The sequence below is a fragment of the Barbus barbus genome, assembly GCF_936440315.1.
Source record: "Barbus barbus genome assembly, chromosome: 10".
NCBI classification, from domain to species: Eukaryota; Metazoa; Chordata; class Actinopteri; order Cypriniformes; family Cyprinidae; genus Barbus; species Barbus barbus.
The window spans coordinates 10327646-10399734 of NC_136738.1; the positions used below are offsets into that span (position 1 = coordinate 10327646).

General features: G+C 39.3%; 1 protein-coding gene across 1 annotated transcript; it reads left to right on the plus strand.

The window, feature by feature from the left end:
* The first annotated feature begins 15725 nt into the window (after positions 1-15725).
* On the plus strand, positions 15726-49961 carry LOC306875812 (G protein-activated inward rectifier potassium channel 1-like). Its single transcript, XM_079426557.1, has 4 exons — positions 15726-16405; positions 17833-18501; positions 21684-21900; positions 48440-49961. Exons 2-4 carry the CDS (start codon positions 17839-17841, stop codon positions 49030-49032), a joined length of 1473 nt encoding a protein of 490 aa, XP_079282683.1. The 5' UTR covers positions 15726-16405; positions 17833-17838; the 3' UTR covers positions 49033-49961.
* Positions 49962-72089: the final 22128 nt, after the last annotated feature.

The window sequence follows — 72089 nt, forward strand, 5'->3', positions numbered from 1 at the left end:
AAGGCGTTTTAATTAGTGGGTGTTACAAGCATAAGTCTCATGGGAAGAGCAGATCCTGAGCGACAGTGAAGTGGGATTACAGCTGGACACATTCACTAAATCCTCAGTGTGGCAAAAACATACCCTTGTTGCCATATGGAAATGAGACTCGTTCTTAAAATGTGCGCTAGCATTTCTGTGAGCTCTGAATGGATATAATATTGTTACACAGAGTGTATCAGTTCACAGTCTACCAAAAAGACCAAACATCTGTAAACAAACTGCTCACTAAGAGCAGCATCACTGCTGTGGATAGGGACCACTGTGAGTCTGCTACCCCAAGTGTAGCCAACTAGGAATCTCAGCAAGACTGCTGAGCCATTTCCTCATGCAGTGTTTTCATATGAGTATTTTCATATTGGATTTTTTGGGGGGATTTAATGTTATCCACCAGGAACTGATTTGTGAAAAGTGTCAAACCAGAATGGAGCCAGGCTTAATGTAAATGAATCTCAGTTTTGGGCTAGTTACTCAAATAATGCAAATAATGTAATACATTACTCATTACTAGTTACTCCTTTCAAAAGTAATATTGTTACTTTACTTATTACTTTCTGGCAACAGTAATTAGTTACACTACTAGTTACATTACTTTTTATTCACGCCCCACAGAAGTTGTATCTGTGTATCTTCCACATAAAATTCTTCTAGAATCTTTCTAATAACATATTTCTTTCTCATCATTTGACCGAAATCTATATTGGATTGCAGTCAGAAGTTATTACAAACACTCAATAGTGATTGATAGTGACATTCAAGCAAAAGTGTTGTATTAATCTCATTAACTGTCATGTGTAGCTTGAAGTAATTTTTACGTTACCCATATATACGATTATATTTCGTTATGTATTTATCAAATCACACAAGTTTGTAAGAAACTGTTTAATTTTCCAAAAAGATTTTTAATTATAGAAATATAATGTACCACATGTTGATCAGAGGGATGTGGGTGGGATATAATGCCAGAGTAAAGTAAAGCCACAACTTACACAGCAGTGTTCAGATCATCTTTTTTCCTGACAAAGTCAATATATTGCAATATTTCTATTTGCTGAATGTAAGCTTTTCCATACTCCAAGCTTGCCTGCTGCACTGAGGACATCACATGCATGTGCGAGTCGTGAAAATTATGAAGATACATCTAGGAATTATTTGATTGTTAGATTTTAAATCCGCGTGGTTGAGGCATCAAAAGTAACTAACTAAGCTGTTTTATGGATAGTAACTGTAATAGTATTACTGAAATCGTATTAGTAATTAGTTACACTACTAGTTACTGCAAACAGTAATATTATTGCAGTAACTAAATTACTAGTAATTAGTTACCCCGGTAGGAGGGGACGTGCTCGCGACCTTGCATAACGTAACGTTCCCTTAAAGTCCTGTAAAGGTGACGAAAGTCCCAAACCTTTACAGAATATTAGGGACGTTCCTATAACGTCCTCTTTTGGTTTTGAAAGTGCTGCTGTTCAACATTCCTGATATGACTTAAGGGGGACGTTCTGTATTGGTTATTCTATGGTCACATAGCAATGTTACAAAGAAAACATTAACGTTAACAGAATGTTCCCATACAGTTCCCTTTTACTTAGATGGGGACATTTCATTCGGAACTGCGCTGGATGCAACATGCACCTTGCAGAATCTGCAGAATGTTATTTATTTTACCAAAATCAGATGGGTCATACAAAATTCATGTTTTATTTAGTACTGACCTTAATAAGATATTTCACATAAAATACATTATAGTCAACAACATAAAATAATAGTTGAATTTATAAAAGTGACCCCGTTCAAAAGTTTACATATCTGATTCTTAATACTTTGTGGTTACCAGAATGATCCACAGCAGTGCTTTTTTTTTTTTTTTTTTTTTTTTTATAAAATACATTAAATCTCAAGATCTAAACTACCCCACAAACAGCATCACCAGCTCCACTTATTAATAACCAGACTGACTTTATTTCTGTCAGACATCTACAGAAGATCTTATTGAGAATTAACTAAGGTTTAGATGTTGATTTATTTTCATTTAAAGTAACCATGTTAGAGATCAGTGTCTGCTTTAGTTGGGCTCTTGACCCTTGACATTTGTGTTATTTTTTTTTTCATTGTTCTTTTTCTCTGGTTGTTATAAGCAAGTGTTCCTCGAACATATTTGCTGCAACTCAAAAGCCCAGAGAAAATGATCAGTTATCGGTTGTTATATATTTATAGTAACAATCATCTATTAGTGAACTGATGTCATTGCGAGTGAACATAGACTCATTGTGTGTCTATTCTCTGATTAAATGGCTGTTGTATTGTTTATAGTAAAAGTGATTCTAAGAGCCAGTGGTTCTGTGACAGTCAGTTAATATAAAGGACTTTCCAAACAGTTTGTTCTCAAAAAAAGGTTTAATCTATAGTAGCGGCTAGACTCACACAGACATCAAGAATCAGCTTGTGAACCTCAACAATGGTGACCATTTAAAAATTAAAAATAAAATAATAATCATGTTGCAATGCATGCTGGATACTAGCATAGGACAAAACTCATCAGTGGCTCCCAGCATGCATTGTAATGTCCCTTTAAATAACTCAACATTGTGGCCTTCTCAGAACGTTCTGGGAACGTTACCAAGTGACGTCCTTGACACCAGCAGTGAGGTTTTGAGAACGTTCTGGGAACATCAGATTTCCAAATAAAATATGGTCCCCTAAACGTTCTGAGAACGTCCTGAATGTTCTGTGAAGGTCCTCCAAATAATGTCCCACAACCCTTTAAAGAACTCAACATCGTGACCATCTCAGAACGTTCTGAGGATGTTCTGGGAACGTAAAATTTCTAGCGGGGTTATTGCCCAACACTGGTTAATCTAAACAGTGGCTAAAATGTTTACATATGATGTAAAATCTAAACATTTAGGATGATGCTGCACAGTCCAAGTAAAATGTGCCAGATGGTGTTAATCCTATGTATTCAACATAACCTCACACATTTAGAAGTGAAAAATGGGGGGAAAAATGACAGTGAGCACAAATGTGTTCTTAGTGAATTCCCCATGGGCACTATAGTGAATGCTGTGTAATGTACAAACAGAAAAATAAGCCATGTTAACTTTCTACTGAATTTTGGACTGCATCCAAAATTGCATACTACTCTGCTATATAGTAGGCGAAAAGAACATGGAAGACTTACTACTTCCAGTGAGATTCTGAAGCATTCATCTGATTCAAGAGATGCAACTGATGCTGTTAGGTCACATTACAATGACTATGTTTGCATGCACCATCATAATGTGATTATAGTGAGATTTAGGCAAAATTATAATTAAACATTTCCTTATGTAACTGCTATAATTCGATCAAACTGAAGCGATAAAACTCATAATTGTAGTAACCATAATCATATTAAAATATGTGGCGTATGCCAGTTTTAATAAACGCAATAAACAGGCATGTAAACACTGTAATTGTGTCTATTCCTCACTGATCAAATTTCATGTGCTCAGATGTACACAAATGGCATGTTTTGTTCACACAACTCCATGAATGAACTCTGTGACATGCGGAAGTTTTCTACCCACAAAAATTTGCTATGGATGCAGTGTCTTTTATTCACCAGGTGTCTCAGAAAATCGTCTGTTCATTTACTTGGTTTCACAACGGCAAAATTACAGAACATATAGATAGGGTATCAACAAAACAGTCAATAAAGGTTCGAAGAGGATCGTAAATGGGTTTTCTACAGCATTTCCTCTCTCAAGATGAGAAATTGTGATCCAGAAACATGTTATTGGTAATCAATACCTTCACAATAGAACAACAGATTCCAATATCTGTGAAATAGCTAATCCCACACTATCCCACCAGTCTTTGAGAGGCACTAAAGAAGACTCTAATAGACCTTTTCTGAGCTCACAATGGAGGCAAACAACCTCATGCAATAACTCTGATGAGAGTGATTAAGGCACATGGTGGGAAACGAGAGGATGATTGTTTGGAGTGATTGGCTGAGTGACCCTGCATGGAAGTGATGCGAGATCATTTAACTCAGTCATTTTGTGTCCCCTTTCCTTGCTGATTATATTAATAAGATAAATCCAAGATCCCTCACCAGGCCTTAACCCGACTATTTTTATGAAATGAAAGCAGAGTATCAGTTTTGGAGAGGAGGTATAAGGGGACATTGCTCTCACAGGATTTGTCAAAGATCGGAAATAGATAGAAATGGGGCGGCAAGTCGAAGTCAGAAATAAATAGAATTGGGGTAGCCAATCACAGTTTTCTGCCCCAGAGTGGCGAAGACCTAATTAGTGGTGTTTTCTACGGACATAAAGGATCCCTCAAATCATGCGGCTTGACAAGCAGAGTGTTTAGCTGCTTTTCCTGGAGGATGATGCAATGTGTGAAACATTTCCATGAACATGCAATGAATCCAAGCATATCTAGAAACTAGAATATATATGACCTCCAACCACTAAAGGTGTGGTCACAACATTTTGCAGGAGAAATCCAGTGATCCCAGTAGGAATCGGGAAGTGTCGTGTGAGGACGGAAAAGTTCGACACGCGGATTTAGCATATGTTCAAGTTTATCATGCTAATTCACCACGTTAATCAACGGAAAGCTGCTTAGAAAGTTACTTATGCATGCGTTGCTTCATACATCACTACACTATTGACAGTAGACACTGGACCTGTTTTTGCATGCGAAACGTGACCAAGTCTTAAGAACACTTTAGCAGCCACATAGCAACACCCTGACAACCAATCTGAAAACCTATTAGTATTGTGATGCACGAGCACCATTAAAATCTAGTTCTAGTTCTGTTTTATTGTTCAGGTAAATCAATCTGTCTTTACTTTGTTATTTTCTTGTCTGGCAAATAGTTCATAACATGTTTCTGACAGAGTCTAATGTATCATTTACAAAGCTTGTCTGTACCACAAAATCATTCTTCACCCACTGCACCCCCTCATCTCTGGAAGATTTTTGGCTGCTGTGTTAACAGCGAAAGTTTCAAAATGCTATAATTGCTCCTCGCTGATGGGAGATAATCTGCACAATTAAAATAATTGTTCTGCTGGAGCAGTGCTGGAAGAGTCCCTTGTCACAGCTCTTGCAGGAGGCTGGCCATAAATAGCAAGATGCTCCTCGCCATATGCTGCCGAGCTCAGAGGGGACCGCTCAGACTGTGCTTACGCTCCACTTAAGAGAGAATCTCAGAGATAACAGAGGTTAAATTACATTTGTAACTGACTGCTTTTGAGCATTACAAAGATCAAGATAATGTGGGAAGTCTTGCCAGGAAATGCGATATGTTTGTTTTAATTTGAGTAAATGTATGTGTGTGTACAATATGTTATAATGTGTTTGACGTATTGCCACAAAGTAACTATAAACCTGAGATTCTTGTCATTCTTTTCATGCTCCTTGTCATTATAAAGATGCAAACAATGTCTATTTCCAACCATAGTAAGCTGCCCTTGTGTCTTCTACCTTAAATCAATTAAATTTGTGGGGTCATCATTTCTTTTAAGACCCAATTCTGACTATTAACTAAATATTAACTAGGAATTTTGCCTCAATAAACTCCCAATTTGCTGCTTATTAATAGTTAGTGAGGGAGTTGGTAAATTTAGGTATTGGTTAGGATTAAGGATGCAGATGATGTGGTTTATAAGTAGGCTACTAATACACAGCTAATATGCTAATAATAGCCATGCTGAGCAACTAGTTAATGGTGAGAATTGGTCCCTGCACTAAAGTGATACCATTTCTGGTAATATACGGCAACAATCCCTTAACTGAAACAATTTGAATATACCAAATTTAGTATATTTTTTATTTAACTTAATAATATACTAACAATCACAAACCTAACTTCTAAGAAGGAACATACTTTCTGTTGTTCAAAAACATAGAACAGAATGGACCAGGATTTCTGTTAACATTGTTTATTTTAATATTCTTACTATTAACTACATTAGTTGCTTATTAGCATGCATATTACTAGCATATTGGCTGTTTACTAGTATTTATAAACCAAATATGAATGCCTTATTCTGACCATATTTTTGATCCATTAATCCTACCCCATTTCTAAACGTAACAACTACCGTACTAACTATTAATAAGCAGTACATTAGGAGTTTGAGGGAAAAGTCGTAGTTAATAGTGAATATGTATAATAGTGAATATTCCCTATTCTAAACTGTTAGTGAATGTTTTTTTGTTTTTAAATTGAACAGTTCATGGCATTAAACTCTGAAACAATAGTCAAATGCGTCCATTTTATGCATGTTTACACATTAATTGGAGTTTAATGTTAGCATGCTGCTTTATTAAAAATGTATCTGTAATGAGATCTTAATGACATTTTCAGTATTGATACAGAATAATGTTACTTCATACAGTATATGCAAAATTTCAAAACAGCCTGTGCATCTGATGAGAATAAAGTCTCAAAATTCTGTACATTTGCATAGTTCACAAGGGTTTGGAACAAAGTTTGTTTCCAAAAAGTTTATGGAGCTAATTTTGTGCCAATATTCATCAAACAAATCCAGTGTTTTGCAAACAAACACAATCTGCTTTGCAAAGAAAAACTTGACTTTCAAACAAACGCAAAGTGATTTTCAAATACAAAACTCTATTTGAGAGAAAATGCAGAGGTATGGACAAATATATGTATTGTGTGTTACAACTGTGAGACTCATTTGCCTTTTTATCAGGAAACCTTGCTTGATTTTCTCACAAATGCCTGTTGGCAGATTTTCTCACACGTGCAATTGAGCAACTTTCTTTTCCAAAAACAGCAGATGGCGCTGTAGGTCAATTTATGCTAGTCTCCCGAGACCTGAAACACCTCTTTACCTTTTCAGACCAATATGAGTGGGGAACAGGTGAGTTTCTGTCTTACTATCGCTATAATTAACCATTTAGATTCAAAAAGCAACCCTACTACAGTGTCAGTGAAATTCACAACACGTGCTGTAAAGTTGTTAACATAATTGATTAGTTAAAATATCAAGAGTGACATGGCTAAACATTTAACTAGGCAGTCTTTCCCTATAAAAACTGATCCATTCTCCGTACCTCTTATCCTCTGTTGGATCGCGGGATATAGAATATACATATATATTGATACAATTGTTCAACATTCAAAACAATGCAGGGGTATAACAATATATCGTGTCACAATATATTGTAATACTAAAGTGCAAATGTATAGTGGATAACGACAATATTGTGTACCAAAAATGAAAGCATTTTGAATTTTATTTTTACGTTAGGTCAAGTAAGATTTATTGTCTTTCTGCTATATATGTTGGAACATAGCCTACAGTGGAGAGAAATGTTGTAGGCTACCTCTGCGGTAAAAGTTTAAACAAGTATAAAACTACACATAGACAAGCTACTGAAAGGAGTAGGCTAATCTAATTATGCAAATAGGCTACTATAATCAAACTAGTTCAAGTTCAGGTGAGCTTTATTGTGATTCAGCTATGTAAATGTATCAAAATATAATCTAAACATTAATACCCCTTACGGAAATTAACCATGGTTTTACTAAATAAATACAATGGTATTTGTAGTAAAGCTGCCTATATTGAAATGGTAACCTGCAAAAAAAACATGGTTACCACACTTAGTATAATAGTAAAGCCAACTTTATTTTTCATAAGGGATATCATATATTATTATCATATTTATGTGTATATATAGTATAGTAATATACATGCCTTGTACAACATTTAAAACTAAAAGTGGCCTGTAAGGAGATATTTCATATTTCAACCAATATACCAGCAGATTTTATTCTGACAATAGCCTGGTTGGAAAAATCCAACTAAAATTATGTAGCTTTTTATATATGGCCGAGCAACATTTTAACTCATGAAGTTAAGAATAAAAGGCTACCGTCAGGAATTATATTAGTGGCTCTTTAAAATGCAAACGTTGGTCATCTGAGTCACTCCTAGAAGAGTCCTCGCTGTCCAGAGTGTGTCTTCACCCGTGTAGCACGCTGTTTATTAAACCACTGTTTATTAAAATGCTGAATTTAGTATTATATCAGCGTGAACTTGATCCTTCTCCCCAATTGACAGGACAAGAGTGACACCAGAAGATAAATATTCATCATTTTGCTTAGCTAAAAAATACCTAATTATTTTAGACAAATGATTGCACGGTGTTACATCATTTAAAATTTTTTTTAGATATTGCACTAAATAATGTGATTAGTTTTCATTTTTTTATTAATAATCAGTGACCTCTTGGGTGATATTACTATACCTGATACTAAATTAAATTGTCTAAGCTTTCATTTTTGGTACCCAATACTGTTGCTATCCATTATACATTTGCATTGCAAATGTATACATTATACATTAAATTGTGTCACAATATATTGTTATACCCCTGCATTGTTTTGAAAGTTGAACAATTCTTTCAATATATATGTATATTCTATATCCCGCGATCCAACAGAGGATAAAAGGTACGGAGAATGGATCAGTTTTTATAGGGAAAGACTGCCTAGTTAAATGTTTAGCCATGTCACTCCTGATTTTTGAACTAATCAATCATGTTAACAACTTTACAGCACTTGTTGTGAATTTCACTGACACTGTAGTAGGGTTGCTTTGTGAAAACATCTAAATGGTTAATTATAGATATAGTAAGACAGAAACTCACCTGTTTCCTACTCATATTGGTCTGAAAAGGTAAAGAGGTGTTTCAGGTCTCGGGAGACTAGCGTAAATTGACCGACAGCGCCATCTGCTGTTTTTGTAAAAGAAAGTTGCTCAATTGCACGTGTCAGAAAATCTGCCCGCACGCGTGTGAGAAAATCAGCCTGCACGTATTTGTGAGAAAATCTGCCAACACCATTTGTGAGAAATTCAAGCCAAGTTTCCTCATTTGCCTAAAAAGGCAAATGAGTCTCACAGTTGTAACACACAATACATATATTTGTCTATACCTCTGCATTTCCTCTCAAATAGAGTTTTGTATTTGAAAATCACTTTGCGTTTGTTTGAAAGACGAGTTTTTCTTTGTAAAGCAGATTGTGTTTATTTGCAAAATACTGGATTTGTTTGATGAATATTGGCACAAAATTCGCGCCATAAAAGTTAGCTACAATAATCGTGTGTCTCTCTGCTCTTTTTTAACATTTTCAGATAAATCTAAAGTTTTGTCTCTGGGTCTCAGAAATACCTTGCTGGCGTCAGACTCTACTCTGATCTTAAAATGCTCCAGCACCGGTGTGAAATTCTTTTGTTTAGAGTCTACCATTAGCAGAGACTCAAGACAAACAGAACCTCTTGTGCTCATTAAGGAATGGAAGAGCAGCCATTACACTGACCCGCTTTCACCCAGAACTCATTAATAACCACTGACGCTTCTGTAAGCCATAGCTGCTGCTCTTCTTATCTGACAACTCACCATATTTAAGACTTAGAAGACTGGCCACGGGAAAGTTCATTATCTCTGAAGGAAAGGAAAAGGCCAGGGGAATCTGGGTACTAATTGGATATATCTGTATATAACTGAAATCAAAATATTCCTTGAAATTATCCTATTAAATAGTGCAACAGTCTGTGTAAATATTAATAGTGGTGCATGTGGACAGTTCTTGTGACAAAACGACATGTACATTTTTAGAATTACATTAAAACATTTAAAAATATGAACTTTTTTTTTAATTGCAGACACCAGTATTTTTTGTATTTTAATTGCAGACACCAGTCTTCTGTACAGATATTGATCCGTTCAAGGGCAGACTGAGAAAATGTGCTAAACTGGCTGGGAAAATATCTATACAGAAACACTGGGCAAAGTGTGATATGTCAACTGACAATAAACAATTTGATTTAAAAACTGATATTTCAGCAGGCTGATTTTCCTACAATGCTATAAATAAGGGAGAAAAAAAAAACAATCACTGCATTTATAATAAAGCATTGTTATTAAAAAACAACTGATCATAACTGTTTTATTAGCTCTCAAATATCTAATCTTTAACTGAAAACATTTTGTTTTCAAAAACGTTTTTCAATTGTAAGTACATCTGCACTCATAAAATCATGTTTAATATCTCAAGTAAAATATTTGTATACTGATGGAACCATAAATTGTTGCTAAGGAGGGCAAATTATTCAGCTTTGTCACAGCAGTTTGGAGAGTTTTGTCACCAGATTTAGTCAAATTACCATACAAAACACAAAAATAAATGTAGACTGTGTTTGAAAAAATACAAAAGGGAAAGGTGAAACAATAGGGGCATGCTAAAGTGTAGGTCAGGTTGTGCCAAGGGGCCGACTGCTTTGTTTTAAACGTTTAATACTTAATAGTTTGAAACATTTCTAGAGAAATCTTGCATTTGAGTAAGTTGTCTTTTGACTCAAAACCTTCTAGTTACTGAAAAATAAGCCTTCTGACAATTTCCCGTTGGTACAATATCTGACATGTCAGTGAAACTTATTTTTTCTGAATCTAAAAAGAGATAGAGAGGGAGAGATAATCAGAGTAATCAATCTTTACCTTTGTGAGCTCTAAAGACGTAAAGACAGCATTCATATTATTTACTGTTATTAGTAGCTTCTTTAAATCTTTGAGTCAGTTTCAATGGTTTTAAAGGAAAGTGTCTTGCTTTAACAAGCACAGATCAATAATCTATTTATCCTTGAGTGATGGGAGGAGCTGCTCATTTTTCCAGGTGTAGTGGAATGGAAAATGTATTTTGATTTGTGAAGGCATATAAACGTGCAAGACACACAAACGCCCAACAGAAAAACAGCTTTAGAGCGTAAATATGCTGTTACTGCCTTGATAAATCAGGATGATGTATGTACAATATCATTTATGCCTTCACAAGACATACTAGCAAATGACTCCCTTCTAGAATACATTACTTCAGCTGACTGTCTCACTAAGGTACGATCTAAAGAGCTTTTCTGTTAGGAGAAAATGTTGAGAATTTTCAATGTGCATCTACATCCTCCTAAGGCCTCAGTAAATCAGACTGTCAACACAAATCAAATTAGGCAGGTAGATTACAGCGATATGCCAGGAAGGTGGCTGGTCATCGCTCTCCTTTGATGGGTAAATTACATTTGACATCCACACAAGCTATAAATAGATACACACACATACAACAAGGTGTTTGATCTTGACAAAATAAACAATTTGACAACAGACAATAAATCATGCTTTTCCTGTTTGACTCAAAGGTTTGGGGCATTACTGTGTTTGCTTTGTTGTGTAACCAGAAACCATAATTTGCTGTGCTGTGTGCAAATAGAGGGGATGCAATTGAACACCCAGATGTTCAGTTGCATTTGAAATAGCCCATGTATGTGTATGTGAGTGTGGCCTTCATTAATACTGTACCATTGAAACTTAGTGCTGTATTTGCAATGGATAAAATATTCTGCATCTGCTGTGTTGTGTAGGCTATTTAATTTCAACCCGTTCTCATCAATCTGTGTATAAATAATACGGCTTTACACTTTCCAATTGCGTATAATGCATACGCCAAATGCCAATTTTGCGTGCATATAATACGACAATCCTTCCCATTAACTTCTGTGGAGAGCAGATGCGTACAAACACCATGCACCTTCTTCAGCGACAGTGATGTCACCAGCGAGGCTCGGTTCGCCCGGTTCACCTGATGCGCGTACACTTTCAAACAGGTAAGGGTATCAATCGTTTCCTTTTTAATGAGATCATTATTTTAATTATTTCAGTGTTTCTGCATTACACGGCATGTGCTAAAATGGAAGCGTATGCATTCAAATTAGTTAGTGGAACAGTGCTTAACAGCTGCTAACGTTAGCCTACCGTTGACATTAGCCTAAGCTAACTTCTATTATATAGACCTGTTGCGGTTTGAAATAAATAAATAAAACCGTTTTAAATCATGTTGTGACGGGTCTTCAGCTTTTAGACGTGGCTGATGACTGTACTACAAATCAGCCAACCCAGTAAAAAAAGTCCACACATTTACCATATTTTTACCATAGTAACTGTTTCTCTACCGTGTCATGTGTAGTCAATGCACAGTAACTACAACATATTTACCATGTTTCTCCCACCATAACTGCAGTTTTACTATGGTATTTGAAGGTATAGTAACCAAACAATTTTCGTGATTTTACCATAGTAACTGTGCTTACTGTCTACTCTTTGTATTTAAAGAACAGTAACACAGCTTCTACCATGTTTTTACTGCATATTTGTAGTTAAAGCACAGTAACACAACTCTTAAAATTGTTTTACCACAGTAACCGTAGTTTTGCTGTGGTATTTGTAGTTAAAGCAGTAATTGTACTGAAGAAATTGTAAATCAATATTTTTTCTGTCCTGCAGTTTACATCAGATTCTCCAGCAGCTCTTTTAAGAAGTCATCTCTTGTAAAAGCCATCACTTATTTTTCCGAACTGTAATCCATAATTCATTTACACAGTTTTTCTCTCTTTCTGTGTTTCGTGACCAATTCTGACAGAAAGCTTGATGACATCGACTGGGACATGTTCCGGGCGTGTTCTTCTGACGTCAGCGAGTTCACAGATGTAGCATTAAGCTTTGGAAACATGCTAACCGAGCAAGCTACAGAAACAATAACGATAAGGACATTCTCCAACCAGAAACTGTGGGTGGACAGAACAATCCATGCTGCGGTTAACACACGCACTGCCGCTTACAATGAGGCTCTTCTGACCGGGAATATGAGCGAGTACAAAGCATCGTGCTATGCTCTCCGACGCGCAGTAAGAGCCACAAAACACAGATACAGAGAGAGAATTGAGTCTCATTTCCAGCTCAATGACTCTCGACGGATGCGGCAGGGACTGAGGACCATCTGTGCCTTCGGAAACGAATCCTCCGCAGAGGTGAGAGCAGATCCGTTGCTGGCCGATGAGTTAAACATTTTCTTCGGCCGCTTTGAATGCAACGGCGGCAGCGCGTCTCTGTCGTCCAGCGCGTCAGGAAGCAGCAGGCAGAGCAGCGATGATCCTGTAATCACCGTGTCAGAGGATGAGGTTCAGTGGGCACTAAAGAAAGTGAACGTCAGGAAAGCAGCCGGACCTGATGGGCTAACCGGCCGTGTTCTGAGGTCCTGCGCTGATCAGCTCGCTGGTTTGTTCACGTCTATCTTTAATGAGTCCCTTGCTACCTCTGTGGTTCCCACCTCATTTAAAAAATCTGTAATAATCCCTGTGCCTAAGAACAATAAACCCTCTTGCCTGAATGACTATCGCCCAGTTGCCCTCACATCTATAGTCATGAAGGTTTTTGAGAGACTTGTAAAGAGCCACATCTGCTCCTCCATCCCTATTACTTTGGACCCTCTTCAGTTTGCCTATTGCCCAAACAGATCTACAGACGATGCCATCTCTCACGTCCTCCACTCTTCCCTCACACACTTGGACAGCAACAATGGGAATTATGTAAGGCTGCTATTCATTGACTATAGCTCAGCTTTCAACACTATAGTCCCCATCAAGCTGGCTTCTAAACTCACAGACCTCGGCCTAAACTCCTCACTCTGTGACTGGATTCAAGACTTCCTCACCAGCAGACCTCAAGTGGTGAAAGTTGGCCAGTTCACCTCAAACTCCATCACCCTGAACGTAGGAGCCCCACAGGGCTGTGTCCTGAGTCCCCTGCTCTACTCTCTCTACACGCATGACTGCGTGTCCTCTCACAGCTCCGCATCTATTATCAAATTCGCTGATGATACTGTGGTTCTGGGCCTCATCTCCAACAACGATGAGACCGCATACTTGGATGAGGTAGAGAGACTCACATCATGGTGCCAGGACAACTGTCTCTCTCTGAATGTGAGCAAAACTAAAGAGCTGATCATGGACTTTAGGAAGAGACAGCAGCAGCCCTACACTCATCTTATTATCAGTGGGACCCCTGTGGAGAGGGTGAGTAGCTTCAAGTACCTCGGTGTAGAAATCTCTTACCCCTTTTCCACCAAAGCAGTTCCAGGTGCTAGTTCAGAGCCAGTGCTATAGCCGGTTCTTAGTTGGTTTGACTGGCGAGCGCTTTAAGAACCGGTTGCTTTTCCACAGGCTAGAGAGCAAATACAGAGCCAGGGCTTACGTCACTGAATACGTTTCATGTTTCGGTTCACTAGCGCGGCACAACAGGCATCTGTACAAAGCATCAGCGCCACGCAGATCGATCGATCGGCACACAACACACTAAAGCACCGCGAGAGCGATCCAAAAGCATAAAGAGCCGTCTGCTTTCCAGTTGCTCCCGCAGCACCCCGATATGCCTGCACCGAACGGTCCACGCAGCACCGATCCATCCCGAACAAGACTAAACAAACTATCAACAATGGCGGACGTTGCATTGCTATTGATGTTCATGGCTTTGCGAACCTACATCGGCATCCAAACACGGCGAATCAAACGTGTTAGCGTTTAGCTGCTATTTCAAATATGGCGGTCCAACCCCGCCCCCAGCCCCTGACGCAAGCGGTTCTTCTTTCTAGCCCAGCAATGTTTTGGTGCTACTTACGAACCGCTTTTGCTGGTTCGGAGCTGGTGCTTTGGGTGTCGAAAAACAAAGAACCGGTTTGAAACTAGGCTCTGGCTCCGAACCAGCACTGGAACTGCCTTGGTGGAAAAGGGGTATCTGAGAACCTGACTTGGACTACACACATCCAAACACAGGTTAAGAAAGCCAGGCAAAGACTGTGCCATCTGCGACAGCTGAGGAAATTCAAGGTCTCACCAGCAATCCTGAAAACTTTCTATTCAGTGACCATAGAAAGTGTATTGACTCAGTGCATCTCAGTGTGGTATGGAAACAGCTCCAATCAGGACTGCAAAGCACTACAGAGAGTTGAACGCTTAGCTGAGTGCATCTCAGGGTCTGCTCTCCCCTCTATGCAGGACATCTACCTCAAACGCTGCAAAAGTAGAGCTGTCAAAATTATCAAGGACTCAAATCACCCTGGTAACCGACTATTCACTTTGCTTCTATCTGGTAAGCGCTTCCGTAGCCTGATGGCAAAAACTGAGAGACTTAGGAGGAGCTTCTTCCCCCAGGCCATCAGGCTCCTAAACTTTAACTCTGTGTCATAACATCACATGACTCCACTTGACAATTTTTTCTACATCATATGCTGCTATTTAAATACCCTGTACAACTTTTTTTCACATTATTTTGCACATTCCTGTTATATTACTATTTATGTCAACAACATACTGACCTGCACATTTATATTTATATTTTTTTATCTTTTATTTTTTTACATCAATAAGGACATATTTTGGAGAGAAAAGTAATATGAGACAATGTTATTAATCAGGATCTGACTGATATTTGATCCGAAGCAAGACAACATCTATAACGTGACCAGGAACATTAAGAAAGGGTCTGTTTTGAATTCATGTTGAATGCAAGCTACTATTTATTGTTTATTCTTTACAACACTGTACATCTCATATGTGGATTGTATCCTATTGCATGCAGTGTTGTGAAATGCACTGTATTTTCAATGCATACCTTTGTACCTTATACAAATGTATAAGGTACAAAGAGTGTTTGTCTTATGACTAAGTGTGAAGTCAAATTTCTTGTAAGTGTAACTTAGCCAATAAACGTGAATTTTGATTGTGAAGTTCCGCCCTCCCCTGGTGAATGATACACACCTCTGTATCCCGCGAGGAGCTTCAGACGCGGCGAGAGAAACGCTCAGGAGAACTGAAGAGACAAAGAGCTGCCTCTGTACACTCACTCTGAGGGTCTGAAGGACACGACCTGCGACCGTTTGGCCATTTTTGTCTCATTCTCTTGAAACGAGCTCGATAAAACTGGAACGAGTAAGCTTTGGGTTTGGGAACGAAACCTACTGTAAATCTGTCTGTCTGTCTGAGGCGCGTCCGGATGAACTGATAACCATCAGTTTTTCTTTAACACACAGGCTCTTGAGCAACGTAATCTAGTTAAATTATATATGTTCTGCTGCTGAGCAGACAGAGGTGGAGAAAAACCTTCCAGGTGTTGAGAAAGCATGTACTCATCAGTTGTTGCGCAAATCGCTGGACAGAAGGATTCGCTCATTTTTGTTTGGACTGTTCATCTGTGATGAGACTGACGAAAATCATCAACAACTTTAAACTGGGGTTTGTGAAACTCAGATTAACAGATGAGTGAAGACCGAGCTGCTGAACTGCGCCTGTGGAGAGTTTCCTGCATCTCTGCTTTCAGACCCAACGAGCAAGCATGCATCGTTACACCGTTTCAGAAAATAAATAAACGACCGTTTCCCTTTAAATTTAGCTTCAGTCTGAATTGCTACGCAGGTAATGAGAAGAGAGGAAAAATCCCTGTACGGTGAAAATCGGTAAGATTAATTTCTGATCTTCTTGTTCTTCATATTTTAATCAGGCCGGAGCTATCCTCACAATTTGTGCTGACTGTTTCTCACGGTACTGCAAGTTGAGTTTTGAAAGTCAATGTTGACTATAACACTTTAGTATAGGGACCAACACTCACTATTAAGTAGTTGATTATAGCATGCCTATTACCAACATATTGGCTGTTTATACATATAAAGCAAATATTCTGCAAGACCATATTCTACATCCCTGATCATACCCAATACTAACAACTACCTTACTATTAATAAACAGCAAAGCAGGAGCTTATTGAAACAAAATTCATGTTAATGTTTTGTTCATAGCGAGAACTGGACCTTAAAATAAAGTGGGACCATGTTGACTACAAAAAAGGGTAACATTTTATTTTAAGGTGTCGTTGTTACATGTTACATTTACTATTAAAATACTATCACTGTTAGTTACTGTTAATGTAAGGTTACTATAAAAATAACAATACCTTATGCATAATTAGCCTACATGCAAGTTACCCTAAACCAAACCCTAATCCTAACCATATAGTAAGTACATGTAGTTAATTAATATTACTCAGTACTTAAGTAACAAGGGCACCTTAAAATAAAGTGTAACCCAAAAACGCTGTTTCCCGTTACTGGCCAAGATACAGTACATTTTTTACAGCAACAGTGGAATCTGCTGTCCATTATAAGTTTTTTTCCTGTCTTAGAAAAGCTATCTTCCACAAAATCTTAATGGTGTTACAGCAAAATGTAAACAATGAAGTAATTATGGAGCAAAGGCAATTAATAAAACAGCCAATGAGGAAAAAAGCCAACAAAATTTAACACTTTATTTTATAGTGTCCTGTTGCACATACTTACTAATGTAACAACTGTAAATGATGCATAATTGCAAGCAACTAATCTCAAACCTGACCCTAAACCTATAGTAAGAACAGTTTGTAAAGTAAAATTATGCACTGCATTTTGTATATCAGTGACATCTTAAAATGAAGTATAACCTATTAAACTACTGTGTAGGCAAAATTCTAATTATTTAACAAAATAATATTACTATAAAACAAGTGAAAACTTACATATCAGCCTTTCAGTTAAAAAGTACATTGTAATTATGACCTTAGTTGAAATGTAGTGAAATGTTGATGAAATGTACTAAAATGTAGTATTTTGTTTTCACTTGTTTAATCACCAGCAATTAATGATTTATGAATTATACTAAAAAAAATAAATAAATGCTGCAGTAGTTACTGAGATAAATCCTATGTGACAACTTATTCATGTGACAACCAGCTTTGGTCTTTTATGCTTTTGTTTTTAATTATAACATCTTTATCCAGTGAAAAGGTCATGACATGTCTAATACACTTCTAAAATATCAGACAGTCAAGTTTGCTTTACTTCTGTCTCTGCAGGATAAAATGTCTGCTCTTCGTAAGAAATTTGGAAACGACTATCAGGTAGTGACCACCACATCTTCCAGCCATCAGAAAGACAAGAGGAGGAAACGACAACGATTTGTCGACAAGAACGGACGATGCAACGTTCAGCATGGAAACCTGGTTGGGGGGACCAGCAGATATCTTTCAGACTTATTCACAACTTTAGTAGACCTCAAATGGCGATGGAACCTCTTTATCTTCATCCTCACATACACAGTAGCCTGGTTATTCATGGCTTTAATGTGGTGGGTCATCGCATACATCAGAGGGGACCTAAACCGAGCCCACGATGAGAAGTACACACCATGCGTGGCCAACGTCTATAACTTTCCCTCTGCTTTCCTTTTCTTTATTGAGACAGAGGCCACTATAGGATATGGCTACAGATATATCACTGATAAATGTCCAGAAGGAATCATTCTCTTCCTGTTTCAGTCCATCTTGGGCTCCATAGTGGATGCCTTTTTAATAGGCTGTATGTTTATTAAGATGTCTCAACCCAAGAAGAGGGCAGAGACTCTGATGTTTAGTGAAAACGCAGCCATCTCCATGCGTGACGGCAAACTCACGCTAATGTTCAGGGTGGGAAATCTGCGCAACAGTCACATGGTTTCAGCCCAGATCCGGTGTAAATTACTCAAGGTAAGGGTCTGCCTTTTGTCCACTTATAGAGTTTATGGGCTACATTACATTTTTGTATCCTTGTTACAGTGCAATTATACATTTAAGTACTGAGTAATATTAATTAACTACATGCACTTACTGTATGGTTAGGATGGTGGTTTGGTTTATGTGTACTAATAGGTCTAACATGGATATTATAAAAAAAATTGTGTTTTCAATACTTATTTACATTAGTATTGTTGAAAAATGATTAAAGGGATAGTCCACCCCAAAATGAAAATGCTGTTATCATTTAATCACCCTCATGATGTTCTAAACCTGTCAAGTCAATTTATTTATTTAGCACCTTATTCAATACAGAATGTTTCAAAGCAACTTCACTGTAATAAGCAAGAACATAACAGTATTACTGTTGTAAAGTTATTCAGTTATAAAATGAATATAGTTCAGCTGTAAAGCAACTAAAAAATACAATAATGTCATTATTCAGCTTAATTTAGGTCCTGTAACTTGCAACTTGTGTGACTTTCTTCTGTGGAACATAACAAACAATATTTTGAAGAACATTTTCGGTACCTATTGTCTTCCATTGTGTTTTTTGTCTATACCATGGATGTCAATAGGATCCAAAACTGTTTGGTTACTAACATTCTTCAAAATATCTTTTATTATGTTCCATGAAGGGAAAAACGTCATACAGGTTTGGAGCAACATGAGTGTGAGTAAATGATGATTTGTTTTAATTTACCTACCGTTGCTTTCTACAGCAGCTAAACTTTATTAATATTATTACTGTGGTAGCTTGGCTTATATTTACATGAAATACGTGTAACATGGGCACTGTAATGGAAAGTGTTAACCTGCCCTCTGTTGTTCATTAACAGACTAAGCCAGTGCTTGGTTGTGAATCATGACATTCTCTCATTTAATTGAAACTAGTTAAAATAAAAGAGATCGAGAAAGAACCTTATTTCACTTAAATGTTAAAGATGTCAATTAGAACAGCATAAGAGACTGTTCAGAAAATAGGTTCGCAATCCCTATGGCTGCCATGTTTCAGTTTAGGCCTATATGCTGGCTAGGGCTGGGCGATATGAGCAAAAATTCATATCTCTGTATTTTTTGTATGAGTTAAGGTATACAGAATATATCTGTATTTTGTATTTGGATTAAACAAAGTGAATGTAAGCATATTATGTGGAAAAAAGGATTAAAATCACATTACATTCTATCATTGTAACATTGCAATCTAAAAACAAAAATAATGTTTTAAAGCAGAAGTTAAAATGTACTAAACTAAAAATGAAAATAATAAAAAAAGCACAGACTGATTGAGTAAAAAGGCCATTTTGATTACCCAATTAGACTTTACAGTTAGTGCTATCATACAAATTCACTTACTTGTAAGTTTAAAATTCTACATATGTCACATTTATTGTCCAGCTAATATTTCAGCAAAATGTATGTTATAGTCAGAGTTATTGCACTCTATCTGTTTGGCGCGCGGCGCACTCGTTCTAAATGAAGTCTGTGAAGTTTAGCGGAGAATTGCAAAAGCACTTCTGACAGCAAAATGGAGATATTTCCATGGCTTTCTAACATTTACAGATGGAGAATATACCATCTATATATATATATATATATATAAATGTAAGTTATGCATCAAGGAAAACAGCACATCTCAAACACATTAAACAGCACGAGCGTCTCTGTCAGCGGCACACGCAGCCTTTCTGTCACAGCCGCTTTAAACTAGGGATGCACCGAATCCAGATTTTTGGGGTTCGGCCGAATACCGAATCCACTGTTTAAGATTCGGCCGAATCCGAAACCGAATACCGAATCCTACTCGCATCCTTAGTTTTAACATCGGCGATGTTGTGTACTGCTTAGGGTCCTTACCACTAGAGTGCTGCATTGGGATTGGGACCCGCCGGGTCCCGTGGGACCCAACGCAAATCTCGCGGGAGCGGGCGGTTTGAACTTTGCTGCGGGCGGGAATGGGCGGCTAAAACAAAACACTGCGGGATCTGGAGGTAACCTAGCGACATGATGTCATTGTCAACAAAATCAAAGTACTTGAAGTCTAAAGAAACGCGCGGTAGCCTAAGCGTTTTAGATGTCCCCGATAGCCCAGGCTATATTCATCTTCCCTACCAGTGCGTCAGAATACATGCAGGTCAGGGAAAGGAACAAACATGAATCTCTTTAATAATAGCTATACAATACGTTTTTTTTTCCTGCGGGACGGGAGAAGACACAAAATCAGTGCATCTCTATTTTCCTGCGGGAATAAATTCTCAGAGTTTTGCGGGTGCGGGCGGGAGTGGACATACATATTGCGGGAGCGGGCGGTAATGGTCAGAAATTCGGCGGGCGCGGGATGAAGAAAACAGTCCCGCGCAGGGCTCTACTTGCCACCACGAGACAAATTGGCATTGCAAATTGAACATAAAGCTCGACTTGAATCGCCTTCTTTTGGTTGAAAGTACTGCCAAACAAAACTTTTTTTGCTTACGAGTTCCATTTTCAGATTCTTACAGCCTACTACATTCGAACGGGTCCTATGTAAACACCTTCACGTAATCAACGACCGTGTGACGTCGTAGCGCAAGTCTAGGGTTCGGTTTCGGTGGAAAATAAATCTTAAGGTTCGGCCGAAACCGAACCCCGTCAAAAAGCCCAGGATTCGGCCGAATCCGAATCCGAATCCTGGATTCGGTGCATCCCTACTTTAAACTGAAACTAAACTATAGGCTACTATATTTTAGGAGTTTTTTTTAAAAAGCCCTTCTTGTCACATGTTTACAACAAAATGTATTTTGCACTTTCTCCTCAGCAGTTCAGTCTACTGTTCTCCCTAGATATGTTTTTTTTTTTGTTCAAATGCGCTCGAATCAAACTACTGTATATCGATATTAACGGTATTGGTTCATACCGTATCGCTTATAAAGAATATATCGATATATCGTACAAAGTCGATATACCGCCCAACCCCAATGCTGGCCAGAAATGCTGCCAGAATTATTGCTGCATAGTGTCTTGGTAACTTTTGATCAGTATAAAAATAGTATTGATTTCTTTATTGTATACTTTGAGCTTACCTGTCTGTCTGTCCTTTGATACCTGACTGTCTATCCTCACATCTCAATTCAACGTACAGTGTTTAAACCCCATCTCCCCTCTTTTCGCTCCTGTAGTCCCGACAGACGCCCGAGGGTGAGTTCCTCCCCCTGGATCAGCTGGAGCTGGATGTGGGCTTTAGCACCGGAGCGGACCAACTCTTTCTCGTGTCACCACTCACAATCTGTCATATGATCGACACCAAGAGCCCCTTCTATGAGCTCTCACAGCGATCCATGCAGACAGAACAGTTCGAAATAGTCGTGATTTTGGAGGGTATTGTTGAAACGACCGGTAAGTTATTCTGTCTGCTATTTTTAATCATGCATTGCCTTAAGCCTGGATTGCAGTTAAAAGTATTATTTTGATGTTGAGTCAACAAGCCTCTGAAAGTTACAGGAATGGTTTTAGTTAGAATTTTCTGACGATTTACTCATCCTCAGGCCATCCAAGATGCAGATGAATTTGTTTCTTCATTAGAACAGATTTGAAGAAATTGAACATTACATGACTTGCTCAACAATGGATCCTCTGCAGTGAATGGCTGATAAAATCAAAAAACAAAACAAACAAAAAAAAACACAATAATCCAGAAGTAATCCACACCACTTCAGCAGAAAGCTGCATGTTTGTAATAAACAAATATGTATTTAACTTCAAACCTTTTTAACTTCAAACTGAAATTGAAAAGTCATTTCACCTGAATCAGGAGAGAAATATGCAAAGACCAAGCACTGTTTAAAAGTAGCAGTGCAAAAATTTCTAAACAAATAAGCAATCTTTTTTTAATGTGAGAGGACAACAGGGGATGGACTTCACATTATTCTGAGTTAAGGACTGATATTTTGGCCAGAAGAGACAGCTTAACTAACTATTAACTATGTTAACTATTAACTCCTAATTTGCTGTTTATTAATAGTTAGTAATGTAGTTGTCAAGTTTAGGTACAGTATGGGTAGGATTAAGGGATCTTATATATAGTCATGCAGAATACGGCATTAACATGTGCTTTATAAATAATAATAAACAAATAAACAGCCAATATGCTAGATTTTATCAGCTGTTTGAACTCGCATTCTGATGCCAACCAGAGGATCCATTTTTGAGCAAGTACTACATTTCTCAAAATCTGTTCTGATGAAGAAACAAACTTATCTACATCTTGGATGGACTGAGGGTGAGTACATTTTCAGCAAGTTTTCATTTTTGGGCTAATTATTCCTTTAAAAATGGTGCAAGGAAAAGGGACACTGTACTATTTATTCATTTAGAAAGACTACCACATCCTGTTAGGGTGACTTACTAAAACAGAAGTCATGGGGTATCTCACTGGCCTTGAAGTGCAATTGATTGTGTTATATTGATCAGCAATGAAGTGTAATTGTAAACATGCTGTTTGGTAGAAGGTTGGTAAAACCAGTATGTTGTCAACATTTAAAAAATCTTATAGCCTTTTTTCAAGCTCATTTTAACACAGAGCTCTTTTTTATAATCATATACTATTTATTATGGATAATTTTCATTTTGCAAAATTATTGTCTTGTTGGATATTGGGAGGTGGAAATATCACTACAGTTGGCCAGCACTATGAGGTTTTAATCTAACAATGTATAACACAAATATCCATCCTACTGTACAAATAGAGTATATAAAGACAGTTAGAAGGGCATTTAAACCAATTTCTGGTTAAACAAAACAGACAGTTCCATCCCAAACTCACAAGGTCCATCATTTACCCATTTGATGTTTCCAGAAACCATAACATTGCAAACAGCATTGCAAGGTTGCATGGATGGACCTACAGCTCTGCCTCTGTTTTTAGAAGCATAGTTTCTGGTAGACAAATACAGTACACATATATTAATACAAAAAAAGCAATATAGTGAAAGTAGTAACTGGTAATTAGATATAGACGCCAAGAGGAAATTCCAAGTCTGGACTTATTTCATATTGTTCATCCTGCTATGAAATAAGAAGTCACTGAAGTCCCATCACTTTCTTTCCAGCATTTCTGCTGGAGACTCATGTGGCATGAGCACAATACAATGTTAATAACTGATGAACAGTGAAAGTACAGAATCCCAAGACTCTCCAGTTTTCTGGTGGCTGTAATGCTGTTTCTATGGCAACCCACTTTGAATCCCCCCCCCCCCTCCCCTCCTTTGTGTTTCCATGCAGCCTTTGAACGTATGACAGACAAAGCACTTTTTCCTTAGACAGACAGAGCTAACAGAGGGAGAGGGCATGCATCAGACAGAGCACAAAAAGAGGCTGAGAGTGTGAAAGTGCCTTGACACTAGGTTCCTGTAAAACAGCTCAGGGATACAGAAAATAGGAACTATTGAAAGTTTGTTTCATATTAGAAGTTTCTACGGTCTGAACAGAATAAATTAAAAGGAACTTAAAAAAGAATAAACTAAAAAGAAGTATGTTATTTCAAAACAGTCAAATATCCAGTATTGGCAGTTTAACAGATGTGTTAGTTCTTCATTGTGTCATTTCCATAATTTAAGTCTTTAAATATTTTTAGTGAGTTAATATTGAGAAATAAAATGTTGACTTAATTTCAGCACACAGTATGCAGTATGTGTTTATCAATATATTGAAAGATATTAGTCTATAACACAGCCACTATTAAGATTGGGGAGAGTGTGTATGTGAAATAGATGAGGGAACATTCATCAACATCAAACCTCACTCCTTTTAACACTTACAGAGCATTTATTTCAAGGAGAGGTCTATTTTGAGAGCTGCCAGTTCACTCAGCAAATATTCCTGAATAGTTCTGACACAACAACAAAAACGTCATAGGCAGATTTCTGTGCCCGTCGTGGTGATTTGAGAAATTTTGTCAGTGAATGCAGAATCTCTCCTGCAGTCTGAAGCTTTAAAATAAAACTACACAAACTATTTTAAATTTCATGAAAAATCTGTCCAGACCTTGAAGGCTGTTGCTGATGAAATCTATACTAAAGATTTTCCAGTGAAATCAAGCATTTTTATTTAGGATAAGTTGTGAAAGAACACCTTTCTGTAACTGTCATGTTTGAAGCTGAGCTGCATGCAGTTGTACTGCTAGCTAAATTGTCACTGCAGGTTACTAGTCAAGGCTTAGTTTAAAGGCCTATTTGATTTGTGTCATCATTTTATTCACTTAAAGTTAGTCAAGATTTGTCACTTTTTAAAATCATTCTTTAACAACAACTTTAGTCCAAACTGTTGGCATCAGGCTGAAATGATCAGGAAATTTATTAAAAAACACATTCTCATTAAGGAAATGCAGGTGCAGGAACAGTACAAGGTTTGTTAAACTTGACAACATTGTACTCTTTTTCTATTTACCTTATTTTTTATATTATATTTTATATTTTTGTGATATTTTACATAAAGTGTGGTTCCATCACATACAATTACTATACATATATATATACAGTGGTGTGAAAAAGTGTTGGCCCCCTTCCTGATTTTTTATTTTTTTGCATGTTCGACACACTTTAGTGTTTCAGATCATCAAAGATAACACAAGTAAACACAACATGCAGTTTTTAAATTAAGGATTTTTTTTATGAAGGGAAAACGAAATCCAAACCCACATGGCCCTGTGTGAAAAAGTGTTTGCCTCATCCAAGAGGTCACAAAAGACCCCACAACAACATCTAAAGAACTGCAGGCCTCACTTGCCTCAGTTAAGGTCAGTGTTCATGACTCCACCATAAGAAAGAGACTGGGCAAAGATGGCCTGCATGGCAGAGTTGCAAGACGAAAACCGCTGCTGAACAAAAAGAACATAAAGGCTCGTCTCAGTTTTGCCAGAAAACATCTTGATGATCCCCAATATTTTGGGAAAATACCCTGTGGGCTGAAGAGACAAAAGTTGAACTTTTTGGAAGATGTGTGTCCCATTACATCTGGCGTAAAAGTAACACAGCATTTCAGAAAAAGATCATCATACCAACAGTAAAATATGGTGGTGGTAGTGTGATGGTCTGGGGCTGTTTTGCTGCTTCAGGATCTGGAAGACTTGCTGTGATAAATGGAACCATGACTTCCGCTGTCTACCAACAAATCCTGAAGGACAATGTCCGTCCATCTGTTCGTGACATCAAGCTGAAGCGAGCTTGGGTTCTGCAGCAGGACAATGATCCAAAACACACCAGCAAATCCACCTCTGAATGGATGAAGAAAAACAAAATGAAGACTTTGGAGTGGCCTAGCCAAAGTCTTGACCTGAATCCTATTGAGATGCTGTGGCATGACCTTAAAAAGGTGGTTCATGCTCGAAAACCCTCCAGTGTGGCTGAATTACAACAATTCTGCCAAGATGAATGGGCCAAAATTCCTCCACAGTGCTGTAACAGACTCATTGCAAGTTATCGCAAACGCTTGATTGCAGTTGACTGCTGCTAAGGGTGGCACAACCAGTTATTAGGTTTAGGGGGCAAGCACTTTTTCACACAGGGCCATGCGGGTTTGGATTTTGTTTTCCCTTCATAATAAAAAAACTTTATTCAAAAACTGCATGTTGTGTTTACTTGTGTTATCTTTGATTAATATTTAAATTTGTTTGATGATCTGAAATATTAAAGTGTGTCAAACATGCAAAAAAATAAAAATTCAGGAAGGGGGCCAACACTGTTTCGTACCACTGTATATGTTTATGTGCGTGTGTGTGTGTGTGTGTCATAAGGGCCTTTATTTAAAAATTACACATATGAAAGCTGAATACATAAGCTTTCCATTAATGTATGATTTGTTAGGATAGTATAGTATTTGCCCAAGATACAACTATTTGAAAATCTGGAATCTGAGGGTGCAAAAAAAATAAATAATCTAAATAGAGAAAATCACCTTTAAAGTACTCAAAATTAAGTTCTTAGCGATGCATATTACTCATAAAAAAAATAAGTTTTGATATATTTACGGTAAGAAATGTACAAAATATCCTCATAGAACATGATCTTTACTTAATATCCTAATGATTTTTGGCATAAAATAAAAATCGATAATTTTGGCCCATGCAATCTATTGTTGGCTGTTACTACAAATATACCCGTGCGACTTAAGACTGGTTTTGTGGTCCAGGGTCACATATAGTAAATGCATGTGATGTGATGCATGGTTTTAAGCCAGTTATTTCTATCTTTTGCTCTATTGTGTATTAGTAGGAAATATCAGTTTACATTTCTAATTTCAACAGAGATCTGAACTCACCATCAGTGAGATGGTACATATGCAGGTACATCTAAAAAAAAATTGAATATCATGAATAAGGTCAATATTTTTTGTTTTTGTGAAATTTATATACAGTATTATATAGATTCATTACACACAGAGTGAAATATTTCAAACCATTATTTCTTGAAATGTTGATGATTATGGCTTACAAATAATGAAAACCCAAAATCCAGTGTCTCAGAAAATTAGAATATTACATAAGATCAATAAAAAAATATTTTAAACAGAAATGTCAGGCTTAGTATGTTCATTTCTATGCACTCAATACTTGGTTGGGCCTCCTTTTGCATGAATTACTGCATAAATGTGGCGTGGCATGGAGGCAATCAGCCTGTGGCACTGCTCAGGTGTAATGGAAGCCCGGGTTGCTTTGATAGCGGCTTTCAGGTCATCTGCATTGTTGGGTCTGGTGTCTCTCATCTTCATCTTGACAATACCCCATAGATTCTCTATGGGGTTCAGGTCAGGCGAGTTTGCTGGCCAATCAAGCACAGTAACACTATGGTCATTGAACCAGCTTTTGGTACCATTGGCAGTGTGGGCAGGTGCCAAGTCCGGCTGGAAAATGAAATCAGCATCTCTATAAAGCTTGTCAGCAGAAGGAAAATTTCCTGGTAGATGGCTGCGTTGACTGTGGACTTCAGAAAACACAGTGGACCAACACCAGCAGATGACATGGCAGCCCAAATCATCACTGACTGTGGAAACTTTACACTGGACCTCAAGCAACTTGGACTCTGTGCCTCTCCACTCTTCCTCCAGACTCTGGGACCTTGATTTCCAAATTAAATGAAAAATGTACTTTCATCTGAAAAGAGGACTTTGGACCACTGAGCAACAGTCCAGTTATTTTTCTCCACAGCCCAGGTAAGACGCTTCTGACGTAGTCTCTGGTTCAGAAGTGGCTTGGTAGCCCTTTTCCTGAAGACATCTGAGCGTAGTGACTCTTGATGCACTGACTCCAGCTTCAGTCCACTCCTTGTGAAGCTCTCCCAAGTGTTTGAATCAGCTTTGCTTGACAGTATTCTCAAGCTTGCGGTCCTCCCTGTTGCTTGTGCACCTTTTCATATCCAATTTCTTCCTTCCAGTCAACTTTGCATTTAATATGCTTTGATAAAGCACTCTGTGAAGAGCCATACCTTTCAGTAATGACCCTCTGTGACTTACCCTCTTTGTGGAAGGGCTTGTCAATGGTTGTCAATGATTGTCTTGAGCTGTGATACCCCCTGGAATGGTTGTCAATGATTGTCTTCTGGACCACTGCCAAGTCAGCAGTCTTCCCCATTATTGTGGTTTCAAAGAACAAGAGATACCCAGAATTTATACTGTAGGGATGGTCATTTATTGAAACTCAAAAGTAAATATTCTAATATTTTGAGATACTGGATGTTTTACTTTCATGAGCTGTAAGCTCTAATCATCAAAATTAAAACAGAAAAAAACTTTTGAAATGTTTTAATTTACATGTAATGAATCTAAAATATATGAAAGTTTTTCACGATATAAAATTTTTTTGAGATGTACCTGTATACACACACACACACACACACACACACACAGACATATATATATATATATATATATATATATATATATATATATATGTGTGTGTATAAATGTTTTCACTGTTTGTTATTTAAACACCAAAATCTCTCTTAATATATTCATGACAGATCAGTTCTGTTGAAGTACTGTTGACTGTTACACAGCTAATTAGATTCAGAACATGTAAACGAACACTCAGAGAGAGAGAGAGAGAGAGAGAGAGCGAGAGATGATGTCGCGTGTCAGGTGGACCATGGAGCTAGATTAGTCTCAGTAATAATTCATGCAAGATATGATGCTCACATATGTAGCTAAATTAACATGCATAAAAAATTCACATGCACCACAAAAGAAAAATAAATAAATAAATAAATACACATCCTCAAAAATATATGTAAATATACACAAAAAATTATATGTTTCACTAGTAAAACAATCCACAGATGTACAATTGTGATCTAAAAGGTTTGAATGTTTAAAGGGATGGGTGACAGTTTTTTTTTTTTTTCTAGGCTTGATTGTGTTTATGGGGTGCAGTTTTTCGCTTAAAAAAACAAAAACACAATTTTTTACATAATTTACCTTTATTCTACACTGCTCTGTCCCTTCTCCTATAAATGTGCTGATGATTTCCTGCTTTTGTGAAGCCCCTCCCTCAGAAATACGCAATGGGCTCAGATTGGTTAGTTAGCCCAGTGTTTTGCGATTCGATAAACCACCAGTGCGCGTCTAAATGTCCCGCCCCTCAGCTCAGCGGCAAGTGCTCCAGTTGGATTGTAAACAATGCTGTCGTCAATATTGCTTATCAATTTGAGCCTGATTGAGACGCAGAGGACAATAGTGAAGAGAATCGCGCAAAAGCTGTGCAAGCATACTCTTAATGGTACGTTTTGTGTTTGTTGTTGTCTCATACTTTTAGTTAACAAAGCTGTTATTTGTAAATGCTACTGCTTCTGTTAGATTTTAATATACGGTCTTATCCTGATTAAAACTTTAGTGAAGTTATTAACGTAATTTCGGGAGGAGTACGCCCATCTAATCTTACAATTAATAACGAGTATAAAAACAGCCTCTTACCACTTCCATTGTTAGTTCTTTCGGCATCCCTCCACATCCCCATATCCTCCTTTATGCATATTTATTTAATTTATCCTTCTGTCTGTTAGGGGGGTATCAGAGCTCAAGTAGAATAGTCTCTCTGAGCCTTCCATTGCAGACACAAAGCCAAATCCGTTTACCACTAATGCTAAGATTATATGGGCACACAAACTCGTGAAATACAGTATGGTAACCGCACACTAGGGGTTGAACGACTTCTGAGTCGAAGTCGACTAGTAGCTGATGACATAGCTGAGCACAGTAATGATTAGCTGTAAAGATTACATTCATATGAATAAATGCATTAGTGAGAGCGATTGTGTGTGTGTGTGTGTGTGAATTAATTCTACCTGAAAGCGTCTCTCTACTAGTAGTGAAGTTGTGGGATTTAGTTAAGAAATATATGCTTGAACTTTTCGGTTTCTAATTCTAGAACGGTGATTAACTTACCTGTACAATAAGCTGTTTAAAATGTGCATTCTCCCGTTCAATTTCGAGCATCCAGTAATATAATCACACTTGTCTAGTATGAATTAATTTGTAATTTTAACTGTTTGGAAACGGAACGTAAATGTAGATTTCTTATCCTGTTGCGCCCTCTATAGGACCAGCAACTAGTCGACGTCAAGCTTAAAGCGTCATGGCAGAGCACTGAAGTCGACTAGTCAATTAGTCGGTGCAACCCCTACCACACACGCGTCCAAGTTTAACGGTTTCTCATAGCTGTGTGAAAATAAGTGTATAATTGGAATGAGAGAGAGAGATGCAGAGCAGAGCGTGTGCAGAGCAAGGGGCACGAGGAACAGGATTAAGAACTGCTGCTTTAGAACATTGATTTTGAAACTTGTGAATCCATTACAATCATTAGAAGACAGAATTGCGATTCATATATGAATTTTTACGTACACCCCTAGTTTTCTCTTCCTCTTCTCTAAAGCAGCACAGCATGGCCTCGTCCCCTTTGTTGCATGTTCCTGGGGTCGGGGTTTAGCTGGGTTTGTGACGTCACAAACCTGGGAAGTAGCTCGTTGTAGTGCCTACGAGCCAATTTAGTTGGCATTAAACTGCCATAATTTAAAAAAATCTCTGTTTGCATTGAACTTTCAGCGTCGTAACTTTGCAGATATCGTTTATGCTCAAACAGCAACATTACACACTAACTAACGTCAAAAAAGCGAAATCGCATTCAACCACCCCTTTAAAAAATGTATGAGTTTATTACTGAATCTGAATTTGCAACCCAAAATCAGTGTGAACTACCTTGGATTTGTGTTTTTTTAATTTCCTCACATGATTTTTTTATTTTTTTGTGAATGTGAATATGTAAACTCTACATTCTGAGCCATCTATTAGCGTTTGAAAATTTACAGAGAAACACGTCATCCTTAATTTACAGGTTAATAGTGTTTTAATGGTTTCACCTTCACGTGGCATGTCACAGACAACCCACAGTCTGATGAATCATTCATAGAAAAGCTTGCCTGAAATCACAAGTTCAGTTTAATCAGCACTTCTGTGAAGAACTACTTATCATACTGTAAAAAATTTAGTTGTTGTTGTTGTTTACAGATAACCTAGAAATGTGCCTAATGTGGTACCTCATTTAACTGATTTAAATGATACAGTACATGATGCACATTTTAGCCTAAACAAACTGCTAAAATGCTTCCAAATAGGTAGACTCACTGTTTGAACAGTTTTTAGGATTTAAATCAAACTTCGTTTATCAAAACATACATAAAACACGTGCATATACACCTATAAATTACTCACATATACATGTATACTATTGGACGTTCCAAATATATATATGAAATACATTTGCACACTAATATGAAATCCATACCAATACATATTATGTTAGTAATGAATGCATATACACTTGTGAATAACTTGCGTATACATATAAACTTGACGCATGCATACCCCTATAGACACTCGCTTATACATATAAACACGATCCATGCATATACACCCACAACAACACACGCACAAACATATAAACTCGCTGCATGCAGACAAACCTATACATACTCCCATATACATATAAACTTGATCCATGCATATACACCTATAAACACTCACACATACATATAAACTCACACACCCATAAAACACTCGCGCAAACATACAAAATAAAATTCACAAATGTATACAATTCTGATAAGAAAGACTGTTGTTTGCGCGAGTGTTTCATGGGTGTGTATGCACGCATTGAGTTTATATGTATGTGTGAGTGTTTATAGGTGTATATGCATGGATCAAGTTTATATGTATATGGGAGTATGTATAGGTTTGTCTGCATGCAGCGAGTTTATATGTTTGTGCGTGTGTTGTTGTGGGTGTGTATGCATGGATCGTGTTTATATGTATAAGCGAGTGTCTATAGGTGTATGCTTGTGTCAAGTTTATATGTATACGCAAGTTATTCACAAGTGTATATGCATTCATTACTAACATAATATGTATTGGTATGGATTTCATATTAGTGTGCACGTGTATTTCAAATATATATTTTGAACATCCAATAGTATACATGTATATGTGAGTAATTTATAGGTGTATATGCACGTGTTTTATGTATGTATTGATAAGCGAAGTTCGATTTAAATCCTACATGGAGCCTCATAGTTTTTAATAAAAGTGACCTGAGTAAATTGGTAAATTGGTCCCAGAGATTAAAAAACAAACAAAAAAAAATAATTTAAAATATGTGGTAGCTATAAAGAATACAGTACTTTTTATGAATAAATGTTTTACTAAATTAAGAGTCAGTTCAGATGGCTGTGTTAGTTGTTTTGAGCACACTGACCTTTGTTTGGAGATAATAAAGAATAACAGTAATCTGGTGAGAAAGTTATAAATATAGTGAAAAAGATTCAGATGTTCTTCAGCTCATTGGCTCTGTGATGGGCTCATACATCTTATATCCATGTGTTTCTTTTCTTGGATTATAATATTGTGTCCTTCGCAATCATGCATGAATGCGTTTGCATCCATGCTGTTTGTTTGTATTTTCCATTAAACATATACCAGCATTTTGTGTCCCTGTCCACATTATGATTTCTTGAAGAGGATTATTTTCTCTGTGAAGGATATTGATGCTTTTCTGGAAGGATGCAGCCCGCAGCAAAATCCCTTCACAAAGAATAATCAAAATCCTACTAAATGCAGAGTGTAAATTTAGCCCTGCTCTGAGATCAAACTGATAAAGATCTTTATAAATACAGACTGTAAGCTTTGAGCTTTGCTCAGCTGTTCTGCAACCAGTGATAAGGAGTTTCATAAATGATGAATGGGCAGAATATGCTACATTGTGCTAGCAAAACCATAGCCTGCATTATGGATATGCAGAGATGAGCTAGTAGCCCTCGAGTGCCTACTAACCCAATCAGCTAAGATAACTCATTTCATTTGAGGAAACCGATTGCCTCAATCTATTGAAGTTTAGAAACCAATAGTAATGAGAACTTTTGAAAGCTCTTTAAACAAAGCAGCATCAATATAGTCTTAACGCACATCCTCGATCTAACCACAGGCTCTACTCGTTAGCATAATGGTTACCCACAAAACTCAGACATAACATGAACTCTTTTAAGTCCCAACAAAACAGAACAATAAACACTGACATATTTCCCCCTAATCTTATGCCAGCTAAATAAATAACACTGAATTTTACTGAATTTATTTATTTAATTATTTAATTGAAATTGTTTCATTTGGTCAATTTGACTGATGTGCTATTAGTGTTAAAATACCAACTTAGAGGCTTAATTACTGCTTACTGTCACTGGATATTTGATGTACAGTATTTCATATTACAGAATGACTACAAACCATTTAATTCTTTACTTTTTTTGTCTAATAGATTTAGCTTTAACCACAATTGCTGTTTTAGACCGCCTGTGCTATCCCAGCCCCTAAAACTGCTGGCCATGCTGAAGAATGAACAGGCCCTAACTGACATAACAATGGAGACAACTGAGCAGAGCAGTATTTTGTGTTGTGTTGTTTCTGTGTGTCATTTCTCAAGTGAAAGGGGCTTGGTAATTGTGTCTTTAGGGATTTGCCATGGCTAGGCTGAATGGTGATAAATTATTTGAGGGTGTGGAGTGGCGCATAACCCCATGTGAACCCTGTTTGGTGAGGAAAAATATCTTCCAAGGATCTGTCATACACAGAAAGAGAGAAAGAGAAATAATTGGCTCAGCAGTGCAGCTGATGTTCTGTTGTATAAATGATTTGTTCTGTACAGAGTTCAGGGATGGGCTCATGGGGTTTTACAGTCATAAATGTTGTGATTAGCCCACCTGCACTGAACACGTCTGAACACTCAGTAATCCGTCAAAAAACAACAGCCTTTTATGATCTATATCAGGCAAAAAATTGCAATAATGAACACTTAAAAATATAAAATGTTTTACATACAGACAAGACAGTAGTAAGGTGAAAACCATGTCTCACCTTAAAAAACACAAAAAAATTGCCTTATATTTGTAGTGGGAGGATGATCATCAAGAATAAAAAAGAAGTCTTATGGACAGATGAATAAAAAAAGTGGAATTATTGGTAAATATCAAGGTTGAGCATGCATGGTGATGTTTTAGGCATGTTTTGCTGCAACAGAACTCGGAAGCCTTCACTGAAGGAACTACAGTTGAGCATCTAATTCTTTAGCACATCTGTCCTAATGAAAGTCTGCACTTAAATCCTTCTGAAATGCTGTTTCAGGACTTGAAATGCACAGTTCATGCTTGACAAATGTTGCTGAACTGAAGCCATTCTGAAGTCCTCCACAGCGATATAAAACAGTCATAAATAACTGCAATGCATAAAATGAAATACATAAATACATGTTCTAATTGTTGGCCCTACATAGGACAAATGGTTTGGAAAATGGATGGATGAATGTGTCTCATGAATTCTAAATCAATACAGCAATACAGTAAACATGCTTGGTAGCTCACTATAGCTAACTGGTATAGTGTTGCATTTGTGAGGCAGAGCATTCATGTACAAGTCCCATGAAATACAAGTTGTGATAAAGTCTAAAAGAAACAATGAAACGCCATGGTTGCTTCTGCAAATGCATTTTTAAAAATCTCTGATACATTTGCTTTGTGACGTGATATTTTATTTTCAAAAGCAGCACCATACTTTTAGCACCACTCACCGGATATTTAATTTCTGATTAGTCTCGATACATACGACAACCAAGGTAATAAAATATCTCTCATGTTCATTTGTTTCAGATAAAACTGAAAGTATTTTTAGCACCACTCACTGGACATTTCATTTTAAAATTGTCTGAAATATGCAAGAAGTAACGTAATATGTCACAGGTCATTTTTTTTTTTTTACATTTTCCTAGATTGTCCATTTCAGTTAATGTGTTGTTTATGTAGATATTTGCCAATGGTAATAGTTAGCTCACTAGGTTTGTAGACACAACCAGTATAATAGCTCAATATATACATTTACACACTTTAACATTTGCCAGACATTGTCCTGCTTTTGGGTTTCTCACCTGATAGCTTGGATTTGTAATAATGATACATATGATATGTATAATAATGACACATAACCCATGATGTTTTCATGGTCTCTGAAAAAATCTCTGACCCATCTGTGTCAGATAAAAAAAAATCAGGCTTATAACAAATTGATATTAATTTATGTGGCATTCTGGGTCAAGTGTTGCTTTGTCTTTCACATAAATGTCTGTATTGTCCCCTGGTCAAAATAGAACTGTAGCTTTTGTGTTTGGGTCTTCAGTGCTGTTGATTGATTGTGCTTGAACACCTCTAAGGAGCACTTTAATCGATTGCAGATAAACACATGGGCTCATGAACATTTTGTTGGTTGGAGTGGCTCCTTGTGAGGTGATCCTCTGGGAAAGACAGTTGCTATTTCTGTCCCATTGTTATGCTATGCCTGTCAGAGCACTGGAAAAGCCTTCGTCAAATAAAAAGAGAAAAGCAATGCTCTTTTCACTCCTTTTCTCTGACCTCACTTGATGTACAATCTCATTTATTATGTGTCTTTCTCTACCTAACCCAGTGACACTTCACATACAAATCTCTTCTTTCTTTTTCAGCTTTACTTAAATGGAAAACCACTCCAATACAAAAAGAGTTGGGGTTGAAGGTGCAGGAATCAATAGACTGTCTGAGGTAGTAACAAGGGATTCTTTAGATGTTCCTTCCTAATGTTAGTAATTTTCACAAATAATTCCTTAACCTTATTGGCAGTAATTGCAGTGTTAGTTTATATAGTTTCTGTCCTGCTGTGCTAAATAGAACATGGGAGTAAATTTGTATCATGATGGTGTAGTAAAGTATGGGTCTGTATATTGCCAAAGGAAATTTTTGATGAGACATTAGGCAGAATCGCATTTTGCTCATCTCTTGAGAGCAGCACAGTAGATTACATAAAGTCAAATCTAGATTCGTCATAGCAGACGAATCTACTGAGCATACATTATTGAAGGCAATGTAAACTGCCTTTCACAACCTGTTTTACTTCAGTAATTTGTTGTATTTCAGACAATGAGAAGGAAATGTAGGATGGGAGTTGATTTAATTCAAGTAAGAATGGATTAGACTTTAAAAAGTCAAAATAGTCCAAATGTCATACATAAAACTAATACTTTATCCAGTAATATAACATTGCTGGAACAATGTATTGATATATAGATGTGAGACATGTTAGGACATGGCCCATAGAAATGAAACAAAAGCCATGTGCAGAGGCAAAGATCATGGTAAACAGACACGAACAAGATCATGTGTCAATACAAAAGTCAGAAGAACAACAACAACAAAAAATCAGCTTATTCTCTTAAGTTTGTTTGTGTGTGTGTGTGTGTGTGTGTGTGTGTGTAATATATGCAGATCTATTGTAAATTGTTGCCTTTGTATACTATGAATCATTGAATTCTTCACTCACTGATACATTCAAAAAGACAACTTTGTGTGCTGCTTTGACACATGCAATGGTTGATCCTCCTTTGGTTATACCTCTAATTGTTTTGTTAATAGAGCAAAACTAAACAAAGTAACGGCACATGTTACTGATTTTTAAAAGGTAATCATCCAGAACAAAATTCTTTCTTTCTCCTGTGATATCGCTTAGTTCTTATATCAATAAAGCGGACTTAAACTGAATTTAAATCACATATTTAATTGTCATTCTGTAATTTAAGAAGGTATATGCAGTATGTGTGCATGTATTTGATAATGTATTCCACTGAGCCTGGTCACCATTTAATATTTATTACTTTATTGCTCCACTGTCATTCTTTTGCTCTGTCTTTCTCTCTCTTTCCTTTATTTTCAGCCTTACCCCATCATCCCATGCAATCTTCCTTCTCAGAACAGAACTGTAGTCTTAACACAGGAGTGAGGAGAACCTCTTTCTAAGAAATTCAGTTTCACTGTGGCATCCATTACTGTTGTTGCCATAGAAACAAATTACTCAAGATAACATGAAATATTTGGAGAGTTAGAATATTTAGTTTGTCTGTCTGTAATTTAAGTTTATGTACATGACCATAACATTGTTGGTCACACCTTCTCATTCTTCACTATTACTACTACCATTAGTATATATTACTAATGTAAGTGGATGTATGGGGACAAATATCAAACATGTATTCTGTAACCCTTAAAAACAGTACTGAAGGCAACCCAGGCACATTTAAAATGCATGACTCTTGCTGCATTTTTTAAAAACCTGAAATGCGCTGCTCCATGCATGTGGGTACATTTTTGCTAAATTATATTGCGAAGTTTGTAGCATGAAAGTGAAATGTCCAGTGACTTGTTGTGATTTTTTTGTTGTTGTGCCAAGTGCAATACTGAGCATGTTTACTACATCAGAAAAATCTATTACATATCTATAATTTATATGGAAATTAACACAAGTTTGTGTTTTACTGCCTCTAGTGTCCATTTCAGCTGGATACTGCAGTGAAATGTGTGTATAGGTACATTTTTGCAGTTTTACAGGAATGTAGCCAGAGTCATGTATTTCCAGTGAGTGACAGTTAATTGAAGGACTTCACGGCTGCTTTTCCTATTGTATTAAAAAATAAAATGAATGAATGAATGAACAAAAATAGAGATCATGGGAAACTGAAATCAAAGTGTGTCACAATCATGACTTTGTGGTCTTAATATAAAAGTATTATGTGATTTAAAAAAATTTCTCCCTTGGTCTAGAAACAAACAAACAAAAAAAGCTCTTTCTAAGTGTATTATATAAACTGCTGCATCATGGATGAGGGAACTAGTTTTTACTGTACTTTGACCAGGGACTCACTCATGCTGAAATACCTCTGTGTCTGTCAGTGATAAGTCACTTCCACATCAGTGTCCAACATTTCAGAAGGAGGCTACAACTATATCACATGACTGGACAATTGGTCAGTTTCATTACCAACCAACTCCTGGGACAGGGACATCTGCATGGTTACAGAATGATGTTTAAGAGATGCCCATTAAGTAGCTTGTGTCTGACAAGAAAAAATTGTGAATGATGTACAGTTTTAAAGATCACAAGTAAACTGTTTTTGATTTGATTAGAAGACAGCAAGAATGCATGGCTTTACATACTTTAAATACACATACACATTTGCAAACAAACTAATAAAGTGCAATCTCATCTATCATTTTATGACCCCGCTTTCTTTAAAGTGACACAAGTGCCTAAATAAATAAATATAAATCATGAAAGAATATGCAGTACTGAAATCGAAACAGCATTATTGTGTAACATCATTGTTTTGGTGCGTTATTCTGTAAATTAATTTGCTATTTTTCTTATTTACAACACTTATCTTGAAACCTCTGGTACTGAGGACAGGCTCATGCAGGGTTGCCAGGTTTGAGAAACATAACAAGCCCATAATTGTTATTCAAAACTAGCCCATTCGGGTTTTTTTTTGTTTTGTTTTGTTTTTTCATGGTTTTCCCTTTGGTGGGAGTCCTCTGTCAAAATAGCATTCCAGCAGGGTGAGAGAGATCGCTTTAACCCGCGGACTAAAAAGCAATCCGTGGCAACCCTGGTAAGCCCGCGGACTTGGCAACCCTGGGCTCATGACCTCATTCAATTGTGTGCATGTGCTCTGGTGAGATGGAACAGAGTATGAAAACACTGCAAATGTAAAGACCATTGATCCATTCATCTTCATCTGTTATTTTCACACATTTCATCCTGGGGAGCTTTTACATTTTGGCTTGGGGAAAATTCATATATTATTGATGGTTAAGCCATATATGTGTTACTCGGAATCAAATTAGTTTTAGTGGAAGGATAAATCAAGTGCAGAGAGAAAAATCTACCTGAGTCATCCTCAGTCCTTGTTTATGGTTGCAGAGGAAATGCTCAGTGTTTGCTTGCATTCATGCTGGGTCGCTGCCTGAGAAGTACAGAACTGCCTGAGATTTTTTTTCTCACCCTTATACTGTCCAAATCCCAAAAGACTGAATTCTCACCTCACATTATCTCACATTCCTCTGCTTTTAGTCTACAGGTGTGAAGGGCTGGATTTTTGTGTGTTACAAACACTTTCCAGTCACTGCCTCTCTTTGAACCCTGAGTAATGTAAGTTCTTCCTCCCTGGTTATTTCTGCTTCAGTGATTCTGTATACACAGAGTTTATGGGTTTCTTGTCAAAAAGACAGGATTAAAGAAAGAGACAAATAAAGAAGAAGAAGAAAAATACATACAGTATTGCATCACAAAATCTATTTTTGACTGTTAACACTGAACCAGTGAACAGCTTCTGTAAACAGTAAATACTGCCCTCTTTGATTTGGCTGAGCATATTAGTCATTTTGACATTGACGAGATGGACTGCCGAGGTAACTCAGATGAGAAAGTTCCATAGTTTATTAATGATATCAGGCAAGGGTGCCCTCTGCTGATTGATTTTACTGTTCAGTTTATTTGCTTAGCATCTTATACCTATTAAGACACTGCTTACTTTATTTAGCCTCACTTGGTGTTTATTCAAATCAGCACATGGGATGTCTCCTTTCTCAGTTATAGTTGCTTTGATAAAGTACAATTTTCCTTCAAAGAACAGACATTGATATTTTCATGCTATGTACTGTTGTTTACTGAGTTTAACACTCAGGTTGTTTAGAAATGAAATCATGTTGAGCATATGTCGAATGGTCAGACGACAACACAAGGCACAGGGTTTCAGATGGCTTGATTGCTTTTCTTTCTGCTGTCATCCAGCTGACAGGGTTGTTCATTAAATTATACTGTATGCTTGATGCACAGAGACGTTTCCCCACTCTTACAGTATACTCTACACCACTGCAATGCAGCCCTGTGTCCAGCTGAACACAATCACACACGTTTTATGGGATGATATTGGCTGCGAAACATCTGAAGTGTGTGTGTTTTACAACCAACACTCTTGATGACTTGGGGAAATAGTGGTGACTGAGTGTGTTATAACCCTCAGACTGCTGTGCTGCCGATTTCAGATAAATTGTCTTTTGTTTATTAATGACATTAACATATGCGTACGAGAGAACAGCTTTGGATGCACGACCTGTGCATGTGCACATGGCAAGATTGGGTTTCCATAGAAACACAGTTTTGTAGTTTTGATTGCAGAAAACCTATTGCTTATGTTTGACATTATTTTTATGTTTGCACATTTTACCAATTCCAAACCACATCAATCTTAATAACTACTATTAATTTTGTATTTAATCATTTAAAAGTGATATATGTGTGTGTATATATATATATATATATATATGTGTGTGTGTGTGTGTGTGTGTGTGTATATATATATATATATATATATATATATATATATACACACACACACACACACACACACATATATATATTGTGGCGGGAGGAGCAAACGACAGACATAGTGGGTGTGGTGTCAAGCCTCGGAGAGGTTTTTATTAAACAATAAAAAGGTAAAATAAAGTGTCCAATGGGAAAAATGTCCAAATAAACAGGGAATCTGGTGTCCTCGTTGTGCTGCGGGGCTTGTGAAGGAAGGTAGTGTTCAGAAGGGAAGGGAAGGGTCCAGGGAAGGGGCGGAGTCCGGTGGCCGCACGCGCTCCCCTCTCGGGGCCGGGAGCGAGTGGCGGCGACGGCGTCTCTTGCGCGGCTCCTTCCATCTCCTGGGCCCCCGGCGCTTCTGGGGGACTCAACGGCCCGGCATCCTGGCCCGTCAGCCGCCTAATGGGTGCGGCAGTCCTCCTCGACGCACCCTTCCTGGACCCACGAGGACACCAGCGTACATGCACGGGGATGAGACCGGTCTCCCGAGGGGGCGGTGATGAGGCTCTATTCACATCAGGTGCGCCTCATCACACGCCGCCAGCCCTGGGTGTTCAGCGCCCCTCCTCTCTCACACACCCACTCCCGTCGGGAGCCTGGTGAAGGGCGGCGAATACGGGACGGGGTGGTGATGACAATAAGGGGGGAGGCAGCCGACTCGTCACAATATATATATATATGTCACGAATCCGGTTCGTGATCTTCCATCCACTCACCATCAGAGGTCACTCTTCCATCATATTGATTCTCACACCACACAGTCTGTTACATATTACCCTGGACTGCATTTCCCACCATTCATTGCACTAAGTACACACAGCTGTCTCAATCACACGCTCACACCTGAGAACTATAACACAATCACACACTCTACATAAACCATGGACTTCCTTTCACAGATCGCCGAGTATTAATCTGTGTTTAGTAGTGATGGTGAAATGAAGCTTTTCAAAGCACCAAGGCTTTCCCCTCAAGTGTATTGTAAAAAGGTTCATTACTCGAAGCTTTCCAACACTGCGCACACTAACGACCTCTTGTGGTCAAAAGGTGAAGGTGATGCATGTCCCAGATGGCCCATTATTATAATAATAATCATTATTTTATGTATGTTGTTGATTGTTTAATGTAATAAATCACTTTCTGCTCTGAAAACCCCAAAAGCAATACAATAAAATTCTTCTGAAATAAAGTTTTTCTGCGTGGATGCAGTACACAATAGCTTATTAACGAATTCATGAAAGAATTAATAAATGGGATAAATTAACTTGTACAGAAACAATTTTTTTATGAATGTGCTTTGATCAACACATGCAGCCTTATTCAAATAAGCTTTATCCTTATTCCTAAACCTATGGATTCATAGGCAAGGCATAGGCAAGGCTCATGTAGGCATATATAATCAAAGGAAAAGGACATTATTGTGGAATTGTGAAATACTTGTGAACTGGTTAGTAAAAGTGCATGTTTAGCTCTAAAATGTCTCAACATGGAGGATGTGTTGTTATTATAAGGAAGCTGTTGAGAGCAAATTAGGCACCCAACCTACAGAAGGAGGTCACATGTATTAATATATTGAAATTATTTTCCTACACTATGTAGGCCTATTATTTAACATTTATTATACATTGCATAAGCATAAAATACATATGTAAATATTTATTCATATTATAGTTCATTGTTATCATTTATTATTTTAAAATACCAATAATTATTATTATTATTGTTGTTAGCTTATTTTATTTGTTGATACAAGTTGAAAATGCTGCCAGATTTCCGAACGGCCTTTTTTCTTGGCTGGTTCCATGCTGACAATTCAAAAGAGCTCAATCTCTGTTCCGAGGTGCTTGACACGCGAAAACCTGCGCAAGGGGTTCGAGCTATTTTTGAATCAGATTACAAAGCAGTCACGTGGTTGTACATGAAAGTGAAGCTTCGGACGTCACTGATCACGTGATTATGGCAAAACGAATCAAGCTCCGGTACACTGCTTCATTGAGAGATGTTTTGCATTTTTGATACAAGCTTCGAAGCCTCGGTGCAGAACGTCACATCACTAGTGTTTAGCACTCTCCAAGTGTTAGCTGCCTTACGGAGCCATTCTGTGTTTATGTTTATCTCCGAGTATTATTCTGCATTTATCACTCACCTAGTGATAGCTGTTTTAACGAGCCATTCTGTGTTTGTTGAGTTCCAGTATTGTCTAGCATTTATCGCTCTCCTAGTGATAGCTACACTACGGTGCCCTTCTGTGTTTTCTGAGTTTAAGTTTAGTTTATTTTGTTTTTAGCCTCATTTCCTTATTCCTGCCCGTGCATCTTGGAATAACCTTTGTCTCGCCATTCGGACTCTGTTTATACCTCGTTTGGATTATTGCTCAGGTTATTGGACTACCCCTCTTCTCTTCTTGCCCATGCCATACTTTTCTGCTGTTGTTCGACCCTGCTTGTTTTTATGACCACATCTCTGAATAAAAGCCTTGCAAATGGATCTGCATGTCTCACGTCTCATTCACCCCGTTACAATATATATATATATATATATATATATATATATATATATACACCACACACACACACACAATATATATATATATATATATATATATATATATATTGTGTGTGTGTGTGTGGTGTGTATATATATATATGTATGTGTGTGTGTATGTCCATGCAGGCTGAAAAACTCTTTATATTCAGATGTGCATAATTATTAGGCAGGTTTTCTTTTACAGATAAAATGAGCCACAAAAAAAAAAAAAAAAAAGGATTTAACTTAGACTGAAAGTCAAAAACTATTAAATGCCCATAGGAGGGATACAGTACTAATGCAACACTTGAAGTTGCAAAGTTAAGGCATGATCATTGGACGGTGAAATGATAATTGGGTCAGTACGGTCAGAAAAAAAACATGTTAACTGCAAAATAATTAAGGTGAAGAATTAGGTGTGAAATCATCAGGAACCATTTAGTCTCCAGCGCCACCAATTTCCAAAACTGCGCACTTCTGGAGTCTCCAGAAGTGCAATGTGCCAGGTTCTCAGGGACTTTGCCATACTCCTAGTTGAATGAGCTCTGACCCCCAAAGTTGAAAGGTCAGAGGACTCATAAGCAAGGGAGATACAGTAACCTCAATCCAGCTGCTTGATGTCTACTTGGTTTCTAGAAAGCCTTTCTTAGGCGGACCAAAGCTGATTTCCTTCATAGGGCAGCTCTGTGGACATAAGCGCACATTAAATTAAGCATTTTCTTGTCTGAACTTCTAAAAGGGGGAGGACCTTTGGCATGTAACCAGGCCTCAGGTGCAGAAAGGGACGATCACCATCTCTCTTGAGAGTTGAAATGGCTAAGTGAAACACTGTTTTAAGTGTTAACAATTTTCATGAACCTCCTCTATAGGCTCAAACGGAGTTCTACACAGTCTTTCTAGGACAACAGACAAATCCCAGGCCAGGATTGTAGTGTGAGTTGCAGGCTTCAGCCTCAAAGTACCACGGAGGAAACGTGTCACCAACGGGTTCCTCCCTAAAGTCTTATCCCCCGGGGTACAGAACAGAATCATTATATGCATACATAATTACAATTCACAATTTCATGAGTTGTAGAAAACAAAAAAAACATGATAGAGAATGCTTGCAATGAAGTGAACTGTATGAGGAAAAAAACTAAAGTCAGATCAGATTACAGGTTCAGTTAGGTGGAGTTGGGGTTGAAGGAGGGAGTTTAAATTGCGAACAACGATGAGATGTTGAAGAATGGCAATTTGTGTCAAGACTGGATTGGTACATGTCAGGAACAGCTGACTTTCAGCTGATGCGAGCTTGACTGACGTGGCCTGCCTGAACTAACGCAATGCTGAACTCTTAATAGGTAGAAAATTAAATGATGTTTTATTAACAAAGTTCGGGAGGAGCACGTTCAGATAATTAACCTAATTAACACGAGAGGAGAACAATAAGTAATCAACCCAGTTAACAAGATAAGAGGAGTGTATATATACACAGCAGACTTACCTCTGTTTATAGGCAGTTTTCCAGCATCCCTCCGCCACCCCTTCTCCGCACTTACACTATTACTGTCCTATCCTGTAGGGGGGGTACTTTGGGTTCGGGCCAAAATTCACGGGCAAAAGGACAAATACTGATAATATAGGTATTTATAGTGGCATTAAACTGTCCCTCATAAAAATTCTTAAAAATGTACTATTTGCCATATACACCAGGAAAGACAATAATGTAAAGAATGCCAGTCATTTATGGTGTGGTGCGGACCGGGTTTGGTGGGCCACTCTGTGCCAAAAAGTCCAGGGCCACTTTTTGGCCCCAGTCCGCCCCTGCTGAACACCCTCCAAATCTGAGGGTGGTGGAGTCTCCATTCCCTGGGCTTTGGCCCCTGCCTCAACAGGATGTCTGCACCCTGGTTGAGGTACCATGAATGTAGACTGCATGCCCTCAGGGAGAGCAGCTTTCCCTGGGCCCACAGGAGGATCTGGTGTGCCAGTATGTAAAGCAGGCACGACCGCAAACCCCCCTGACGACAAGGAGCTCCCAACACGGGACCCTGGGACAAGAACCAAGGTTCCTCCACATGACTAAGGCACAAAGGCATCATTACATGACCTTGATCGTGTAAATTGAGTTGCCCCTCAGGTCCTGAGCCACTGCAAAGGTCTCGTGTACATCAGACCAAAAGGTTTCACATTGGACGCTGCTGCCATCAGGCCTAACAGTCTTTGAAACTGTTTCATAGTGAGTCTAGTTTCATAGTGGTCTAGCTTGAATCGATACAAGCAGGAGACAGACGTCAATGCATTGTTGTCGAATCCCACACCACACCAAGATCTCCTGAGGAGATCACACATGCTAATTTCATAGTGCTTCAGGACGTGTTCACGCAGAGGTATATGTGGGATATTAGTGTGTGCGTGTGTGTATGTGTATTATACTGTATAAATGGTATATTGTATTGTAATGTAACTAAAATTCCCCTTCAAGGGAACTTGTGCTGTGTCTTAGTTACTCTTATGAACAGGCAAATGAACAGAGCATACAGCACGCAGCACTTTTCTGTAATGCTCATTTGAAATATTTCTAATGTTTAAAAAAGTGCTATGAAAGGATTTTTGATGAGCTCAGGTTTGTCTGCTCAGGAAGTTATTTTGTGGTTGAAAATCAGAAGACTACAATACTTAGTCCATAAGTCAGCTGGCTGAAGGCAGTCTAACATAGTGTTTTTTCTTCTGTTCTTGTGAGAGTTTTATTGATTCTCTTCCTCTGGATTACTTTTTGTATTGAGGACATTTGCTTTTCATCATCGACATTGTACATTTTTTATTGAGGTCAGATATAAGCAAGCTCAAACTAAAATCTGTTCATTGGAATGACACAAATATTGATCTTATTTCATGTGACCCTCGTTTTATTGGTCAAATCAGGATATATCAGTAATATAACAAATAAAATAACCTCTTCTTTCAGTTTTATTTATTGTTACACTGCCAAACAAGACAATACATAGATAATACACAAGACAACAAATCCTCTTTGCAATGTATGATACTTTTTCATGGTTTTGTTAGTAGATTTTCATTGCATGTATTGTATTTTAATTTCACATATGAATATGCATAAAGCACTAAAGCTAATCTAGCATGTACATTGTGTCAAGATATGACAATTAATCTCTCAAAGCAAATCTCTCTTCACAACTTTCATAAGGTCCAGAGAGAACAAAATTTAGCTTATCTGATTTTCTTAATCTGTTTCTATTTGTTCTGGCTTGATAAGGTAAAGATGGTGCCTGAATGTTTAAACATTGTGAAACAATAGAAAGTGAGGCTAGCAAGATTTTTATTCATGGCTTCTTGTGACCAAGTCAGTTATGACTGAGAGGTCTCTTGCTTTTATAAGAGGCAAGAGACAATACTGTTGCACCACTGGTATATAAATTATAGAAAATTATTTGGAAATTGAATAGTATTCAATACATTTTCAACTTCGTACAGTATAATAAACATCCTCAAAATATCTACTAATTAAAATATATTTAATATCTTCCATATCTCTTCTAATTGGGGCAGCCTGATGGCTCATTGGGTAGCACTGTTTCCTCGCAGCAAGTGATTCTCATCGTGGAGTTTGTATGTTCGTCCCTTGTCTGTGTGCTCTGGGTGCTTTGGTTTCCCCAACAATTCAAAAACATGCAGAACTAAATTGGAAACACTAAATTCTCTGTAGGTGTAATTGAGAGTTGAAATGTGTGTGTTTGGGTGTGAGCCCTGTGATGGACTGGCCATCTGTCCAGGGTTTCCCTGGCCTTTGACCTGAGTTGTTGGTGTTGTGTCTAGCTGCGACCCTGCAGAGGACAATGTAGTTTGGAGAATGGATGGATGGATGGACATTTTTAAATTGGCTATGAATGTGCTATCAGTGTGGACAAACTTCTCTATGTCTCTGGATCGAAAAACAGCCACTGGACTAGTGTTGTAATTGCAATACTGTAATGTCAGAACTCTAGTGATGAATCTGTCATGATCTGTTTGTGACTGAAACTCTGAGTGAGCACTGGTGTAGAAGAAAACATATGTCTTGAAAATGTTATCTTAAACATGGTCTAGTAATTTCACAGTGCATAGATTTTTGTTTTCTTGTTCCTTTGTTAACTTTGTATGGCAGTTTCATAGCCATTAAATTGGATTGTGATTGTTTGACTGATACTTTTCTAATTCTGTAGGCAAAACAACATCACTTGGATGACAAAACATCACAATTCAGTATGCAAATAGATTTAAGAAATAATTTTATTTTGATAAGTAAATTATTACTGAATTTATTATGAGTTATGAAATAGCTGGTCATACACAACAAATGGAGCTTGAGTGATCGAATGGAATTCAAGCGTAGTTCAGGCAGACCACTAATCGCTTCCCTATCAGCTAACGCTCAGCTGCTCAATTACTCCACCTGCTCCTAATCAACAGCCGTATTTAAAGGTGGGGTAAGCGATTTCTGGTAGCCAATGTTGATATTTGAAGTGGTTTGAGCGATCAGATTTATATTACAAAACGCATGAAGTGACCAGGTGTAAACAACCCCTATATATTTTTTTCATGTTATTTTTCATTAAAATTAAGTTGTCTAATAGATTGTGTTTAACACACAAAAGAGTGACACAGAAGTATAGAAATTCTACATTGATAAAAAAAAAAACCTGCGCTGGGATCGGATCGGAATTGACCGATACTCAGAATTTTCTGGATCGGATCGGATCTGAAAAAATTGTATCGTTGCATCCCTATTTATGACACGCTGACACAAATTTCAAATGATTTTCAACGGTCGCTTTATCACGTCCAGTGTAGGCAGACTTTAGCGGTGCGTCCGGTGTAGATTATGTTACTTACCTATCGAGAAGAAACAAAGCAACCTCAGCATCCGATCACAGGCCGCTCCTTGAGTTCTCTCCAGCGCTGGAAAGCTATAATATTTACACAGGTCCTACTTCTTACCTTATCGTTCTGCAGACGTTTTCCTCGTTTGATTTTTATCCGCCATCTCTATCTTTCTGTCGCTCGGCTCGGCTAATGTCCGTCCTTTCTGTGCACTGAACGCTTTCTCCTCCACATCATGAGTAGACACACCCCTTACTGCTGATTGGCTACAAGTTTGTTTTGATACTCGGCCCCGACTCAGTTTTCTAAAGCGTTTTTGAAAAATTACATACCCCACCTTTAAGACCATTCTTCAGTCTGTTGCACAGACATTTGCACCCACCCCTTCACCCCCCAAAAAAAGGATGCGACAGCACAAACAAAATGGTTAGAAAAAGTGATTTATATTATGCACTTTCTGCAGCATTTATTTTAAGTCAGAAGTTTAAGGATAAACCGATTACTGTATCCTCAGCCTAGGGTCAAGTATATACAGTAATGTTTAATTGTATTGGTTCAGACTGAATTAATGTTTAATACGTAAGGTTTAGGAGTTTAGAAAAAAATAATTATAATTATGATGAAGTATGATAATAATAAATAATAAATGATATGATACTCTTCAGAGTGCAGCAAAGAGTTTCCCAATTGCGTTAGTTTGATTCATCTTTGACCACTGTTCCTTTTCATGTATTTTCTCTGATAGGCATGACTTGTCAGGCACGGACATCGTACACAGAGGACGAGGTGCTGTGGGGCCACAGATTCTTCCCGGTCATCTCTCTGGAGGAGGGCTTCTTTAAAGTGGATTATTCTCAGTTCCATGCCACATTTGAGGTTCCCACACCTCCCTACAGTGCGAAAGAGCAGGACGAGGCGTTACTCATGTCCTCTCCGCTCATGGCCCCGTCTCTGTGCAACAGTGGAGAGAAGAACAGCTCCCTGGACTGCCTGGAACTGCTGGAGGATACAGAGAGCACGACCAAATTACCATCCAAGGTGCAGAAAATGACAGGTAGAGACGGGCTGCCCAGGAAGCTCATGAGAATGAGCTCCACCACATCAGAAATGACATACAGCCTTGGTGAACTGCCAATGAAGCTCCAACGAATCAGTTCTGTGCCTGGGGTCTCAGAGGAAAAGCAGGTTTCCAAGACAACTAAGATTGTCACAGAAGCCATCAGCAAATCGGTTGCGGACTTGCCACCGAAATTGCAAAGAATGTCTGGGGGAGGAGGTCGCATGGATGGACATCTGCCCCCCAAACTCCGAAAGATGAACTCTGATCGTTTCACATAGAAGAACTTGTGTTTTTCAGCTGCTGTGAAAAGGGCCCTCATATAATTTGAGATGTTAAGCATGTATATATATATAGAGAGAAACTATATATGCAGTACCAATGAAGTAGGTTAACATAATTAAAAATGTCTGTTCCTGTGGTGGCTTCATATGCAGTGAACAGATTATTTCAGGTTGTTGTTACTACAAGCACAATCTGGTATGGATGACAACCTCAAGTGCATGTTAAAATATCTCTCTCCCTCTGATGGCATGACAAGCTGTACATATTTATTTGCCAAGGAAATGTTAGCAAATATTCATTTCTTCAAGCCATATGGCGATGTAGCGGACAGTTCCTCCTACGTGGCTAATTAGGAGTTATTCAAGTCACACAGTTGGGTTGTTTGCCATAATACCTGTTTACTGAGCTTATGTTACAATGCATGTTTAACTTAACAAAGGTGATAAATAGATGTTCAGACTTACGTACTCTAATTCCTTGTTTCAGTGTTCCTACATGTATTATTTGGATTTTTCCCATGTATGGTTGCTAACTGATAGACCAGTAATGCCAATAGTCCTCTTACAGCATAACAACGTAATTAGTTAAGTAATTATTTAGAATAGTAAAGCTATTGAACACAGAACAAACATTATTGAGAATGATCAATTAATACTTGACTGTGGTAAGTTTTTATGGCTTTAATATTTGACTGTTGACTTGGCTTTAATATTTATTGAGAGTATTAGAAAAGGGGGGAAATAGAGAAATCAGTTTGGAAAAGCTGGTATTTCTCACCTCCTTCATAATAGTTCACCCAATAATATTGCCTTTTTTTTTTTTTTTTTGCTTTGTTTTTGTTTTTTTCCATCTCCCTTGCATTATTTTGATGAAGAAGATGCTTTGCAAAAAGTTGATGCTGTACTTTTTAAAAGAATGGATGCAGAAATAAAAAACAAACAAAAAAACATCAGTATAAACACCTTTCCAATATGTGCATTAATTAACAATTAGCAATACATTTGTTACAGTATTTATTCATCTTTTTAATGTTAGTTTTGTAAAAAATAATTGTACAGATTTTAATATTGTATTAGTACAAACTTAAATTTAAATGAACTAAGATTAATACATGCTTTAGAAGTATTTTTTTAACTGTTAATTCATGTTAACTCGTGTAGTTAGACTAAGAGTGAAAAATACTTCTAAATCATTTATCTTAGTGTAGTGGAGTCTTATTGTATAGTAATACCAAACTGTCTTACAGAATGTACACTCTATTCCAAGCTGAAAATGTTCTCCTTTGTCATAGTTTGAAATTACATGAGGACAGAATTTACATTTTTGGATGAACTGTTTCTTTTACTGTAACAGCAATAACTGAATGGCCGATGAATACCAAAATCTATGTAAACATTTAGCAAACTGACCTATGATTTCAACACAAATTTGTTCATACATCTTCTTTAAACCTGGAACATCAAATAATACACATTTCACTACAGGTGAACTGTGTAATTTTTTGAAGTTAAATTACTGTTTCCTATCCCAGTTTCATATGCATAAGCCATTCTTAGGTTGATTACTCCAAAAAGAGTAAACACTGTGCTTCTGTGGTATGGGGTGCCAGTTGCAACCTGACTAAAAATTCCATTTCTTGCACACAATAGTAAATGTACTTTTCATTTCACCATAGCACCCAGCATTTTTTTACAGAACACTCATTTAGTGGAGGATATTTTGTGATTACATTGCACGCTGTTTCTCTGTGGTGCATAAATGACACACTTCACCTTAAATACTGGACATTTCAATGTCTTTTACATCAAATAGTTTCTAAAGCAGATTACTTGACAGGGACTTTGAAAAAATGTCTTTGATGTGCTTTCAGGACATTAGGACTCAATGTAATCCACTCTATCCACATTATTAAATAATTTATTCATAATGAGTCAGGTGAAGAATCAAGGAATGAAATATCTCATTCTGCCTCTTCAACTTTTAATAACCCTGGACTTAAGTGCACCTTCTGCCTTATTGAAAAGGATTTAAAGGAAGGTTAATTTTACACCCCCCCCCCGCCACTTATTTCAGAATTTTAATGTAATGTCAGGCGTCTACGCAGTTATTGAAGTAAAACCGAGCATTAGAGGCCTTGATTGGCTGATCCTTTAAAGTGTTGCGGTAGTGTCTGAATCCTGTTAATGCACCCTGAGCACCTCTCTCCCAATATATATATTTTTTTCCTGAATTTCCATGGAGATCCCTGCACTTTCATCCATTAGCCACAGCATCATTAAAAAAAAAAAGAGCTGTCACTTGAGTGTTTTACACCTGCACCCTTATAGATCACCACTGCTGTATAAGACAAACAGATGGCAGGTGGATTAAGATCCACTCCAGCCAGAAGCAGTGGCACTAAATAGTCTGGATGACAAAGAATTAATGTGAAGAATTAGGTGAGAAAGCATCAGGAACCATTTAGTCTCCAGCACCATCATTTTACAGAACTGCAACCTTCCTGGAGTCTCCACAAGTGCAATGTGTAAGGTTCTCAGAGACTTTGCTTGGGCAAAAAATTATTTAAAATGGCCCTCACTTACGATAAGAGAAATGTTCAGTAGTGAATGGTGAATTCTTCAAAATGCTGTGTTAGCTGTCACAGTTTTCATGTAAAAATTGATTTATAGTCAGTATTTGTAACGGAACAGTCCACACAGAGGTAAGTAAAACAATCGGTGCTTTATTCAGGTGCTCAGTCACACAACAACGGTGATAGCTTTTCCAACCCAGGTGAGTCACACTTCGTGCGGATAGTGGTGATTGGTGATTCTTATAATGTCTCTCTTGTCTTGGCAGGTCTCTGGAGATCGGTGTGCCAGGACTACGGGAGGTAGCGGACAGCCACAACAGCCAAACAGGATCTGATGATGGAGAGGGAACGGAGAAGGACAAGGCAGAAGGTAAGTAGCAGGTAAGTAATGATAAGAGAGGTATACTCAGCACTAGGGCTTCGTAGGGCGTCGGTCCTTGTCGCAGGTACAAGATCGGACACTGAGTGATCTAGTGAAGGTGCTTATATGTGGCTGGTGATGATGGTGATAATGAGGTGCAGGTGCTGGTGATTAATAATCAGGTGAGGTGGAGCGAGGTAATTGGCTGTGCGAGGAGCCTGGTCCTTCTGTGACAGTACCCCCCTCCCCACGGACCGCTCCTGAGGGCCGACCTCGGCGTCGTGGTGGTCTGCCTCGGCCTCGAGGTGCAGGACAATCTGGATGAGCAGCATGAAAGTCCTCTAGTAGGCTGGGATCAAGAACATCATCCTTGGGGATCCAAGACCGTTCCTCCGGGCCGTAACCTTCCCAGTCCACCAAGTACTCCAGTCTGCCACCACGACGCCGGGAGTTTAAGATGTCATGAACCTTGTAGATGGCCCCGTCGTCGAAGATAAGCGGGAGAGGGGGTTCCTCGTCAGGACCAGGCTCTGGGGAAACAGAGGGATAGTAGGGTTTTAGAAGAGAGACATGGAATGTAGGATGGATTTTGTAATGTGCCGGAAGTTGTAATTTGTACGTGACCGGGTTGACCTGTTCCAAGATGGTGAAGGGGCCAACGAATCTGGGACTCAACGTGCGGCTAGGCAGGCACATCCTAATGTCCCGTGTAGAAAGCCATACCTTTTGGCCCGGCAGGTAAGTGGGAGTTGGAGATCGACGGGCATCTGCGGTGATCTTCTGCCTGCGCACAGCCTGCTGCAAGTGATGGTGTGCGGAGTCCCAGACTCCCTCGCTCTCTTGGAACCAGTGATTCACTGCAGGAACATCCGAGGGTTCCCCGGACCACGGGAACAGGGGAGGCTGGAAACCGAGTACGCACTGGAAGGGAGTGAGTCCAGTAGAGGCTTGCCGGAGAGAGTTCTGGGCGTACTCGGCCCAGCCAAGGAACTGGTTCCAGGAGTTCTGGCGGCTATGACAGAAGGTTCTCAGGAATTGCCCTATTTCCTGGATTTTTCGTTCAGTCTGCCCATTTGACTGTGGGTGGTATCCGGAGGTTAGACTGATGGTCACACTTAGGAGAGAAAAGAAGGCTTTCCAGACACGGGAGATGAATTGGGGTCCTCTGTCGGATACAATGTCTTCGGGGAGACCAAAATATCTGAATACGTGGTTGAAGAGGAGTTCAGCTGTTTGCATAGCAGTGGGTAGCCCAGGCAGAGGAATGAGTCGAGTAAACTTGGAAAATCGGTCAATAATAACCAGGATGCATGTGTGGTTGTCGGATGGTGGCAGGTCGGTTATGAAATCTACTCCTAAGTGTGACCAGGGGCGATTAGGAATGGGTAGAGGTATTAACTTGCCAGCAGGAAGATGTCGGGAACTTTTGGCCTTGGCGCACTCTGGGCAGCCCTGAACGAACCTTCTCACATCCCTAGCCATGTTAGGCCACCAGAAGTGATCTTTTAGCAGCGAGAGAGTTGCGTTGGCCCCTGGGTGACCAGTACCAAGAGATGTGTGAGAAGAGTGAATGAGGGGAGTGCGCTGTGTCCGAGGAACATATTGGTGGTCTGGAGGACAGCCCGGCGGATTGGCTGGAGGAGTGTCTGAGACGACTGGTGGAGAGGACCAGGCAATGGGGTTCACAATTATGTTGGTGGGTAGAATACGTTCTGGCTCATCGGTAGGTTCCTCTGGAGAATGAATTCGTGATAGAGCATCGGCTTTGATATTCCGAGTACCTGGGCGATATGAAATCTGGTAGTTGAACCGGGTGAAGAATAGAGCCCAGCGGGCTTGACGGGGGTTGAGACGTCTGGCCTCACGGAGGTATTCTAGGTTCTTATGATCAGTGAGTACAGTGAATGGTTGAGATGCTCCCTCTAGCCAGTGTCTCCACTCCTCCAAGGCTAACTTGATAGCTAGTAGCTCACGGTTGCCGATGTCATAATTCCTCTCCGCCGGGCTGAGTTTTTTGGAGAAGAAGGCGCATGGATGGAGTTTAGGAGGTTTCCCCTGCTGCTGGGACAATACCGCACCAACCCCAGTGGTTGAGGCGTCAACTTCCACAATAAACGGGGAGTTCGGGTCTGGATGGACTAGGAGTGGTGCTGTGGTGAAGGCCTCTTTGAGACGGTTAAATGCATTGGTGGCATTGATATCCCAGGATAGGGTCTTCTTACTGCCCCACAGGAGATCTGTGAGAGGACTGGTGATGGTACTGTAATTAGAGATGAAGCGACGGTAGAAGTTTGAAAATTCAAGAAAACGTTGCAGCTCTTTGATGGTGGTTGGACGTGGCCAGGTGGTGATGGCTTCCACCTTCCTCCTGTCCATACGGGTGCCACCTTGATTAATGATGTAACCGAGGAAATGGGTTGAAGACTGGTGGAAGAGACATTTTTCGGCCTTGAGGTACAATTGAAATTTCCGGAGTTGTTGGAGGACCTCCGCAACGTGGTGGCGATGTTCGGCCAGGCTCCGGGAATAAATGAGGATGTCGTCGATGTAAACGATGATGAATCGATGTAGAAACTCCCGGAGCACCTCATGCATAAAGCCCTGGAAGACAGAGGGGGCGTTGACAAGTCCATAGGGCATAACCCGATACTCGTAGTGACCAGTAGGGGTGATAAAGGCTGTTTTCCATTCGTCCCCCTCTCTTATGCGGATGAGGTTGTACGCGCTGCGGAGGTCCAGTTTGGTGAAGATGGTGGCACCGCGGAGTTGTTCGAGAGCCGCCGGGACAAGAGGAAGGGGATATCTGTATTTGACGGTGATTTGGTTTAGTTTACAGTAATCAATGCAGGGTCTTAAGCCTCCATCTTTCTTGGCGACAAAGAAGAAACTGGATGCAGCAGGGGAAGTGGATGGTACAATATATCCCTGGTTGAGGGCCTCCTCAATATACTCCTCCATCGCCTTCTGTTCAGGAAGAGAGAGGGGATAAATCTTACCCCGTGGTACTGGTTCACCCGGAACTAGGTCTATTGCACAGTCCCATGACCGATGAGGTGGTAAACGTGATGCGCGCTTAGGGCAGAAAATGTCGCGGAATGCTTCATAATCCGGGGGAATTTCCACCGATTGCTTCTCCACCGGGCTCTCGATACTGGTCGCCTGGAGTGGAAGATCTTGGGTCTTAGGTGATTGTGGTTTGGGTAAATGTGGGAAGCAACGAGGGAAGCAATTAGTACCCCGTCTTAGGACCTCTCCCGAGGTCCAGGATAAAATGGGGTTATGTTTCACCAGCCAGGGTCGACCTAAAACAATATCGACGGTGGATTCTTCTAAAAGGAGCAAATGGATGGATTCGTGATGTAACAGTCCAAGACGAAGTGACAGGGGACCTACACTATATTTAACTAGACGGCGGGTGAGTGGCGTACCTGTTATGGCTTGGATTTGGTAAGAGGTCTCGGTCGCAACGGGAGTGAGGTTGAGCTGACGGCAGAGCCTTCCCGAGATGAAGTTCCCCGCTGAACCGGAGTCAAGGAGGACTGTGACGGGTATGAGGTGAGTATCGAGGACAATATTAGCACAGGTAGATAAGGGATTCATCTTGTCGACTTGGGGTTGAACGCCACTCACCAGAAGTCTAGGTGGTTGAAGGGTGCAGGACTGGATATCATGCTCGGAGCTTCCACAGTATAGGCACAAACCATTGTTGATGCGACGTTGTCGTTCAGTAGGGGACAGATGAAAGGAGTCTGTCTGCATGGGTTCCGGTCGAGCCTCTGGCTGGCGAGGGGGAGGAGTGTCAACGGTAGATGTGGATTCCATGGAGACAGCCTTCATACGATTGGAACATCGGATTGCGAGTTGAACGAATTTCTCTAGCCCATAAGTGTCGTCGTAAGCGGCCAGCTGATACTTGAGACGAGAATTCAAACCTTGACGAAAGGCTGTGATGAGCGATGGTTCATTCCAGCCGCTCGCGGCTGCGAGGGTGCGAAACTTCAGGGAATACTGGCGAATATCCATGGTTCCCTGTCTAAGTTTATATAACTGCTCACCAACCGTAGAATCACCCGGGGAGTTGCTGAAGACTTCTTTAAAGTGGGCGAGGAATTGAGGATATGACTGTATAGCGGGTCCAGCCTGACTAAGGATCGTCTCAGCGCCGGGCCCGTGAGGGAAGTGATTATAAAGGCTATTTTAGCTTGATCAGTAGAGAAAATCTGCGGGTGTAAATCAATAGTTAAAGAGCATTGAAGCAGGAAACCGTTGCACTCCTCCGGATCACCTGAGTAGGGCGCTGGTCGGGCCATGGGACTGGCGAACATTATAGGTGAAGAAGAGGTTGTTGCGGAAGTGACTGAGGTAGGTGCAGAGACCGGTCGTGGTGGTGAGGAAGGACGGATAAGTATCCTCTTGAGTGTGTCAACCAATTCCTGAAATGGGTCGCTCGTACTCATCCTTTAAGCCTTCTTGGTCCGATCTTCTGTAACGGAACAGTCCACACAGAGGTAAGTAAAACAATCGGTGCTTTATTCAGGTGCTCAGTCACACAACAACGGTGATAGCTTTTCCAACCCAGGTGAGTCACACTTCGTGCGGATAGTGGTGATTGGTGATCGGTGATTCTTATAATGTCTCTCTTGTCTTGGCAGGTCTCTGGAGATCGGTGTGCCAGGACTACGGGAGGTAGCGGACAGCCACAACAGCCAAACAGGATCTGATGATGGAGAGGGAATGGAGAAGGACAAGGCAGAAGGTAAGTAGCAGGTAAGTAATGATAAGAGAGGTATACTCAGCACTAGGGCTTCGTAGGGCGTCGGTCCTTGTCGCAGGTACAAGATCGGACACTGAGTGATCTAGTGAAGGTGCTTATATGTGGCTGGTGATGATGGTGATAATGAGGTGCAGGTGCTGGTGATTAATAATCAGGTGAGGTGGAGCGAGGTAATTGGCTGTGCGAGGAGCCTGGTCCTTCTGTGACAGTATTCTTGTGGTTTGTTGCAAAAACTAAACACTAACATATATAAAAAATGTCAGTAACGTTCATTATTATAATAATGAAGTTTATTATCCTCTTAATAATCAGACAAATTAAACTATATTTCTGAAAAAGAACCAGGTGTTTTTGTCAACCATGTTTGGAATGTCTATTGAGAGACATAATTTTCCTTATCCACTTAAAAACTTTAATCACTTCTTACTCTGTGTGATCCTGGAGTTTGAGAGGGAAAAATGTTTCAAATGTCAAACAAACAACAGCAGCAAACCCTCCTCAATCCAGGCAATATCACAAAACTCCTCTCCCCAATCTGCTGTCACATCACACCACTCACATGTTACACTTATATATCCCTATAAGATAGATTCCACAGTCCCTGGCTGGAAGCACAAGTTGGAATCCAAAATAATTAGTATCTCACATTCACAGGCATGTTGCATCCCAACATTTGAAATGCTGTATTGGAACCTTTACTCCACATCAAATCATTACATTTTTTTTTTGGAAATGTCTACCATTATACACCCAATAAAGTGGCTTTTAAACACAAATAATACATGTAAATTAACTCCATCCAAAAGCTGCTATATCCTAAAATGTCTCCACATACAGTCTCTGCCTGCCAATAGTTTGATGTGTCAGACATTCATTTGCAGATTTTCTTAATCTCAAAACCCCCAAATTAATGTCTAAAATATACAGGACACTTTCCAAAATAGATGAATCAGTATCACTTCCTATTGCAAAATGGGAGGCAGATCTAGCAGTAAACTGGGACCATAATTTCTGGTCTCAGATATGTTTAAAAACCTTTGAACTGATTAGAAATCCTGGTTTACAATTAATACAATACAAAATCCTGCATAGAGTGCACTACACAGGTCATCGGATGTTCAGGATGGGTCTTACAGCTTCTAACAACTGCTCACACTGTCAAGGCAATACACCTGACAATTACATCCACGCTCTATGGTTCTGTCCACCTGTTCAGAGGTACTGGTACAGGATTTGTGAAGATTTATCAAAGTGTCTTAAATGCTCTATTCCAGCCTCTCCTTCAGTCTGCTTGTTGGGCGACCTAGATGGTGTCACTACAGAAGGTAACACAATCCACATGGCTTTCACTGCCCTATGCATTGCTAAGAAGACTGTCCTCATGAACTGGAAAAATAAAAATAATCTTAATATCAACCAATATAGAAATTATTTGTGGGATTATATTAGTCTTGACACAGCTTTTGCTGCCACATTAGATCAATCTCTCTGGACTCCTTTGATCAGCTCCATCACCTAGTGTGAGTGGGGGTCCTGATTCTGTCCGGCTGTGGTTTTTGCTGTTGGGGTGGCCATATGGGCTTGGGGCATCTGGGAGTTCCCTGGGGGTGGGTTTCTTGGGGGGTTCGGCGCTGGGGCTGCGATCTTGGCCTGGATGGGGTATTGGTGACTCTTGGGTGCTGTTTTTCTGGCGGCTGCATGCGGCGCTACTGGGGATGCCTGTGCCGGCGGACGTAGGTTGCCGGCCTGGCGGCTGCACTATTCCAGGGTTGGTCCGGGGGGGGCTTGGGGTTCTGGGGGCGCTCTGCCTCCCGGTTGGGGTTACGGCTGGGCCTGGGGGGCTTGGGTCCTGGTTGGTGTGCCGCCGGGAGCATGGGTTGGTGCATGCGCTTGGGCCCGGCCCTGGTGTGGGGGTCTTCGATGCATCGGTGCCTCCGCGGGGGGGATCCAATAGAGGCAGGGAAAACGGGCCTAACCTGGGTGTCTTATTGTCTTATGTAGTCTGGGAGTTGAATGAGTGATGGGGTGGGGTAGTTTTTCCTCTGCTGTGGGGTCTGGTGGGCCGCCCCGGGCTGCCATGGGCCCTGGTCTGGATGGGCCTGGGCCCCCCGCCCTGGGCAGATTTGGGGTAACGGGGGTGCCTATGGGGGTCAGCGGGGGAGCTGGCTCCGAAGGGGGGGGTATTTTGCCCCCTCTGATGCTTTCCTCCCCATCCCTAAGGCTTCACTTCTCCCGCTCCATCACACCAACACATAGGTAGGGTTTTGAGGTGCGGGTGTGTCGCTGGGATGCGGGGGAGGTGGTACTCCTCTGTCTCCTCGTGGCCACCTGCATCTCAATCACACATTACAGCTTAGACATTCTCATTACTTACTGTCACATGACACATACATATAGGGCCTTGGGGGTGGGCACACTGAATGGCATCCGGAGGGCGGTCTGTTCATTCAGCCTTCCCTCTGGTGCCAGTGCCCACTTCTCAATTTTAAGTTGCACATAGACATTGAGGGCTCTAGGGAGGGGACGAGCTGACACAAGCTTGTGGAGGGTGCCCCTCCCCTGTTTTAAAGCACCCCTGTTTTAAAGCACCTTAGAACAACACACACCAACACTACATTTGAGCGGGTGAGGTGAAGCATGGGGTCTCTTTTTTTTTTTTTTTTTTTTTTTATCTCACACCCCTGTTCTCTGTTCTCTGTCCGGGGCCGGGGGCTGCGAGGATGAGCTGGCCGCCCGGTCGGGGTCTGGGCTGGTGGTCTTCTCTGCTGCTGCGGGGACCGGGGTGGTCTTCCTGTCCCCACGCCAGAGCGAAGGGGGTTCAGCTCCGGGATCGGGCGCTGATTACCCCTCTGGGGGTGGTGGTGCCTGGATCTAGGAGTATAGAGTGCATATAGGGAGTGTGAGTGTGGGTACCATGTCCATTTTTGTGTGTCTACATGTGGGGCGAGGGTGAGAATATTCGTTGCGTGCATGAGGGTGGGAACGTATGCTTGTGTATATGTGTGCTTGTTCGTCTACGTCTATGTGTCAGGTCGGGCCTTAGACTCCACCTCACTCATCATCTCAGTCGACCCCCACCCCACCACCATGCCCTGCCGGTGGAGGATGCCGCCGGTGCATTGGTGGTTTCTCGCGCCGGGGCAGGATGCTCGGGTGAGCGCTGGCCCACTCTCGGCGGTCGCTTGGCGGGGCCTGGCCCTACTGGCCTTGCTGGGCCCCGGTTGGGGGGTGGGGGGCCCTTGGATCTCCGGGCCCAGGGCTCGGTCTGCCCTGGTGTGGTCGGCTGCCGGCGGAGCCTGCGGGCTTGCCGCCACGGCACCCTGGGGTGTCTACACTGTGGCTGTCGGATGTCCCACCTTCGGGCTCTCCTCTGCCCTTTTCTGGGTGGGGGCCGCAGTTGTCCCTGCGGTGGTTCCCCTGGGGGTCCCGTGCCCTGGGGGGCCTCCGGATGTTTGGGGCCTGGGTCTCTTCCATGCCTGCTTCATGCCTTGCGGGATGGGGCTGTTGTTCCCCACACACACACTATTAAACATTTACATGGAGGAACCTTATGAACACAAGCGCGCTCACACACACAGGTGTACACTCAAGCATTCACATTGGTGTAAAAACGGGTGCTCACAGACACACATTGTTCTGATCTGCTGTTGCTTCAAAACTTATTTTGTAATATTAGTTATGCGTGTTGCTCAATAACATTTAACATTTAGAATTTATGGTGATTCATACAGATGTTGGTTGTTGCTGCAGTTTCTCTGATGTTGTGTCTTCTGTTGTGTCTTCTGTTGTTTTCTCTTTTTGTCAGCAGGTATCGAAGCAAATTGTCTGTTTTTTTTTTTGTTTTGTTTTTTCCTCTCTCTCTCTATCCCCCATTCTCTTTTTTTTCCTCTCTCTCTCTCCCCCTTCTCTGTTGACTTTATCCACAATTTTTTTTTTGTTTTTTTTTGTTTTTTTTTCTAATTCCTTTTTTTTTTTTTTTATTATTATTATTTTTATTATTATCATTATAATTATAATTATTATTTTTTTATTATTATTATTATTATTATTATTATTATTTTTATTTATTTTTTTCTCTCTCTTGTTTTCTCTGTCCCCTGGTCTTGTCGGTCATAGTATGGTTAAATAAAAGGGTATATAAAATTTAATTAATTAATTAATAAAAAAAAAATAATATATAAAAAAAAAAAAAAAAGGCTGTGAATGATGATAGCATAACTACACATACGTACTGTCATGTGTTATCTGTGTTACTGACAGGCCAAAAAAAAAAAAAAAAAAAAAAAAAAAAAAAAAGACATTCATTTGCACTCATAAAAGCCCTATTTCTCATTTCATTGAGAACAGCTCTGAATGTCCAAGGCTAAATTTAGAGTGTTGACTTTGTTTCAGGCGCTATGTGTGCCTGTTTTGTTGCCTTGTTGACCTACTGCTGAGTGGAACTCGCATGAATTAAAATTTTCTAATCTATTTTTTATGTGCATGTTCCAAATAAAATTTCTCACACATTTGGTTTAGCTCTGTCTGTCCTTCAGACAAAGAAGTTGAATTACCCATTTGGTGTCTGCTGAATTAGGTGGAAGTGTGCGGAAATGCAATATCGAGACAAATCTTCCCTCTAAACATGTGTTTTGCTTTTACATCTCTTATCAAGCAGGATTTCTCTTATCAAGCACCAGAGAAAGCACTGAAAGTAGTTTCCATTCAGAAAAGATCGGCCCTAAAACTGAATCACTCACTCCAATAGAAGCACAGGTGTTTGGCTCAAGACTCAACATGTAGGAAGCAGGCGGATGTCTGGCACTTTCCCTAAAGGTTCTTATGTTATTTTATCTTGCTGTCCTGTGGCATGATTTCCGCTGCATACAAAGGGAACCATAATGAACTTCCATTATGAAGAAAATCGTCCTGTTTGTTTACTGTTTGTCATGCATTACCATTCAATATCCAATATTACCGTGACTGCTTTTAAATTTACAGATATGATGATTTAATAAAATGATTATACACTGTCAGGAAAAAAAATGAAAAAGGTACAAAATGTACTAATATGTTATACTTAGGTACTAATATGCACCCTTTTAAACCAATGATTTTCTGATAATTTTGTATATTCCAAGGTGGTAAAAATTGCTACCGTTATATAAAATAAACAAGTTAACAAATTAACAAATTAAAGAGCCGGTATAATAATATTTTGATCTGGAAATATTATTATTATTATTATTATTCAAGTTTAAGTAAGCCTTTTCACTGACGCTTCATTGAAATAAAATAAAATACAAACTTATATGGATACTTATATAGATTGTACCCTAGTTTGTGGAATATATGACATTTAGTTTAGGCATCCTTTTTCAAATAAACAGAGAAATATTAGGTATTTTATGAAAGCTCAGACCAAATATCAACTTTGTATGTGTAATCTGGATGTTTTCAGTAAATGGTACTTGTAAGTGTATAATATAAAGTAATCAAATAATTTAAGGGTGACTGAGAGCTCATTAGATAATTACCAATAATTAGTAATTCTTTAATCTTCTCTTCTAATGTTCTTTCAGTGCATTCTATTCACACGTCTGTCTTTCCTTACATCCCCCTTTCATCCTTCTCTTCATCTCTCTCTTCTCCCCATCCTGTCCCTTGTGAGAGCACCTCTATGTGGCTTTGCTGACGTACAAGTGATTAGTCTGAGTTAGGCTGTAGAGACGTAGGGGAATATTTGAATCACAGCAGCTGCCCTCTTTACTGTGGAGTGTACAGATGGGGGTGCACCTGCGTCCCTCAGATTTTTCACATGCATAGTATTACACACACACATATGAGTAGAGTGTACACAAAGATGTGCACACACACAAACACATAAACATAAAGTAGATGCATGTAAATATACAGATGTTAAAAAAAGCTTATATATCTTATTTATATTTATCACATTATAGGCAAGGCAAGGCAAGGCAAGGCAAGTTTATTTATATAGCACATTTCATACACAGTGGTAATTCAAAGTGCTTTACATAAAAGAAAGTGAAATAGACATTAAAATCAATAAAAACATGGAAATAAGAATAATAAAAACAAGGAATTTTAAAATGATATAGAAAATGATTTAAAATAAATTTAAAGAAAATGATTATACATAAAATTCATTGCAGTCAGTTCGGACATATAGCACAGTGCTCATTCAAATGCACAGTTAAACAGATGAGTTTTGAGTCTTGATTTAAATGTGGCTAATGTTTTAGCACATCTGATCTCTTCTGGAAGCTGGTTCCAGCTGCGGGCCGCATAATAGCTAAACGCAGACTCCCCTTGTTTTGTGTGAATATATATAGTATATATATATATATTATAAAGGGAAAGGGAAGTGGTGTGTGGCCAAGTATGGTGACCCATACTCAGAATTTGTGCTCTGCATTTAACCCATCAAAGTGCACACACAGTAGTGAACATACAGCCGGAGCAGTGGGCAGCCAATGCTGCAGTGCCCGGGGAGCATTTGGGGGGTGGGAGTTCGGTGCTTTGCTCAAGGGTCTCACCTCAATCGTGGTATTGAGGGTGGAGAGAGTGTTGGTTATTCACTCCCCCACCTACAATTCCTTCGGCGTCATGGGTTCGAGAAAAACCATGTAGCGTTTTTTTTCCTGTTCATGTGTTTATGTAGATCACGAGTACCCTTTCACAGGTTCACTCAATGTTGTGTCAGGCTGCGCTAAAATGGACTTGTTGAACTGCCCATATTTAGATATTTTGAAAATGAAAGATTCAGTAATTTCTTGCTCATGCTCCACACAGTAATGCCCTTGGAGAATGGGGGGAACCCCCTCCCATAACAACCACAATATGCAATATAGCTGCAAGCAGCAATGACGGGGCCAAGCACATCAGCAGCAAAATTAGGAGCTAAGCATAGCATGGAGCATCAGACCAACTGCAGAAATGAGTAATAAAAGCCATTTTACGATTATTTTAGTCAAAATAGCTGAAAAATCGCATTATTTATCACATTTGACCAACAAGTGGCACCGTTATCAAATTGATGTGGTGTGTTCTGTGTGGGTTGACAATGGCACACACAAAGTTTTGTGTCAATTTGCCAAAGCATTGCAGAGATACAGCCTCAAGTGTCATTTTGGCATCATGCCTCAAATTTGTTGTTGTGGTATGTGAAAACGGTTATGTCTATCAACACGAAATCAATAACTTTTTGTCAGCATGGTCTGAAGATGATCTGAGTCAAATTTGAATCAAAATGGCGGACAGTAAGTTCATCCAATTATGGCAAAATTGCTATCGATGTTCTGGCATGAACCAAAGAATCTATCAACATGAGTTTCATTACAATAGGCTAATGTAAGCAAAAGTTATTAGCATTTTTAGAAATTTCATTATAACTTTTGACCACAAGGTGGCACTGTCCCCAAACTTGTTGAGTACTATCAGGGTATGGTGCCGAAGAAGCATACCGAGTTTCGTAATTATATGTCAATGCATAAGTAAAATATAACATTTTACGACAAAATTCAACATGGCCGACGCCCAAAATGGCTGATATGGGAAAATTGGATATGGTTCGACTCGGCATGATGCAACGAATCCTTTTGTGATTTTTGTCCAAACCATGCACAAATTATAATCAAAAATATGCATTTTTCATATCAGCTGACCATCAGGTGGCACAGTGCCGAAACACTGCAGGTAGCCTCAAGTCATGCTTGATATGTCACACACACAGTTTCGTCTCAATCCGTAAAACCCTTGCGGAGATATAAGCTAAGATCCATTTTTGCGTGCTTTTCAACGTATTCGTTAGTGTGGTATTCAAGAACGCTTGGACGAATCGACTGGAATTCCATAACTTTTTTCCAGCATGGTCTGTAGATGATTTGAGACAATTTTGGTGAGAATCGGACGAATCGTCTAGGACGAGTTCGACAAAGTAGGTTTTACGAACAATTGAAGATAGTGAAAAAACTAAACCTTACGATTTTTGAATTTTGGACTTGATTCGGCTTGAGCCAAGGATTCAGAAGAAAAAATAATTTTCATTTTGTGGCTTACGGTTCAAACGTTATTAGCATTTCAAAATTTAATTTTTGGACAAGTGGTGGCGCTAGAGAGTTTGAGTTAGAGACTCCAAATTTGGTGTGGTTACTATTGACAGTATCATCTATCAGTGTGCCAATGTACAACTTTTCCTCAATCGGTTCTATGGGCTGCCATTCATTTTCCGGCGGAAGAAGAAGAATAAGAACGCTAACGGATATAGTAGGTGCCTACGCACCTTCGGTGCTTGGCCCCTAATAATAACAACAGCAAAGTCCTTCTAGAGTAGATTATTTCTGATAAAAAGCAAAATGTGTTTCTGCTATGTAAATCAGATGGATTTATTGAAAATGTAAATTAATTCTTTGCCAGCAAGAGGTGCTTTTGGAGTGGGTTAGAAATAGAGGTTTCCATGGTAATGGCTGTACACAAAGCAGCATTGCATCCCACAGCACAACAACTCGAGCCCAACTTCAGTCTACTCATCACCTTACTCATCACCTTAAATTAAACTGTGTTTGAAGTCAGCACCACTAGCCAGACTAAACAAACACAGACCGGAAGTTAACTTCACGAAACCGCCTATACCATCTAAGCTACTAAAAGAGGTGCTTCCAGAAGTCATAGATCCTCTTCTGAATTTCATTAAGTTATCATTGTCATTAGGATATGTCCCTTTAAAGTGGATGTTATTAAGCCTCTCATTAAAAAACACAACTTGACCCTAAAGAATTAGTTCATTATAGAAAGATCCTCTTGTCTTGGCTCATTCCACCCATGCATCCACATAGGTCAATGCATAAACTAAACTAACTGCATGCACGACAATACATTTTCTGTCAAAGATAATTGAAAAGGTAGTATCATCACAACTATGTTCCTACTTAGAGAAAAATGGTATCTGTGAGGATTTCCAGTCAGGATTTAGATCATATCATAGTACTGAGACTTCTCTCATCAGAGTTACAAAAAAACCTGCTCTTATCATCTGATCGTGGTTGTATCGCTCTATTAGTGCTATCTTAGTGCTGCGTTCGACACTATTGACCACAACATTCTTTTTAATAGACTAGAAGATGATGTTAGCATTAGTGGAAGTGCATTGGCATGGTTCAAATCTTACTTATCTGACCACCATCAGTTCTTAGCAGTGAATGATGAGGCATCATACCGATCACAAGTGCAGTATTGAATACCTCAGGGCTCAGTACTTTACATCAGTGGTGTCAAACTCAGTTCCTGGAGGGCCACAGGCCTGCAAAGTTTAGCCTCAACCCTAATTAAACTGAGTTTGACAACCCTGCTTTACATGTTACCCTTGGGAGATATCATCAAGAAACATGGTGTTAGCTTTCACTGTTATGCTGAAGATAACCATCTCTATATTTCTTCGCAGCCCAATGAAGCTTACCAATTTGAAAAATTAGGTTTTACAAAAAAACTAGTGCTGTCAAATGATTAATCACGATTAATCACATCCAAAATAAAAGTTTTTGTTTACATAATATATGTCAAGTCAAGTCAAGTCACCTTTATTTATATAGCGCTTTTTACAATGCAAATTGTGTCAAAGCAACTGCACAATATCAAAAAAGGAAAATAATGTGTCAAGTTTAAATAGTGTCTTTGCAATCAGGTCGACGATATCGCTGGAAATTAAGCGTCCCCAACTAAGCAAGCCAGAGGCGACAGCGGCAAGGAACCAAAACTCCATCGGTGACAGAATGGAGAAAAAACCTTGGGAGAAACCAGGCTCAGTCGGGGGGCCAATTCTCCTCTGGCCAAACAAACCAGCAGTTCAATTCCAAACTGCAACAAGTCAGATTGTAAGGGCTCAGCTGGTTCCAGTGGTCTTTCCCGATGGCTGTCTAAGTGGCGGGGTCCTCAATGGGGATCTGTCTCTGGCGCTCATCCAGGTGTCTGGCCTCCGCCTACGATCAGGGCCACATACGTCATCTCCCGACGCTGATCCTCCATCTCAGGTGTTCGGTCATCTCAGATCATGTAATGGTTGGATCCAGACTGAAGTTCGGTAATTCCTAGCTACCACGGGATGTTAATCCCGTGGCAGAAACGGAGAGACAAGCAGAGACATGATTAGCGTAGCTGCTGTTCCATCTAAGCAAAAATGAATTGTTCAACCCAAGCTAAAGAATAATCAGATATAACTGCAGTACAAGATTATAAGATGCATTATGTGAATGCTTGGCTAAAGAGATGTGTCTTTAATCTAGATTTAAACAGAGGGAGTGTATCTGAACCCCGAATGTTATCAGGAAGGCTATTCCAGAGTTTGGGAGCCAAATGTGAAAAAGCTCTACCTCCTTTAGTGGACTTTGCTATCCTAGGTATTACCAAAAGTCCAGAGTTTTGCGACCTTAGAGAGCGGGTTGGATTATAGCGTGGTAGAAGACAAGTTAGGTACGCAGGTGCTAAACCATTTAGGGACTTATAGGCAAGTAATAATAATTTGTAAATGATACGGAACTTAATAGGTAGCCAGTGCAGAGACTGTAAAATTGGAGTAATATGGTCATATTTTCTTGATCTGGTAAGAACTCTAGCCGCTGCATTTTGGACTATCTGTAGTTTGTTTATTGAAGATGCAGGACAACCACCTAGCAGTGCATTACAGTAGTCCAGTCTAGAGGTCATGAATGCATTAATTAGTTTTTCTGCATCAGAAACAGGTAGCATGCTTCGAAGCTTAGCAATGTTCCTGAGATGGAAGAATGCTGTTTTTGTAACATGGGAGATATGATTTTCAAAGGACAAGTTGCTGTCTAATATAACACCCAGATTTTTGATTTTAGAGGACGTAACAGTGCATCCGTCTAGTTGCAAATTATAATCCACGAGATTCTGTGTACTGTTTTTTTGTCCAATAAGTAATATCTCTGTCTTATCTGAATTTAGTAGGAGGAAATTATTGGTTATCCAATCTTTTACACTTTTTACACAATCTATTAGCTTAGATAGTTGAGAAGTTTCATCTGGTCTTGTTGAGATATATAATTGAGTATCATCAGCATAGCAATGAAAACTTATCCCGTGTTTTCTAATAATATTTCCAAGGGGCAACATGTATATTGAAAATAGCAGTGGACCTAGGACAGATTCTTGTGGTACTCCATACTTTTGTAAGGATTACAGAACCTCAGACACTTTGAACTCCTGAGATGGACAACACACACACACAGTGCATTAACATACAGACATCTGTCTCCACACCCCACTGAGAGAGAATACAAGAAAATGCCTCTCTCACATATGCATCAGTTCCTTTTCATCCCCTTCCTTCCCCCATCCTTCCCTTCACTCAGAATGGTCAATAGAAGAATGTAATATTCTACATTAATGCAAATGTTATTTACAGTCATGTTTGGTATCATTTGAATTGTCTCAGGGTGACTGTTACAATGGTCTCATTCTTATAAGAAGTAAACTAAAAGGTAATACAAATCCTAAGAGTTCAGAGACATTTTGCATACTGTAGAGGGCGGACCAACACCTAGTGGTTTTCATGCAAATTACCTTCTGTCCCAAAAGGTGCCAACTCGACTTGATTAAATTGCAAATTACAATTGTTAGTTCCTGTCTCGAGTTTGGGGGATGTTTATTCTAGTCTGAAGTACTTAAGGAGAATGTGGCAAAAGGTCAGGCGCGATTCTGTAACCAGAAGCCCGTAGTGATGGTCTCAATGCTCACACTATGTATTTCTATAAAGTCAGGTATGCATTCTTTACTCATAGATTTATCTTTGAGAATTCGATGTTTTGTATTGATATGATTTGATCTCTTTGAATTGCTGTGGAATTGACATAATACATACAATATTTACCTGACTGATAATAAATTGTTACATTTGACCTTATTCTGTTTTACTCTGTAATTATTGACTCTAGTAGATTACGTTGCATCCTTGTTAAAGACATGAGCAACCGAATGAACGAGTAAATATAAAGTCAAGAGTTAACTAGAACAATCAAACATTCGTTCACTTTAATGATGCACAGATATCATTAAAACCTTTCATTTATGGAGTCAGATGAAACAACGAGTTATTATATGTGAAAGAAATATATTGCATTTAATCTTGTTGTGTTGCTAAAAGGAAAGACAAGCAATACGCAGAGAGACCTTCCTCGTTTTATTGGAAACCTCCATTGGACCAATAAACGAGCCTTACAAAGTGGTGACCAGCCTCCGTGATCTCCCTGCTCAGGCGAGGACGTCTTTCCAGCGCGAATTTCGCTTTGATTCTCTGACTGAGAACATGAGGTTTGAGCTTCTTCTTCCCTGTCTGCAGCTGCTGTGGTAAGTAGATTTTTGCCTTGTAAAAGTGTTGAGGGAAAGATTGTTTACATCTCACATATAGACACATTTATAGTACGGGTCGGAATACCCTGTTTAGAACCGGAGCCGAAAAAATCCGGTGGGCAAAAGAATTAGCTGGAAAACATGGCTTTTCTGCGCATATAAAAATATCTTTCTTCATTTAAGTGGTAAAGGAAACATTAGCCGAAAATGAGCGCACAATAGCGAGTATCAAAGAAATCGAAAAAGTGCGTTCGGAGGAATTGCAAAAGCTTAGAGCACAGGTCGAAGCGTTTGCCATACGAACAACAGAGGTGGGCTAACTTAGACAGCGCGAAGAAATGGCGACAACAATTGATCAAATTCAAAGAAAACTTCAAACCGGCAGTAATTACATATCAGCTCTCGAACATTGCTGCGATAAATCAGGTTTTCCAGTGGCTGCAGTTAAACAGGCAACACTGGAAGAAACCTTTGAGCTATAGGTTGAAAATGAGAGTGATGATGATGATGCCGCGTTAAGATGCAGGCCACAGAGAGAAACTCGTAGCCGAGCTCTTGTGAGCCTGTGACCTGAAGCGCCAAACCTGCGAAGCCCAGTCGAACAAAATCGAATGATTTGCCAAATAAATCAGTTAAAGTCGCTGTGCTTAAAACCATGACGAGGCTATATATGAAAGATTAAAACTGGCGCTGCTAGACCTGAGAGGGAATTAAACAGGGAAGCAATGAGCCGTTTGAAACATACACTGAAAGTCTGTAGGTTGACTTCCCACACAAACGCTGTGTGTAGTTTTGTTGACAGGTAATAATTTATAATTATTGATTCATTACCTGATCAATAAATTGTAGACGTTTGATTGTATTCTGATCGGCTCTGAGATTTGTTTTTCCCAAGTGGATTCGTATATTTCCACAAGTTTGCGTCAGAGATTAGTGACGACTAATACCCGATACCTGGATTCAAGTGTGCTTGGATGAGGAGATGAGTAAGTTTCTGTCTAGAATCAGCAGATGCTGTTTTGATCAGCCTAGATCTGAATGCGTCGATGACCTCTGTTCTAATTTAATGTTACTTTAGATAAGTTTACGTGGAACAAGCCACGAGCTTGGCCAAAACAAAGCCATTTTGATAAAGGTAAAGTTGATCGACTAATGTCTTTAAATGGTGGTCAAAAAGAAAACTATACTAAAGTAAACGATTGAATTAAGTTCCTGAGGGGCATCCAAGTGGGCTAAGTATTCTCAGATATTTAGCCAAATACCTCTGTTTTGGGTCATCGGAACTGACGAAATTGTGCCGGAGACCTGGTGAGGAACTCGAAGCGATATAGTTTCCTGATCTAAGCGGGTAAAATATAATCAGAGTTTGACAGAATAATCAAATATTCGAACACAGCAGACAGCCGTATGGTGAAGACAGCAGGTTCACTTTCTAAATGTAAAGACCAATTGTTTACATGTAACAAGTCATCCTCATGTAAAACTCTTTGTGAGGTAACTGCATTGCTGATGCAAGGCCTCCAGATGTTGACTTCACTTGCTAGTGGGCTAGCAGCTTAATAGTGATGACTTTAATATGTAAACATCCCAGTTTCAATGATCTTGTTTGAATTTTCAAATTTGTAATTGTGCTAAACACAATGTGCGCATGTTACACACATTATAGTTGTTTGTGCTACTACATGTGCACATAGGCTAGTTGAGTTTATTCTTTATGAAACACATGACTGCTTCACTGTAAGTGTACGAAACACTTAGGTTTAAGGTTGTAGATGCTACATACATGCTAGACCGTGTCTCTTGTGTGAAATTAGAATAACTGTAATACTGGAATTGCATTGCAATTTAAGTTACATGTATGTGTTTATGTTGAATTTGTTTGTCTCTTGGGTGATACACTGTGCTATTCTCCATATAGCTGCAGTTAAACCAGATACAGGAGCATAGAATTGCCATGTGGCCACAGAGTGATTTCACAATTGTCTTAATGAAAATGATCAGCAAGACTAAATGAAACAAATAGTCACAACAATTAGCCGTTTGCCTTTGAAACATAAAAACAGTGATTGTGCATTGCATCAGCTCTGACCTGCCTTTCCATATTTAAATGAATTAACACGTGAATTCTATTGTGCCAAGAGGGAGGAGTTGGGTTTTCATTTTAATAAGTGTGGCACAAGCAAATGCAAACCAATTCACTCGTCGCTGGGTAGCACCAACCAAAATTTTAATCTGATCAGAAGGACTGATTAAGATTAATATTCCACAGTTAAATATAGCCACATAACACCACCCAATCTTCTAAATCTTCTAGAAAAATGCTAAAAGGGAGGTGAAAAATACTCAAAATTAACTGTGGTTCTCTCAGTATTTGGTTCTGTTTCAGGTTGACCACTGCAATTCCTTGAAAGTGAGATACCAGGAAGGCACCTGATGCCAGCTGCATCAAGCCAGGACGGTGGAATTGTTAAATTAACTGTGGTTCTCTCAGTATTTGGTTCTGTTTCAGGTTGACCACTGCAATTCCTTGAAAGTGAGATACCAGGAAGGCACCTGATACCAGCTGCATCAAGCCAGGACGGCGGAATTGTTAAATTAACTGTGGTTCTCTCAGTATTTGGTTCTGTTTCAGGTTGACCACTGCAATTCCTTGAAAGTGAGATACCAGGAAGGCACCTGATGCCAGCTGCATCAAGCCAGGACGGCGGAATTGTTAGAAATAACCTGAAATTGCAGGAGATGGGTGCAATAACACTTCAAGAGGCCAGTCACATCTCACAATAGCACACTACCACACAAATATCTACATGGCCTTTCCGGATTAGCACCGGAACTAAATTTTTGCATCACAGATTGTTATAGATTAGACTTCACCCATCTCCCAGACATGAGCACAGAACACAAACCTCCACCATCGCATCATCACCTCATCTAGACTGTCCAGTCTGAACACTACACATCACAGAAAACAATGATGGCT

What these genes read in the sequence shown, in the direction of transcription:
- LOC306875812 (XM_079426557.1), top strand. Translation starts at nt 17,839, where the DNA reads ATGTCTGCTCTTCGTAAGAAATTTGGAAACGACTATCAGGTAGTGACC. An exon ending in TCCGGTGTAAATTACTCAAG is followed by an intron (nt 18,502 to 21,683) that starts GTAAGGGTCTGC and finishes TCGCTCCTGTAG; the next exon opens with TCCCGACAGACGCCCGAGGG. An exon ending in GGGTATTGTTGAAACGACCG is followed by an intron (nt 21,901 to 48,439) that starts GTAAGTTATTCT and finishes TTTCTCTGATAG; the next exon opens with GCATGACTTGTCAGGCACGG.